The sequence below is a fragment of the Engystomops pustulosus genome, chromosome 6 (assembly GCF_040894005.1).
Source record: "Engystomops pustulosus chromosome 6, aEngPut4.maternal, whole genome shotgun sequence".
NCBI lineage: Eukaryota > Metazoa > Chordata > Amphibia > Anura > Leptodactylidae > Engystomops > Engystomops pustulosus.
Window position 1 is genome coordinate 113,770,710 of NC_092416.1, and position 58,251 is coordinate 113,828,960.

General features: G+C 40.8%; 1 protein-coding gene across 1 annotated transcript; it reads left to right on the plus strand.

The window, feature by feature from the left end:
- The first annotated feature begins 14,630 nt into the window (after positions 1 to 14,630).
- On the plus strand, positions 14,631 to 41,157 carry PARD6B (par-6 family cell polarity regulator beta). The gene is made up of 3 exons (XM_072110626.1): positions 14,631 to 14,878; positions 19,113 to 19,335; positions 36,246 to 41,157. Exons 1-3 carry the CDS (start codon positions 14,810 to 14,812, stop codon positions 37,079 to 37,081), a joined length of 1,128 nt encoding a protein of 375 aa, XP_071966727.1. The 5' UTR covers positions 14,631 to 14,809; the 3' UTR covers positions 37,082 to 41,157.
- The last annotated feature ends 17,094 nt before the right edge of the window (positions 41,158 to 58,251 follow it).

Genomic DNA, 58,251 nt, shown 5'->3' on the forward strand with positions numbered 1-58,251 from the left:
TCCTCTCTCTCCCTCCTGATAGACTGCACAGAGGAGTAAGAGGATGGTGCCCACCCCTAAATCCAACCCTGTGAGAGGTTTCAATGGCACCGCTGCCCTGCCTGTTACATTCAGGGGCGTAACTACAGCCAGGGGCACAACAGGGACACATGGCCCGAATATGGGCCCCTGTCCCTGACGGGCCCCGTAGCAGTTGCTATGCCTGTTGAGGTGACCGGTTCCCTTAAAGGGGTTGTCCGAGTTCTGAAAAAAAAATTAAGGTAGGCCGGGAGGGTGCTGCTTAAAAAAATAAAGTCCTACTTACCTTCGGTATCCAGCACTGCTGTCGCTACGGTCCGGGCGCCTTGTAAACAAACATGGCCGCCGGAGCAGCGCTGGATTCAGCTTCCGGTCGGCCGTGGCCGGCCCGCCTATCCGTCCCTATTCACAGCATTGTGAATGCGGGCCGGAAGGTTGTCGGGTCCGGCCAGAAGCTGAGTTTGTTTACATGGCGCCTGGACCGGAGCAACAGCAGCACAGTTTTTTTTCAGAACTCGGACAACCCCTTTAAGCCACAACTCAGATCTTTGAGGCTGGAGAGCAGTCATACCTGCAGCCATAAGCATGTGCTAAAAGACAAGTTGACCGTGGAGCAGGACACTCATTGTATCCTTGGGCTCATACATTGTAGGGCTGGAGTTTTCATTTGCATGGTATTTTTGATTCAGAAAAACAGGATTTTCTGCATTTCTGCATAACTTGCCTCTTGTGAGCTACTACAGTAAATTCCTGACTCTGCTGAGTTATCACAGAACAAGAGGGCAAAGGTTGAGTCTCTGCAGCTGGTATATTTCTCAAACCTCTGACAGTTAGGTAGTTCCTACTTGCAGCCTTACAGTTCTTTCCAGTCATTTGTAAAGAGGGTAGAGACATTTTTCCCTGAAAGTGCCACATGCAAAAACAGCTAAGGCTGTTGAGATGCAATATTATTTCTGGACACCTATGGATCAAGCTTTCTAATAGAAGCGACCTTTCATACCATTTCATTTGAATACCAAATACACCTTCTTTCATGGGAGCTCCAATTGCCATTCAGTCACAGCATAGCAGTGTAGAGGTGCCGGTAATAAAAAGAAGAGGCCCCCTCCTTCTAACTGTTGAGGTGCCACTTTCACATATAAGCAACCCCAATAACAATTCCTTTATTTATACAACGCACACAGATTACACAGAGCTTGCCAAACCTATCCCTGTCTCCATGCAGCTCACAATCTAATCAACCTACCAGTATGTTTTTGGAGTGTGGGAGGAAACCCATGCAAACAAGGAAAGAACATGCAAACTTTTTGCAGATGTTGACCTGGATGGGACTTGAACCCAGGACCCCAGTGCTACAAGGCCGTAGTGCTAACCACTGAGCCACCCTGCTGCCCTATAAACACTGTCAACACTAACTGCATGAGGAGGAGCATTGGAGTCTCTTACTGCCCCTGCATATTTTGTATCACCTGAATGTACCTGTATGCCCAGGGCCACAACTGCCATGAGCAAGATGAAAATCTTGCTTCAGGCGGCAAATAGCAACTCCCCAAGAGGGGTGGCAACACAGGGTACAGGCTAAACATTGCAGCCAAATCTACACTGGCTGCATATCGAACTCCCTTCTCTATTTCTGTGTAGTGCTGCAGCACCAAAAATATGATCCTCCTCCTACCTCCTCCCACATTATGACAGTACCGACTGCAGGAGTGCAGTGTATGCCCTCCACTCTGAAAGCTTGCTGCCCTGACTGCTCCTGACATGAAAGCTGGAGCCAGCTCTGCAGTCTGTAGCAGCCACTGACATTTCTGACATTTGCTGTGTCCATCCAGCCAAGGGAAGCTTCTGAAAGTCGGCCCTCTGCACTCCCTCCTTCTCACCCAGACATAACTGAAGCCAGAGGAGTAGAGACGGAGCTGCAGTAAAGTTCAGAGCAAGGAATATGAGCAGAACCTTGTGCAGTAGTGAGAGCTCAAGCAGAGACACACTGTAGGTTTCTGCCCAGTCGGCTCACTAGTGGGGGGAGGAGGTCAGTGAATTGTGTGGCTACTTTTTGTGTGTTTCACGCTGACAGCAGCTTATATGTAATGACTGTAATTCCACTGCTCAGCCCCACACCCACAGACCTGATTGCCCCCCATCCATGATTCTACTGCTACCTGATAATAAGTAGCACAGGAAACTCTTGCTAAGTACCAAACTCATGGTAACCAAAAACTCATGCGTTTTCAGTATGTTTCAAAACGCACATACAACAGACCAAGAACGCACTTTGTGACCGCAAAGGGTATGTTGACTTTGTTGATTTTGGCACGGAAATCTGTCCCACAAACCTCTAGTATTGGTGCTGGTTGCCAATGGCATGCATTTCCTCTGCAACAAACATGTGATCAGTACAGGCCCCTCCCGGTTTTGGTGGCAATACGCTTCAAAACGCATTGCGAGCAGAATGTGTGTCTGCACCCTGATATTCTTCTTATATTCCTGCCATGTGGTTATGTTCTAGAGAATGGGGTTAAAGTGGAAATTGTGGCTAAAATATTCTCCTCTTGTAACCCCTTTGCATATTCCACAAGGCAGGAATATGAGCAGAATATTATGGGGCTTCCATCTACAATGGTGATAAAAGATGAAACATATTTTAGCCATGTGGCCAAGAATCTTTTACATGACTAGAATATTTTTCTAATTAACCCCTTCCACATTGTAGGTGAAGATTTGTACACTCCTCAATTATTTATTTCACCAAACGTAACACCACAACCTTATCCAAAAAGCATGTAATATGTAACACATGCACATGAAAGGAATCTATCATCATCTTTCCTGATTATCAACTATTAACGCTGCTGAGTACACACTTTGTTTATTAGGAGCTGTGCTCCTTTAGTTTCCTTGGAAACAGGGGCATAAAGATTGGGGTTGCAGGGTGTGCGACCAGGCCTGGTGCTGGGGAGGACCCATATCTGCCTAAAATAGGTACGGGCCCTCTGCAGCACTTAAAGAGATATTCCCACAAAGACAAGTTTCTTATATGTACTCAGGATAACAAAATGACACTTTATCTAATTCACTAACAAAAATACAGCATTTCACAGATATAATTCCAACCTGTCTCAGTCCATGTGTACACAATTTCAGTTGCCCCTAGACACAACCCTGTAACGTCTGACGTAGGGTTGGGCCGCCATCTTGGATTTGTGTGTGACAGGTCTGCTGAGATTTCTGTGTGTTTCTGCTCTGAGCCTGTAGCCACGCCTCTGGAAGTCCTAGCAAAGAGCTCACAATGATACGCAGACACACCCTCACTTCCTGCCAGCAAACACATGGTGAGCAAAGAGAAGCTACAAATTACAAGGAGATAAGGGATTTAGGGAAAGGAGTGGCAGGCACATATCTATGAGATGTAGCAGAGCGGGTAGTGTAAAAGTCTAGATGGGGCATAATGGGGCACATTCACCAGAGTTCACCATCTTTTTTGTGGTACACCTTTAGCATGGGGGGGTGCGACACAATTTGAAAGTTAAATACGGTGCTAGGTCAGAATCATTTAGGGCACGCCCCCTAATTTGTGTCGCATTGAAGCCAGCACAGCTTCGCCAAAAAAGGGTGGCGTGCGACACAATCTCAGCGCAGTCTCTTTTTACAAATACCCGCGCAAGTTGTTTTAGCCTACAAGACCTGCACAGTCCGACACAGGTGTACCATGCGACCCTTAGAAAATATGCCCCAATATGTCTGCTTAGGGAGTCCCCTAGAGCAGCTAGGAGCTTAAACAGCAATAAAACTGAGTAACATTGTAAAGTAAGGGGTTAAAATGATCTTTATTGTGTTAACATCACTAGGGGATTGAAATGTTAGAATGTTCTTTCGTGGCAAAACCCCTTTAAGGAAGCAGTGATGGCATAGGTGCCGGCACAGCACCGGCCATCTCAAAAAGAAACCATGTGCAGTGAGCTCTGCTGGGCCTCTCTCTATGACTCAGACATGCGTGATATCGTCAGAACGCACGGCATCACGCACGTATGAGTCATAGAGAGAAGCCCATGTATACTGGGCAGGAGAGGAGCAGCGGGACAAGAAGAGGCAGCAGCTGGGTAAGTACTGATTTTATTATTTTTTGAATGAGCACCGATAAGAGGGTCCTATTACGAATTGTATATGAAAGGGGGGATGTTATGAAGTTATTTTGAGTGGGGGGCTGTTATGAATTTATTATGAGTGGGGGGGGGGGTGTTATGAATTTATTAAGAGTGGAGGGCCTACTATGAATTTTATAAGACACAGGGGTGGGGTTATGAATTTTATAGGATATGAGGGGCTGCTGTTATGAATTTTACATGACCGGTAGGGGGCTTTTATGAATTGTCTGGATCAGTGGTAGTGGATCCTCTGTACCACCACGATGATGACGTAAGCCGACACCTGGCACCGGAGTCTACGTGGCACCCGGTCTTCACCAGAGCCCATCGCAGAGCAGGTTAGACTTGTTGCGGCGTGGTATCACTAGGTCGTTCCACAGGCGCGACTTTGTCTGCGGTGGCAGCCAAGACGAAGTACAGAATCATAAGGCAAGGTTGTGGTCGGAGACAGGCAGCACAGGATCAGAGTCAGGGACGTAGCAGAAGGTCAGGACAGGCAGCACAGAAGCGAGGTTAGGAACGGAATCGAGGTCACAACGGAAAATAAGGATAATCGCACAGGGCATCAGGAACAGCTTTCTCTAAGGCTATGAGGCACAAAAGTCCAGCAGGGGACAAAGGAAGGGGCTGGAATTTATCAGGGCTGACCAGTGGCAATTATTAGCCAGATCAATTACCCGGCCGGAGCGAGGGCATTGCGGTGACCGCCACTGGAGCCGGGAAAGGTGAGTTTGCATTCAGGCTGGCTGGGGCACACAGGTACGCATGCGACCCAGGATATGGGTCACACGGGCACCCGTGACATGAATCTTGGCTGCTGTTATGAATTTTATAACAGTGGGCTGATAGGGGCTGTTATAAATTTTATATGATGTGGTGGCTGGCTGCAATTATGAGGTTGATATGACTGGAGAGGGCGCTGTTGTTAATTTTATATGACATGGGGAGCTTTAATTGATTTTATTTTTTTATGAGGGGGGGGTTGCTGTTATTAATTGTTTATGACTGGGGGTCCCTGTATATTATATAATTCCTTAAGCACGCAGCCTATTTGTAAGTTAAGGCTCAGTCTTTTTTTTTTTATTTTGAGATTGTTTTCTCGTGAGACATTTTAGTTTATGTTCGTAGTGTCATTTTGGTGATCAGTTTCTTTTTTGGGGGTTAAAAATTCAATAATTTAGGAAAAATTGGAAAAAATTACAATTTTCAAAGTTTCAAATGTTGTCCTTTTTAACAAAAAGTCATACCACAATTTTTTTTTGTAGAAACCTTTTGCCATTGGTCTTCTTTTTATTTCCATAATTTGTTTGACATTTCCAATTTTTTTTTATGGATGTGAGAATATTTCAATATTTAGTAGCAACTTCCCATATTTTCAAGAGTTTGAAAAAATGCTAAATTTTTGGTGACCAATTCAGTTTGGAAGTGACTTACAAAGGCTTATGTACTATATACCCCCACAGGTAGCATTTAGTTCTCATTTAGCTCTAAAATGGGCACATTCAGAAGGAATTTGAGGTAAATATACATCCCAAAATTTTCGCCCTGCTTCTACCAAGTAAGGCAATACCAGACCTGTGGATGTAAACTGCTGTTTCGTTGCACAGCGATGTCCAGAACAGAGTTTTTGGCAGGCCAATTTGGCTACAAATGTTTGTGGTGCCACAGTGTACTTGAAGAGCCCCTTGAAGTAACAGTACAATACAAAACCCCCAAACATGTAACCATTAAGGTAACTAGTCCCCTCAAAGAATGTATCTAGGGCTGGAGTGAACATTTTGACACCCAACATGCTGGTGAAAATCTAATGAAATCTAATGGTGCATAGAAAAAAAATGCGTTTTTATCTCAAAAATGTCATTTTTGTGCCTAATATATTGTGCCCAACTCATGACACATTAGACAAACACCCCAAAAATCATTCTGCGGGTAGTCCCGAGTACGCCAATACCACACATGTGCCAATAATTGACAGGCTGGGCACACGGCAGGGCTGAGAAGGGAAGGAGCAAAATTTTACTTTTGGAGCTTCGTTTTCACACGTTTGGATTTGGAGTGCCATGTTATGTTCGCATGTCCTGTGAGGTACCAGTGCAATAGAAACCCCTGAGAAATTATACCATTTTGTAAACTAGACCCCTCAAAGAATTTATATGAGGGTGTGGTGAGCATTTTAACCCCCACCATGCAGGTGAAAATCTAATTCAAATTAAATGTTGTATAGCAAAAATTGCGTTTTTATCTCAAAAATGTCATTTTTAGTGCCTAATATATTGTGCCCAACTCATGCCACTTTAGAAAAACACCCCAAAAATCATTCAGCGGGTTGTCCCGAGTATGGGAATACCACACATGTACCAATAATTGACAAGCTGGGTACACAGCAGGGCTGAGAAGGGAAGAAGCAAAATTTTGCTTTTGGAGCACCCTCGTCACTAGACTGGTGTTGGGGTGCCCTTGAGGTACCAATGCAATAGAAACTCCCGAGTAGTGACACAAATGTAATACCAAATGTAATACCAAGTGAAGGGGGCAGTGTAAAAATTGCATTGTTTTCTCAAATGTGTCATAGTGGGAAGAAATGTATTCAGCCCAACTCATCCCACTGTGGATAAACACCCCAAAAATCATTCTGTGGGTTATTACGGATATGGCAATACTCCATGTGTAGCAATAGTCTACAGGTTGGGGACAATGCAGGCCTGAGAAGTGACAAGCAAAATCTAGCTTTTGGAGCACCCTTTTCACTAGACTGGTGTTGCGGTGCCCCTGAGATACCAGTACAATAGAAACCCCCAAGTAGTGACCCCATTTTAGGAAAGGGAAATTTATTTAGGGTTGTATGAGCATTTTAACCCATAAGATCCTGGCTCAAATGTAACACAAATTGAATGGTGTCGAGTAAAATTTGCGCTGCAATTTCTCAAAATCTGTCATTGTAGTGTCAAATGTATTTTGCTCAATTCATGCCACTGGAGATAAACACCCCAAAAATAGTCATGCAGGGTCTCCCGGGTACGTGGCAACAATCTACAAGACACTGCAAGGCTTTGGCTGCATTTGGAGCACAGACATTTAAAAAAAAAATTTGGCACCATAAAACATTTATAGATGCCCTTAGGGATCAGTACAGTAGAAACCCCTGAGAACTGACCCTTTTTAAAAAACTACACCCCTCCATGAATAAATCTAGGGGTGTAATGACCATTTTAACCACACAGGTGGACCCCAAGGATGATTTATAATGGATAGTGCATAATACAAAATATCCATTATGTCATCTTTTGCCCAGCTACTGCCACAGGAGACAAAGACCCCAAAAAAACATGATGCGGGTTCTCCCGGATACGGCAATACCCCATATGTGGCAATAATATACACAATCTTTCATGCATAACCCTGGTTTCTCGGGGCACGTGTCACACTTGTATATGGTTTGGTTTTTTAATGTTCCTTTTGGAGCACACCCTGCACCTCTTCTGTGTTCTTCCCTTGTTGGCAGTTTGGGGAACTTCTCCTGGAAAGTGCTGCCCTGGTACAATGCGTGATGTGGCCTCGCTTCCAGGCATACTAGCACTTCCCCCTTCCTGGTCTCTAAAAATCAACTGCTTGACTTATACACTGCCATCTGCATGATGTACAGAGCCAGCTTCTTGTACCACACCATCGACTTCCGGATGGCTGAAGTACCTAATCTGACAAATCCGGTCCCCTCCTTCTCCTCCTCACATACTGGTCACTGTCCTCCTCCTCCTCCTCCTTATTTTTATTGTAATGTAGCGCAAGTGCTCTGGGGGCATCACCAGAGCCCATTGGTCTCTGGGTTCCCAGAGAATAACTCACCCATTGCCTCAATATTTCCAGCACAGAGTGAGGAGGGGAGTACCAAGGGAGGCGGGATGTTGTTAGGGGGTTCATTTCCATTTTCACCTCAGGCAGCAAAAAGGCTAGAATCGGCCCTGTGTGTGGCTACTGTCTAGCCATATAGGTCAGGACATACAGGCAGACAGTAAAGTGTTTTGGACCATCCATCAATTTTGCTGTAAAGTGCAACGTGGTAAATGTCAGGAAAATCCTGGCAACTATGTAGTGAATGAATATGAGTTTGAGAGTGATTGGCCAATTCCAAACACATCCAGCACCCCAAATAAAAGATGGTGCTCACACTTATGCAACCTTATTATTTTAGTTTTGCTCTCTTAAATGACAAAAGGGGGAATTTTAACTGTTCAAAAAAGAAGCCCAAAACTTCCAGAAGCCCAAAACTTTTTTTTATTTTTCAGCACGTAGGGCTTATTTTCTGCAGCGAAAACTTTACTTCCTATGTCTATACAAAAACTGTGGCAGAGGCCCATCTTTACCCAATTCAATTAGTGAAGGCTTGTCCCCACATTGTTCCTGAATATTTGGTTTAATTGGGATAAACAGATGGTTTTCAGGATGAGTAGTCACAGTAGGGAAAGGCTTTGATCGGCTCTGCTTACAATCAGTGTGATAGACTTACAATAGGTAGTTAAGGCAGAATACAATTGTGCTGGGGTCTGTTAGTTTAAACCTTTGTCTTGTTAGGAAGTTTAGAGAAAGGCATAAGTGGACATTTAGGTCAGACTGTAGAGAGTGGAACTAATAAGGAAAATTCTGGAAGTAATCATTTATGCTCATTGTTTGTGTTTTCGATGTGGGTTTCACTGCATTACAAATATTATGTTTTTCTTTTTACAGCACCAGACGTTTGCCATGAGTATTCACAGGATTTCTCTTCAACCTTCTTTCAAATCTCATTCAATTTCATGCAATTATTAGGGCCCCTAGATTCAATTAAGAAGGCTATTCTATTCACGTCTGCTTAACTACTAGAATGGACTGAAAACGAGTGCGTTTTTAAACTGATGCGTTTTTGGAAGCTTTTAGAAATTAAGATAAACAGGTTCTAACCAGCCAAACACAAGGTAAACATGGGTTTTCATTCCGTTTAAAAACGGTCCAAGAACACCCAGCACCCTTAGGCCGGCGGCACACATGGCGTTTTTAAGTAGTCCGTTAAAAAAACGCATGCGTTTTTGACCCATTTTAATTAAGATAATTGGTCAAATCGGTTAAAAACGGATGCGGTTTCAAAAAATGCGTTTTTTAACGGACTACTTAAAAACGTCCCGAATACGGGTTCAAAACGCCTCATGTGCCGCCGGCCTTAGGGTACATTCAGACAGCCGTCTATGGGGCCGCATGTACATCCGCATATGGGGCCGCAATGGCAATCCGGCAGTGGTACGGTGCAAAACACCTAAAACTTCTTTGGCTTTATGGTCACCATGGACGGCGGGTGAACACCAACAAATATCTTGTATAATTATGATATTCTAATTATAAGGTTGTTCCCTCTGTTTAAGATTCTAGATGCACATATCCAAGTGAATGATGAAACACTATGCTTTTCCAAACGACAGTCACAAGGCAATCCACCATGACATTCCATATCACCATGTGAGTACAGGATGTATATTCAATGCTTAGTACTATACAAAGCAATATTCACAAGATGTTTCTGTACATCCCAACTGGCCATTCCTGTTTTTGTTATGTATGTTCCTCTAAAGGCGCCTGGTTATGTAAGTGACTTCTGGTGAGTCCCAGATTCCAGGCATATGAGCAGCTCATCGACCTGTTAAGGTATGTATTTACATTATTCTGTCCATCCAAAAATGTCAGAAATCACAAGTTTCCAACACATACTCAGCCTTTCCTGTATGGTGGAAACCTGACTACACCCTGCTGTGGAACGACAGAAATTCCGACTATTTCACGGAAGAACTTCACAGTTTATCTGTTATCAATAAAGAAGATAAGATGTGAACCTTTACAGCTAAGAGTCTATATACAGAACAGAGTGTCTATGATCCCCCGATGACAACACCGTCACAATTATCACAGCCATAAATACCATTTTACATGTCATACCCCAGCCCTGCTCTGTTACCACTACAAGCATGAATGATCATCTAGCCTCTTGATTTTCTTCAATGCTGAATATTGCAGGGATTGTAGCAGTGGCTCCATAATGTGATGAGAGTTGTACCTGAGCAGTGGCTGCCTTATACACAATCAAGTGTTTTTAGCATGGAATTAGGCTGCTTTCACATGTGGCTTTTGAATCGCAATTAGAAATCACAGATGTGTTTAGACCTTATGTGGAAGATGCTCCCTGCTTGTTTCTAAAGGTGAAAGGTGTTGGGCAGGGATGGTAGAAGGGAAACATTCAAATTTAGAAAAGCACATCATGTGTAGTTTACTACAAAGATTATCCCACCCCTTTTGTACCAGTTTTGTAATATTAATAATTTGTTTTTTGTAAGGCACTAAACTAATGGTATGAACTAAGGGAGTGGTGTTTAGATTTATAAATGCAGATCAGATGTAATTACTTGATAACATCTGAACACTGAAGACAGATTTGGAATGTTTTAAAGGTACTCTACCAGTTGCACAAGCACCCCACAGGTAAAACCAGCATTGTGAAGGGCCCTGAATAAGCTTTCCCAGTGATGTCATTTTAGAGAAAATAAAAGGGATTGTCTGGCTGAGGGGGGCTTAAAAACAATATACTATTTATACTTGCCTCCTCTTAGCACTCCGGTTCTCATGCTGTCCCAATCACTGACCCGCATGTGAATCAGTGCTGGATTCAAACTATTAAGTAAAAATGAATATAAATATAGTGAATACACTGCTGAGATTTGAGTGCAGTGATGGCAAACCTTTTAGAGACCCAAGCTATAACCAAAACCCACTTATTTATCACAAAATGCAATCAGCAATTAATCAGTCTCTCTGTACGGCAAGAATCGTGGAATAAGCAGAAGGACCTCCAAATATTATTTGGCCCTATCTGAAACTTCTCACTCTTCCCGCAGTCCCAAGCAGTCAACGGTGTGTCACTTTAAAATAGCCCAAAGAGCAGCATTTTTTAAGTTTCCAGGGGCTGTCTAGTCAACTCTTTACTGGGGCAATTGGCTGGGTGCGCACAAAGATGGCTCCCAAGAGGGCTCTGGCACCCATATGATAGGTAAGCCCACAAGGGCAGTGGTGGCCATCTCCAGAGAAGTACAGTTGAAACCAGTAGTTTCCATACACTTTATAAAAAGAGACATAAGAATGTTTTTCTCACTATCTGAGATAAAATCAGAATACATTTCTGCAAATCAGAATACATTTCATTAATATTTGGTACCATTGCCCAATTTACTGGGCCCCACAGCATGGGATAGTTATCCCTCCAGGAGAAGCAAACATCAGAAGCTCAGGTCCGCCGGATTTCACCATCTTCCCAATGCATGTAAATGCTTTTCTTGCGACACAATTTTGAAGTTAAATTCCATGGTTTGTCCGGATCCGGCGGATCGTCCCCTGGCCCACCCACCAATTTCTGTCACATGAAAGCCGGTGCAGTTGCCCCAAAATCCGATCACGTGCGCCAAAAACCGCTTTTAAATCCCTGTCCCAGCGGTGCAGATTGGAAAGTGAGGTCCGCGGGGCTCTTAGTAAATGAGCCCCAAATGTGTGTGTTAGCAGCAGGCTGCATGCCTGCCAGGTATTTACACTTATTATGTCCTTCACCTTTATCTGCTATCCACAGCCTGCGGGCCCATCTCTACTGCTGTAGCAGCTGCTATGGCAGTAGTTACACCACTGAATTTGGGCCCATTCCTCCAGACAGAACTGTTGTAACTGATTCATGTTTGTAGCAGCCTTGCTAGCACCTGTCTTTTCAGCCCATGAATTATCAATAGGATGGAGATCAGGGCTTTGTGGTGGTCACTTCAAACCATTGACCATGCCACTTTATAACCAGTTTGGGAGTAGCCCAGGTCTTCATTGCCCATGTTTTAACTTCCTACCTGATGTTTTGAAATGCTGCTTGAATATTAATACATAGGGGCACATTTACTTACCCGGTCCTATCGCGATCCCCGAGTTGTGTTGTCTGATGAGAATGAAGTCCGGCACGATTCACTAAGATTGTGCGTCTGATATCCTGCATGTGTCGCTTCCCCGCTGAGGTCCGCAGGCGTTCACCTTCTTCTTCCCGGGGTATGTGAGTGCATGTCTTGCAACACAATTTGAATTTTAAATCCCGTGCTTAGTCCGAATCAGTCAGGTTGTCCGATGGCAACGCCCTCCGATTTGTGTCGCATGAAAGTCGGCACAATTGCGCCAAAATCCAACCACGTGCGCCAAAAACCTCTGTTAAATGTGGTGCAATCAGAAATAGTCGGAAAACCTGACGGAAATACTGTGTGCGGACCCTTAGTAAATAATCCCTACAGTGTTCTGTCCTCATGATGCCATCTATTTTCTGCAGCAAATCAACCCTCCAAAATGATGCAGCCACCCCTTGTTTCTCAGTTTGGATGGTGTACTCAGTCTTGCAAGCATCCCCCTTTTTTAAAATATAACAAAGTTCATTATAGTCAAAGAGTTCAATAGGAAATATGTTCATGTCTTCATTAGCAAACATTAATCTGGCTTTTTAAATGTTTCTTTTGGAGTAATAGCTTCTTCCTGTCAGAGCAGCCTTTCAGCCCATATCAATACAATACTCAATTCACTGTGGATAATGACACACTCTTTCCAGCTTTTCTCAAGATCTTTTGCTTTTGTTCTTTGGTTAATATGCACACTTCAGACCAACGTATGTTCATCTCTGGGACACAGAACCTGTCTCCTTCACGAGTGGTATGATAACTGGACATCGTATTTGTACTTGAGTATAATTAATTGCATAGATGAACAAGGCACCTACTGGAATTTGCACACAAGGATGAACAAGACTTGTGAGAGTACAATAATTATTTTCTTGATATCTTGGCTAATTTCTGTAGACTTTCCCTTTTTATTACTAAGAAGCAGTATGTTTGAAGGTGTGCCTTTAAATACTTCCACAGGTATGTCTATAACTCAGACATTGCCAATAAGACCAGAAGCTTTCAAGGACATGGCATCAATATATGGGCTGGTCCCAAATAGGAATAGTAATCTGTATGTAAACCTCTGACTGCATAAAGTAATAAAAATGCCTTATAAACTTCTCTCTTATTATTTTTGCATTTGGCAACTATAAATAATTTTGGTAATCCTAAGTGACCTAAAATCGGAAAAGTTTATTCTGATTTCATGTCAAACTGCTTGCACGTGTATTTATGAAGTGTTTCCACCAGCATTGTGTTGCGGCTGCATTATGCATGCCACGGCAAAATACAGTATGCATAAATTCCTGTGCATTCCCGTGGGTGAAGACAGCGCTTCGGATGCACAATATTAACCCCTTAGTGACCAAACTCATTTTGTGCCTTTATGACCAAGCCCTATTTTTCAAAACTGCCATATGTCACTTTATCTGGTAATATCTTTAGCATGCTTTAACTTACCCAATTGGTTTTGAGATAGTTTTTTCATGGCATGTTGTACTTCAAGTTAGTGGGAAATTTTGGTTGATATAGTTTGAATTTATTTATGAAAAAAAGGTGAATTTGCCAAAAAATGTTAAAAATGTTGTTATTTTCAAGCTGTTAATTTACTACCCAAATTAGTTACAAATTAACATTTTCCATATCTTAGCTTTGTGTTGGCGTCATTTTATAAGTGTCCTTTTGTTTTATTGCGAAGATCACAAATTGAACAGCTTTTTTAAAATTTTCAACAAAATTTTTGAATTAATTATTATAGGGACCACTTTATTTCAATAGGGAGTTCTGTAGTCAGATTAAAAGAAACCCCCACAAATCACATAAAGCAGCACATAGCAAGCATGTTAACCATTTAAGTATTTTATAGACATTCAAATGAAATGAAGATTTTATTTGAAATTTTCTTATTTCATTATTAATACATTCGTTTAGCCCTAAAATTTGGCCACTTAAGCGGAATAAAAGTATAAAATGTATCTACAAATATATTGTGCAGTTTCCTCTGAGTAAGAAGACCCCCCAAATGTGAATGTCTGGGCACATGGCAGGGCAGAGAAAGGAAAGGAGCGCTATGGAGCTTTTGTAGGGCAGATTTTGATTTCACCTATTTATTATGTTTTAATAGATTTTTAAAACTTAAAACCTGTTGAACAAAAAAAATCTTAATTTCACCATATTCTGACGCAAATAACTATTCACACTTCAGAGTAGGGAACTGGTCGACATCAGGCGATTTAGGAAAACTCAGATGCCACCTGAGTCTAGGTAAGTGACTCTATATAGGTAAGGCCAAGGACTGGGAGTGTAGATTTCACTATACGGATGTTTGCATGTTCATCACAGGTATAAGGGGAAGCACATATGTCATCTATACGGAGGGGGATCTGCTATAGCACACATGCAGCATTCATCCTACAAACGCTCGGCTGCCACATTTGTTTTTTGTTTCCATGGTAGCCGGCCTGTGTGACGCCATCACGTAGCGCTGCGTATCTTTCCAGGTGTCCTGCTTGCCTTGTGGTAGGTGTGGTCTGTGGATGGGGGCAGTGGTCGTACTGGTGACGCATAGGACGGGAAGGCGGGGCGATGACGTAGACGGTCCCGATCTCCGTGTCACACGGGAATACCTTCCAGGCGCAAGGTGGACGAGCAGACGAGAGGAGAGAAGGAGCGCAGAGCGGCAACATGAACCGGAGCAACCGGACTGCGGGCACCAGCAGCAGGTCCCTCGGCACCGTGGAGGTCAAGAGCAAGGTACGTGCCGGGGGAGGAGGGTACATGCTGCGTACACCTGCTAGAGGAGGGGGAGGGGGCCTAATGGAGCGCGGCCCGGGAATGAGGGTACACCTGCTGGAACAGGATGGGGGCGAAGACCAGTGCTACACCTGCGGCAGACACACGGTGTGGGCACCTGCGTGATGTACAGGGCTATGGGCATGGGCACCGCCTATAGATGAGAAGGTACAGTGTTCTACCAGTGACCGGGGTGGTGAAGGGAATGCCAGGGGTTAATCCAGGAGGGTGGTGGTAACAATGCTGGGGAACCTGAAGGGGCCAAGCAGGAAACACAGGTAAGTTGTCAGGTGACATAGGCTGTATACTACAGGAGAGAAGATTCCACTGGGCAGGAACCCAGAAACCTATCAGAATTGGATCCCAGGAAAGTTCCTTGTGGAATGCTGGGATGTTGTGGGAGCATTATTACTCCAGTTTTCTCTGCGGTATCGGTTGTACAGAATGATCTCATCTTTATGATGTAGTATCACTTATCACAGTTTGTTATAATTTATACTTATTACATAACACCAACCTGGAGGTGTAGTTTGTGAGAGCTAAATATAGACCTTGGATTAGAGGCGATGGGAACATTCGGAAAGACATTTGCCCGCTACTTACGTAACAAGGGCGAGAACTGTCATATACATAATGTCTGGATCTGTGTGGTTATTGACGTCACACTACTGTACACAGCTGCAGGGTGCGTATCATCTGATCTGTTAATAGTTTTCATACAGGAGAATCCTGTACTATCCACTCTCTTCTGCCTTTAAACTTAAAATTAGAAAGTTAATGCAAGAGTCTGAATTTGACCGCCTATTGGACCAGATGCAAGGATTTAATCCATCATTTCTAGCGTTCTAAAAAACTAGTATGTCATTTCACATCGAAGTTATTTCATTGTGATGAGTACATAGAGGTGACGTGTAATGGAAAAATTCACTTATTTTGTGTATTTCACCACATCTGGTTTTGTTTTATAATAAAATTTGTGTTTTGTTGCTTGCCAATAAGCTCGGTTCACACTTGCCTTTTGACATCCATCTCCAAAAATCTTCTGCTTGCACCTCTTCCATTAGGCTTCTGTTATTTTTGGGGGAATAAAATTGTTATGCAGTTTCCATCCATTTTGTCTACTGTAATAGCGGAAGACTAACAATAGTGTTTCAAACCGACACCAACAGAAGCTATTAAGTCTATTGACATGCATGGACATTTTTAACAGATGCATTACCTTTCTGTTATTATCCTTTTTGTGATGGAAATCAGATGTAAACCTGGCCTAATAGGTATGATAAAGGGTGTATCAGTATTCAATCCAATCAGTATCCGGAATGTAAAGAGAGGTGAAATACTATGTTTTTTGTTTTAAAGGAGGGGAAAAATGCTGCTCAGTAGAAATAATATCACAGAGTGTTTATACAGATGAAACATTTGATAAACCACTGATAAAATAATACTTATGTTTTCTAAGCATAGAGGGCAAGTTCCCACAGAAAATTTTGCCACAAATGTTCTTTGGGAATTTGCATTGACATTAATAGTAGGCTACCAAGCTGTCCACCCATGTGCAGCATTGTCCACTTTGGATAAAGGGAATTGTAGTCAATCTGTCTCTGAAGGCAAGACAGTGAATTTTGACTCTATATTTTAGGGTGCAAATATTGTGGTATGCATTAAAGACTCAAATTAGCATGTTTTACTACATAAACTGATGTAATCTGGGTTCACACTTTGCACCTGAACTGCATTTTGATAGAGCTGCATAGTTACGGTTGTAAAAACTGGAAACTTGAATGGTGGTTGTTCAGCGTTTGAAGAAACAAACTGATACTTCATGACATTAGAAACAATAGTTTTGTTACCATTTTTGCAATGGTCATCTAGTCCTATGAGGCCAGGTAACACGCAGTGCCTGCAGTTAGACCACCATTGCCTCAGTAGGAGGAGCTTGGAGACTGGCGCTGGGTGGTAGACTCGCATTTGACCATTTTTGCAGACTTCTTTATCTTTTGCATTTACACTTATTGCTAGCAATTTTAATTTGTAACCTTTGATATTTTACATTTATTGTTCAGCTATGTTTTCCTAGAATTCTATGTCAACCTTAATTAAATTATACAGCATTTTATCCAGCAAGGTTGTTTACCAGTTTTATGTAGAGCAGTTGAGAGTTTGCCACAATGTATTAAAGAAGGCATTTTATGGAACAAGGATTCATAACATCATCACTTCCCACAAAAAAATGACACCTTACACAGCTTCTAACACCAACCATACACAATTATGGAAAAGCTGTGCGTGTCATTATGTGATATTTTGTTTTGTTAAGCTTTAAAAACAAATGAGTGCACTGACCTAAGCAATAAAGTGTTACCTTGGCTGCATAGTAAAAAAAAAAAAAACATAATAAAAACAGAGACCACTGTAGTGTCAATTCTACCAATTCTAGATTTTGCAAATATGAAATGTCGCCACTAGGAAGCACAGTTTGTCCTGCAGATACCTGGTGGTTGCAGTGTAATAATGGGCACCACGGTACAAATGCAGGTCCCTGCGGTGTAATTATCTTCCTCACCAACTCACTCAGGGACACCACTTTATTGGCACTCACTACTGTTGGTCAAGGTACTCATGGTAGATGAGCATGTAGAGAATGATAAGAGCCTGTCTAGCAGAAAGTGCTGGTCTTCTGACCCCTGAGGGCACCAGAAGAGTTTACTTTACAATAATTAAATGAGTGTCTGTAAAGGTAAACAGATTCTACTCCTCTGCCATCTGTGTACTGAGCGTGCACTGTGTAACCTGAACAGAAAATAAGGGTACACAGTTCAAAATACACCTCTGAGCCATTGTATAAGAATTCAGAGGGACCTAGGTGTATGATAAACTCTAGTGCTTGCCCTGTTCTTTACAGCACATTATCTTGGAAACCTTGCAAACCTCTAAACATTATTTTTCTGTGTCTTCTGTACCTTGTGAGCTGCAGACACTTGTTTATTAACCCGCTTGACACCTTCACAACAACAGCCTATTGCTGCAAAGCTCTCAGCACTCACACTATAGGAAAATTTGCATGTTTGCCATGGGTGATGTTCTGTTTTTTTGACAAATGGCTGACAAAATTAGTAATTTAAAAAAAAAAAAAATTCCCTCTCTCCAATCTTTCCTTTCTAATTTGTGGCAGATTAAGAACTACCTGGCCCAGTTGGGATACATTTACATCTGACTTTGCCATTAAAAGACATTAAAGTATTCACCACACAGTGTTTGTTGCATGCTATGAAATGGGCTGTATATTTTTATGAGGGCTGAAGGGGTTAATGAGCCTTGTTGAGCTGCATACCCTTCAGTAGTAAGTGTGTGGTTGTTGAGGCGCAGCAAGATATTTGCCTTAAGCCTCAGTGTATGTGCGTTTGGTGTTTATCCGCCTGACTCAGTGGCTCGGTATTGTCCTTCCTCCAGCAGCAGAATGTGTGTGCTGACCTCTTAGTCACACATAGGTGTGTCTGATCCAAGTGGAAATAGGTATCGGGACGTACAGCTGACGACAGACCTGCCGTTGTGTTAAACAAAGGGTTTGGGATATGTCCACAAAAACGGAAAAACTGATTCAACAAAGTATGTGCTTGTTACAGGCAACCTGATCAGATTCTTCTCAGAAATACACTAAGCAAATATGCACATAGAAAACTGTAGCATGTTTTGCACCACTTATATTACATCTTTTTAGACAGTTTCGTGACTGTAGGCTTTGGACGTGGCTCGCGCAAAGTGGGCGTGGTGTTTCTTGTAGTGTCATATGCCGGAAATGTAGAATATTATATGTGATTTCCACCCTTTGAAGAAGTTAATAAGCTTTTAATGGTATTCATATGTCACAGTACCACAGTTTTAATAAAGTTCCCCCACATTTTCACCTTGTTCTGTGTACTCCCACAAATTCATGTTCTGCTACAGCTCTCCCTACTACTGTATTCATCTGGTGCCTCTTGTTTTAATCCTAGAAAGTCAGAACTGACCTTTTATCCTGACAGAACAGTGTGCAAAATATAAATGCCATTCAGAATCTCTAGAAAGTAAGCTTGGAAAGGTGCAGAAGAGCTTAGATTATTATCTGTCTCTAATCTGAATTTTAGGAAGAAAAACTTGTAGTGCCCTATATATATGTCTGTTAAAGATGTATTTTTTTTCTCTCTTGTTTTTACAGTTTGGTGCCGAATTCCGGCGTTTCGCCTTGGAAAGGTCCAAGCCAGGAAAGTTTGATGAGTTTTATGGATTACTACAACATGTGCATAAAATTCCCAATGTGGATGTGTTGGTGGGATATGCAGATATCCATGGAGACCTGCTACCCATTAACAATGATGACAATTACCACAAAGCGATAACCACAGCCAACCCCTTACTCCGGATATTTCTACAGAGAAAAGGTAATAATGGCTATACCTACCAGCTTCAGACTATGTGGACTTTTCCTACTCCTATTCTGAGCATACACTGGTTGTAAAATACACATTCAATAGGGACTGGTATCATAGGATTTAGACAACTTTATACTCGCTGTACAAACTCATAAATCTATGTTCATCAGGCCAAGAATCTGTGTGGGAGCCTACCAAATCACCATCAGTGCTTACGCTTCTTTTCCTAGTAACATGTGCTAGCTTGACATGGATGTACACTCACCGGCCACTTTATTAGGTACACCTGTCCAACTGCTTGTTAACACTTAATTTCTAATCAGCTAATCACATGGCGGCAACTCAGTGCATTTAGGCATGTAGACATGGTCAAGACAATCTCCTGCAGTTCAAACCGAGCATCAGTATGGGGAAGAAAGCTGATTTGATGCCTTTGAACGTGGCATGGTTGTTGGTGCCAGAAGGGCTGGTCTGAGTATTTCAGAAACTGCTGATCTACTGGGATTTTCACGCACAACCATCTCCAGGGTTTACAGAGAATGGTCCGAAAAAGAAAAAACATCCAGTGAGCAGCAGTTCTGTGGGTGGAAATGCCTTGTTGATGCCAGAGGTCAGAGGAGAATGGGCAGACTGGTTTGAGCTGATAGAAAGGCAACAGTGACTCAAATCGCCACCCGTTACAACCAAGGTAGGCAGAAGAGCATCTATGAACGCACAGTACGTCGAACTTTGAGGCAGATGGGCTACAGCAGCAGAAGACCACACCGGGTGCCACTCCTTTCAGCTAAGAACAGGAAACTGAGGCTACAATTTGCACAAGCTCATCGAAATTGGACAGTAGAAGATTGGAAAAACATTGCTTGGTCTGATGAGTCTCGATTTCTGCGGCGACATTCGGATGGTAGGGTCAGAATTTGGCGTCAACAACATGAAAGCATGGATCCATCCTGCCTTGTATCAACGGTTCAGGCTGGTGGTGGTGGTGTCATGGTGTGGGGAATATTTTCTTGGCACTCTTTGGGCCCCTTGGTACCAATTGAGCATCGTTGCAACGCCACAGCCTACCTGAGTATTGTTGCTGACCATGTCCATCCCTTTATGACCACAATGTACCCAACATCTGATGGCTACTTTCAGCAGGACAATGCGCCATGTCATAAAGCTGGAATCATCTCAGACTGGTTTCTTGAACATGACAATGAGTTCACTGTACTCAAATGGCCTCCACAGTCACCAGATCTCAATCCAATAGAGCATCTTTGGGATGTGGTGGAACGGGAGATTCGCATCATGGATGTGCAGCCGACAAATCTGCGGCAACTGTGTGATGCCATCATGTCAATATGGACCAAAATCTCTGAGGAATGCTTCCAGCACCTTGTTGAATCTGGCACGAAGAATTGAGGCAGTTCTGAAGGCAAAAGGGGGTCCAACCCGTTACTAGCATGGTGTACCTAATAAAGTGGCTGGTGAATGTATATGAGGAAGCTGTGAGAAGTGGCTGCCATGTTCATCTGTGTCTGCAGAGCATAATCTATATCTACGCCTTTCATGTCTCCCATAAGTCTGTTATTTTTCTTCTCTCACATGAATCTTTACAGCATGTTTGGTAGCTTTCTACTTTGGAACTGTAGTAAACATGGGCTGGAAATCCTGTGTGATAAATCCCTGGTTTGTGGCACGATGGAGCCTGCTGTATTTTTCTTCTGTTTTTTTTTCCTTTCTCCACAGAAAATATTGAGTAACTTTTTGTTCTTTTAATTTTGTTCCCTTGGTAGGAAAACACCTCCCACATGTGAATCTTGCAGAGCTCAGCTTTTCCTGGTTATCCTGTGATGTGCAGACATTAGTTACTTTGTGTTTTTAATGTTCTCCTTGTTGGGGCTTTTCTGGTACATTAACCCCTTATCACCAACGCTTGTTTTCAGCTCAATGACCAGACTCGATTTTCTCAAATCTAACATGTCTCACGATAATTGGTTATAACTTCAGAATGCTTTAACATATGCGGGTGATTTTGAGATTGTTTTCTCGATGCACATGGTACTTAATGATAGTGGTAAAATTACCAGGCAGTAAAACTACCCCAAAAGCTAGATAACTAACTAGATTTCCAGAATGTCTACTTTATGGTAGAATGATATTTTATCCGTTCTCCCCTTTTTCTAGGATGTCATGAGACTTAGAACTTTAGGTGCGTTTTTTTTTTTTTTTTTTTTGCCAAAACTCACATTTTGAGTGACCACTCCGCTTTCAAGTGATTTCGAAAAGCCTAAATAATACTAAAACCCCATAAATTACCCCACTATATAAACTACACCCCTCAACGTATGTAAAACAACTTCTATTAAGTCTATTAACCCATTAAGTTTTTCAAATGGGTTAAAACAAAATGGAAGTGCGATTTAGAAACTTAACTTTTTGACTTTTTTTGGAAAATACAATCAATAGGCCAAAATGACACTTTCATAATGACTAAAATGATGAAATGCACACCATATGTGGTGGTAAACTGGTGTATGGGTGCGCGGCCGTGCATAGCACCAAAGCAGCGCCATTCACAGCAGGTTTGTATTGTCACATTGTACAGGCTATAAAATTGTAATTTCTGTGGTAATGTGAACAAATGAGGTAATGTGAACAATCGTATCATATAAGGGCACGTAGCTTTTTTTTATCACTTTTTAGAACATTTTTTGTGAGTGTAATTGTATATTACGGGAAGTATTTCATGTTTTTTTTTTTTTTTTTTTTTTATTAGATTGTTCATTGAGTGGCTTCAATATTGTTTTAGATTTATTGTACAGATTGATATGGACGTGGTGATGCCAAATATGTGTTTTTTGTGTTTTATATACTTCATTTGGTTTTTTATAAGTAATTGGACTGATTAGGGGACTTTTTATTTACTTTTTTTAAAACATTTTCTACTTCGTGGATTGAACAAGCTTTCATCTGATCGCATGTTCAAACCTTTACACTGCAATACACATGTATTGCAGTGTACAGTGTAAGTAACTGAGCATGGCATTCTTCATACCCCGGCGGCAGGAGGGATCGGATTCCCCGGTATGCATACTGGGGGGGGTCTGATCTACGGGGGACACACTTGCATGCCGCAGTCAAGCTTGAATGCGGCGTGTAAGGGGTTAAGCACCCAGGATCTGAGATTTTCCGATCCCACTTGTTAGTGTCGGGTCTAGGCTGTGATGTCACAGGCAGATACCGGCACTATTGGTGCCAGATGTCCCGAAATCATCTTCTGATGGGCCGCCGTAGAAGGGTGTTGCATCAGAAGAAGTACCGACTTAGATTCCCGATAGGGCACTTATTAAGGGGTTAATTTGTTATTGTATTTACGTATAGCTCATGTCAGCAAACATTTTTGTCGTGTAGAAAGGGGTGATTATATATCACTTTATAAACCTGATTTTGCGGTCTTCTGTTAAAAATCTGCGTGATTGCTCTTTTGTTAGGGTAGGGCTAAAATTTAGTTTTGTTTCAAAATAAAAGACAAATCTCAATTCAACCCCTTATCACCGACACCAGTTTTCAGCTCAATGACCAGACTCGTTTTTTCAAATCTGACATGTCTCACGATAATTGGTTATAACTTCGGAACGCTTTAACATATCCCGGTGATTTTGAGAATGTTTTCTCTGAACACATTGTACTTCAAGTTAGTTATAAAATTTAAGTGGTAAGTTTTGCGATTCGTTCTGAAAAAAAGTGAACATTTGGCAAAAGTTTGTAAAAATTCTTCATTTTCCAAGTTTTAAATGTTCTGTTTTCCAGACAGGAAGTAAAACTACCCAAAAAACTTGATAATTAACATTTACGGAATGTCTGCTTTATGTTAGGATAATATTTTATGCGTCCTCTCACTTTTCTAGGATGTTATGAGGTGCAGTACTTTAGGTGCGATTTTTCTCATTTTCATGAAAATTGCCAAAACTCACATTTTGAGGGACAACTTGGCTTTCAAGTGACTTTGAAAGGCCTAAATAATAGTAAAACCCCATAAATTACCCCACTATAGAAACTTCACCTCTCAAGGTATGTAAAACAACTTCTATTAAGTCCATTAACCCTTTAAGTGTTTCCCATGGGTTAAAACAATATGGACCTGCGATTTAGAAACTATGGAATTTTCTTGGAAAATACATTCATTTAGGCCAAATTGACAGTTCAGAATAAATTAAATGATGAAACACACTGCAACGTTTGATGCTCAATTCCTCCCGAGTGTACTGATACCCCATATGTGGTGGTAAATTGCTGTACGGGACCACGGCCCAGTATAGTATTCATTTTGGGGGTCTATAGCTTATTCATGAGATTTTATAAACTATTTCAAGGGGGACACAAACAAAATCATCAATTTTTATTTTGGATTTTTAGCACTCCCCCCCCCCCCCCTCTCGCCGTAACATAAAAATAATATTTTATCTTTATTCTTTGGTTCACTACGATTGCGGTGATACCTCATTTATATAGTTTTTCTTATCTTTGCTCAATTTTCCCGAGCAAAACCAATATTGGAGAAAATCACATTTTTTTTACAATTGACAACTTTTCAGGGCCATAACTTTTTGCGAAAACAATTTTGTTCTTCTCAGTCGTATCATATTAGGGAACGTAACTTTTTTTGATCCCTTTTTAGAAAATTTTTTGTGATGTGTTTGATGAAAAATTGGATATTACGGGAAGTTTTTGGAGGTTTTTTTTTTTTTACGTCGTTCACCGAGCGGGTTCAATATTGATTTAGATTTATTGTACTGATTGATACGGACGCGGTGATACCAAATATGTACGTGTTTTATGTACTTTATTTGCATTTCATGTGTAACTGGGGAGATTATGGGACTTTTTTTTTTATTTATTTAATTTTATATAATAAAATGATTTCATAATTTTTTTTTTTATTTATTTATTTTTTTTTACTATTTTACATTTTCTACTTCTTGGCTTGAACAAGGGATCATTGAAAAATCATTGAACTTGATAATATACTTCATTTCTCAAAGCTTCCATCTCCTTGTTCTGGCAGCTACAACTCTGGTCCTGACAAACAGGAATGGACCTTTCACTCCCTGCTTTGTGTCAGTAGGAAGGAGGCGGTTGGCTCAGTTTGATAGCTTTACTGCCAAACCAGACCCTTTTTTGCATAAGTTGTGATCAAGATCCTTGTGGAAGGAAAGTTGCTCGGACCAGAAAATGACCACAACGTATAATACCTTGCTAAACTGTTGAGTAACTAAAGGGTAAATTACATTTTTACAAAATATTGTAAATTCATAGTGCAGATGGTAATGATAAATTTTGTTATATACTTTATAAAAAAAATTTATTCCTGTGTAAATCATATTTTTTTTTTTATACTGTTCCACTGGCAGCAGGGAGTTTAAGGAACCTGATAGTTTCTATTGACTTACAGTCACTTTATAATCTCCTCAGAGAGATGAATCTTTGCATGAAATGTTCTCCAGGAAAGGAAAGGTTAATCTTTAGCTTGTTTACCTTCTCTCTGCTTTGTGTTCAGGGCTTTAGATACACTGCCCACTACAGGAGAAGAAAAAATGCTTCAAAAGTTTAGTTGTGCTTAACTCCTTCAGGTCTCAGCCATTGTAGGGTCCTTGGACCAAATGTAAATTTGGCAAACAATTATTCATTTTCAAAGTTAAAAATGTTCTGTCTTTCAGGCAGATAGTCATTGCACCCAAGTAACTTTATAACCAACATTTCCCAAATGTCTGCTTTATATCGGCACAGGGTTTTTATGCAACCTCTCTTTTTTTTAGGTTGTTAGGAGGTTCAGAATTGTGGGTGAAATTTTTCTCATTTTTATGAAAATGGCAAAAACCCTTATTCACCTGATCAGCTTTAACTGACTTTGAGAGGCCTAAATAGCAGTAAAACCCCGTAAATTATGCCATTTTGGAAACTACACTCCTCAATGTGTGAAAAATCAACTTTAAGAAGTGTTAACCCTTTAGATGTTGCACAGGGGTCTAAACAAAATGTAGGTGTAATTTACAAGCTGTAATTTCTTTTTAGACAATTTATCAATTTTGGGCAAAAATTAAACCGTCACAAAGTATTAAATGACGAAACACTTCACAAAGTTTGATACCTAATTTGTCCCGAATATGAGGATGTCCCATATGTTTTGGTAAACTGCAGTATGGGCACACGGCCGGGCATAAAACCGAGTGCCATTCAGAGCACATCTGCATTGTCACATTTTACAGGCTATTAAATGTTTATATTTTTGAAGTTTGGACATATGGGGGGTATTTTATATATTTTTTTTTTTTTGTGTGTGTGGATGAGATCCACTTTTCAGGTACATCATGTACAGGGGGGAGGGGGGGGGGGTTTAATAGCTAATAATCAGATTTTATTAACTCTTTCCCGGTAGTGATTAAAATCACGAATTCTTGTTTACAGTTTTTAGCATATTTTTTTTTTTCCCAGACGTTCACTGTACCATACAAAATAATGTGTTATCTTTATTCTATGGGTCATCATGATTATGGCAATACCCCATTTATATAGCTTTTTTTATGGTTAGCTGTTTTAAAACTCATATTGTGAGAAATTTGCTTATTTTTGCATCGCCACTTTTTCTTGGTATCGTGCCGGGGTAACTGTTAATTTTTGATCGCTTTTTAGAAGGTCAGATCTGAAAATGTAATCATTTTGGGGTTTTTTTGCATTTTTATTATTTTTTTATTTATTTTTTTTTTACAGCGTTCACTGTACAGTGACAATTTTATTTTATTGTACGGGTTGTTACGGACATGGTGATTTCCAATATGTCGTGGGTTTTTTTGGGGTGATTTTCACTTTTTTTTATGTTTTAAATTTGTTTATTGCATGAGAGGAGACTTTTTTTATTTTATTTTTTTTCAATTGCACTTTTTTTTTTTTAACTGTTTTGTCCCTCATGGGGCATTATCAAGTAATCACTTGTTTGATCAATTGTTCATTGTAATATACAGCAATACTAATGTATTGCAGCATATTACATAGTCGGCCTATGCAGAATAGCTGCACTGTTTGTGCAGAGTACACGATCCTAACAGGCTGCTGCTGAAGGCAGCCCTGGGGCTTTTGTCGGACGTCAACATCCCGATCATCATGGCGATGCACTGTAGATGCCGCAGTCACTATGACCGCAGCGTCTATATGGTTAAACAGGTGGCATAGCGATCCCTGCGGTTAATCCTGCGGTGATCGCACAGATTTAGCTTCTGCATCTACTTGCATCCCATGACATAGAATCACATTAGGGTGCTGTAAAGGGTTAATGGGGTTTGCTCATGAAAGAAAGTTCTCAAATTTTAATCCCCTAGTGATGTTTACACAATAAAGATAATTTTAACCCCCTTACTTTATAATTTTACAGTTTTTTTTTTTTTTTTTTTTTTGCTGTTTTAGCTCCTGTAACTCTGTGATGCTCAGTGTAAGATTCGAGAGTGTTGGCAGGGACTTTCTAAGCAGACAAATAAAAATGTGCTCAGATTATCAGGTTACAGGTTTATCTACACTTTCCTTTAACTTTCCTTTAACTTTTGAACATTCTACTAGTATTTGACACACAGAAGAAGAGAGGAGCTGAACCGACAATAAAACTGAGTAAAATTGTAAGGGGGTTTAAATTGATCTTTATTGTGTACACATTACTAGGGGATTTGCAAACTTTCTTTGACCACATGTCTTTGTGTTGGCATCTTTTAGAAGTGTTCTATTACAAAGCTAGAAAGATTACAAATCGAACAGCACTTTTTTGAACTTTCATCCCCCCCCCCCCCCCCATCAAAAATTTATTTTTTTTTTTTACTTTTTCCATGTACAGAGAAATGCATTTGTGCAATATTCTTGTGGGCTTTGCCTTGATGGTGCTCACTGCACGTTCCACATGATACCTCTACTTTTATTCTTTGGGTCAGTCTGATCATATGGATACCAAATTGGATGCGCTCTTGAATTTTATTTGCTTTGGCAACAGCTGTATTTCCCAAGCTTCCTTTTTATTTTATTTTTTTTATTTTTTATTTTTTTTTTTTTGTTGATGTTCCTTAAAGGACACCTGTCATCAGGTCTGTGTCACTTGTCCTGTCACTACTACCTGTTGGAGCAGCTCACAAGGATCCCATCCCAGCCTTTATCTAGTTATTTCATACATTATTCATTGTAAAATCACATATTTTTTTATCATGTAAATGAGGCTGGTCACATGGTGAGAGGCCGTGATGTTACCCCTGTTACCCCTCCTCTCTCCTCCCCCTGCTCATGTCTGTGTGTAATGTATAGTAAAGTATTGCTAGTGTGAGTGCTGTACCCGCTGACATGCTGCATCCTCCTAATACACAGGTGAGGGACACAGACATCAGCTACACATGAATCTGACATGTTCTGCTGTAACATGGCTGCCTGGAGCTGCTGTATCTCTCCTATATACACACACACATGCACACACAGGCTGCAGGGGGCGTGGCCACCAGCACCAGGAAGCACATCATTATACAGCCTCACACCATTATACAGGCGGTCAGTCAAGCACTGGGGGTGTGGCTGTGCCTCCCACTCATGAATAGAGTGGACAGCTTGAATATGCTAATGCTTCATTGGACATTTCACAGGTCATTTGCATACAGCTTTAGGACCTCATTGCTTAGGTTTATAGGCATGTAGAGGGACAATGAAGGGATAGAGGCAATGCTCTCTAATGGCAGTTTATGAAAATATATTTAGTTTAGGGGGTTATTTTGCGTGACGGGTTCTCTTTAACATTTGTGTGCTGTTTGTGTTTTGAAAAATTCTCTTTTGTAACACTGGGTAAAAACTTAAAGGGGGTTGTCTGGAGGTTGAAAAACATGGGGGAAAAGTACATAGTGGTTGTGTGAAGCACTATCCCTTTTAATACAGGCATCACAGTGTTGTCTGCAGTAGGTGAACAGCTGAGTGTGGATTTCAGAGTTGTAGGAACAGCCACTAAATAAAGGATGAGTGGCAGGTTACAGGTAGTTCTGTTCTCCCATTCATTGCAGTAATGCTATCCACTGCCATCTTGTGCCTGTCCACCAGTGCCACATTTGCCAGTGTCTCAAAGATCCAGCTTGCTTATGCATGCCAGGCAGTCTTCGCCCAGCTTTCCCAAGGCCCTGAATTTTTTTATCATGGTTTTTTAGAAAAAAAACACTTGGATGAAGATAAACAAGATATATTTTTCAGTGTAGCCACAGCATTCTCAAGGTATATTTGGTTCACAATGCATAAAAAACGTATGTTCGATTTATTTTAAAGGGATATTCCAAAATGGACATATATCCCTTAGACAGCTATGGCAAGCGGACTTGGTATGTTGAGCACAACAAGCACTCGCCGTTCCGAGCCGTTGCTACAAAAATACAGAGCATGCACTATCTTTGGTCGTATCTAAGGCCGTTCACCCCCCCCCCCCCCTGCTCCCATGCTACGGCACGGTGGGCACGTGTGCTTGGGGCCTTACACGTGCAGCATAGTGAATGGGAATTATAGTATTGCTGCCAAGGCTCTTTCTACAAGCAATTCCTGGGGTTTCCATTTTGTCTTCCTTATTATTTTAAATAATAACATGGTGGAATCTGCTCTTGTTGTTCATCTGATGTTCTATAAAACGAACACTATGATCTTAAGACTTTTTTTTTTTTTATTATGTTCAAATTTATTTTTTTTAGATTTGTTAGTCCTGGGTCAATGTGTGTGGATAAACAATATGTTATGTAGATGTTTGTATTGTATTGTGGAGGTGTCTTTTCTCCTTCCCCTTGTGATCACCTTTTGTCTTTGTCTTTTTTCCTTGCTTTCATCATAGACCAAGGCCTTTCCCCTAAATTTGGGATCTGCATTCCTTAAACTGTCTTATACTTTAAATCCATAAAAACAAATCCATTCCATTATTTATTATTTCTGTGTTTGACATTGTAGTTGTGTTACAGATATGGTCTCCTTCCTTATTTAACTCTTATTTTGTCAGGTATTGGTGCATATATTTAAAAAGGTGGATGCCTGCCATGGTGGCTATGTATAATATGACCCTTTGTTCCTTTAGAAGATAATTGAGTGTACTAGAATGCCTATTCTTGGACGTACAGTGAAATTGATTTAATGGGGTGTACCTGGCATGTGCCCAGCAGGTATTAATGTTACCTTTCATGGTAAAGGGCACATAAGGACAAGCTCATCACTCGGCAGAGATTGCCGCATATTCTTTTCTTGGCATTGATATTGATTTTATTTTTTTTTTTTTGTGTAGATGCTGCAGTTATTTTTGTTCCTCAGAAAAGGACATTTGTCTCTGCACTAATACGAAGCAAGCACACTGGTTCTCTGTTTTCCATCAATTTCTTGGAAAGTTAGTTGTCATGTATGTGGGTTAAATTTGGTCTTAGCTGAGATTGTGTTATTTGATGACCATTGCCGGGGGGGGGGGGGGGGGGGGGTTGGATGGTCAGTATTCTGGGGGCTGTCAGGTTGCAGCTAGTGAACAGAATGTAAAACTTTGAGGAATGTCTGGTTCCTGGCACAACCCAGCACAATGGATAACGTCACTTCTGAAGAGAAACATTCCCTGCACTGTCCAATGAACCATTGCTAAACCCTGATGCACATTACCTGCCTATTTCCAGTATGCGCACTTGGGTGATTCATTTGTGCAGAATGATGGTCATTGTTATGTTACATAGTTTTTAAATTAATAATAGAGAATATACGTAACAAACTTAAAACCCAATAGATACCGTACTTCATGACTCCTAGTTTATAATCATTGAATGCAGCAACAAACAATTTTAACAGAAGCTATAAATCTTTACAGAACTGCTGTGGGTTTATTGCAGTGCATTCAGCTACAAACACAGACAGGAATGGGACCTGCTCTGAGTTTTGTAGCACAGGCAATTAGCTTGAACATGTGGCCATGGAAATAACAGCCATGTTTCTAAGCCCATTAAAATTAATCTGTTCATACGCCACCTGTTGAATTCATGGATAGAACACGGGACTAAAACTATATTATCTATAATTAACTATAATATCTTTTTACAGGGTTCAGAAATTGCCTTCATTGAGCCCTAGTTGACCAGTCATTTTTCCGAGGACTGCCACAACGGCACCGATGTGAGGGATTCCATGACTTCTAGGTACAGGAAGCAACATGGACCACAATTATCAAGAGGGTCCCTTCCCTTGATGTCCGATTGTTTCCTGTCCCTTAGGATAGATGGAATGCTGCTTCGTCGGTGCTGTTGTGCAGGAGCTGGATATCACACAGAATATCCTCTCAGCCTCACCTCTGGCTCCCAGCCGGTCATGTTACCAGCCAGATGGACTAATCAGTGTTGGGGGCAGGGCTAAGCAAGGTTGGCACCAGATTTGAAATTTAAGACCGATTCAGATGCTGTGTAAATGATAAATGTGTTCAGATTTTTTAGTTTCTTTATGGAGTCAGAACCTTGCGGATCTGTGGAACCCTTGAATGCGTCTCCCCATTTTGTTCACCCCATTTACAGGGTTTCTTAAAGGCATGGTGCGGGCTTACTCAAAGATCTGATGGATATAAAAATGGAAACATTACTAAGAAGCTCATGGTAGATATCTACAGCTATGCTTAGACCTGCAATAACGGCCACTTGTGCAGTGAGATCATTGAGCTTCTCTTTGGACAAGTTAGAACACTTCTCTGATACGTCAAGAGAAGAAATGCTGCCATGCCGTCCTCTCTTTAAAAGGCAGATGACTTTGCAGACTTGGAGCAGCAATCCTGTTGAACTCAACCAAAGTACTTGGGTCAGGCAGAGGTCGCACTAACATTTTTCCAGAAGGGTAATAATACTCCTCTCACAATTTTTGAGGAGTATTTTTTAACCCAGGAGGAGTATGAAATTTTCACTAATAAATGTATAACTCCTAGCGTATATATAGTGTTATAAGACCTCTATTAATACAAGGAAAAAGTTACAGCTCCTGTTTTCTTTGCTTAAAAGGGTTTTCCCACAAATTCAAGTTAGGCCCTATACACGGGATAGGGTCTAATTTGAATTCTTGGGAAAACCCCTTTGGGGTGCATTCACGCCTTTTTTATGCGTTTTTGACGCATCCAAAGGCTTCACATGTTTAAGTAACATTGCGTTTTAGCAAATGCAATGGAAAAAGAATGTTACATCAACATGTAATCAAGGTTGAAGCCTTTGGAATGCGTCAAAAACCGCAACGCATCATGTGAACGCACCATCAAATAGCAATTACATTGCTGTCAACATTGTGTTAACAAAACACATGCATCAATACAATTTTATTGCATGCGTTATGTAAACGAAATGTTGACAGCAATGTAATTAGGCAAATCTTGTCTCAGCTGTTGTGATGCGTTTGAAAATGTAGGTAATAACCTTACCCTTAGGCTGGTGCCACACATAGTGCTTTATCTGCGCTTGCAAACGCAGACAAAGTCGCGCCCACCGGGGCGTGCCTCGGCCCGATCGCATAAGCGTTTCTATGGATCTATGGATCTGCAGTGAAATCCATAGCAGAAAATGTATATGTAGCAGATGTTTATGCAGTAATATCCTGCAGTGTGTACACAGGAAGCTTTGAGAGCTCTTCCTGGTCAGTAATCTGCAGCATATTTTTAGCATAAAATTTGTACAGACCGGGCCGGACCTATCTTCTATACTGCCTGAGGCGAATTATAGAAAGATGTGCCCTCCCTTTTGGGCAAATGGTTTAATACTATGCTTTGTGGTAATAATAAATTGGGGTACCCACAGATCAAGAAAACGGGAGTCCATTGTACCGGAAATTGACAGAAGCTGGTCTTGCATGCTCCCTGCTGCTCTTCTCCTCTCTTGCCATAGACAAGTTGTCTTCTAATGTTGTACCATAGACAATGAATAGTGCACCAGTATGCATTCCAACCTGCCACTTCATTCCACCATTGGGACCTCCATGTTTAGCAAGTCATTTTCTATCCTGTGGATACGGGAGAACTTATGACTGGACAATCAATTTTTTTACTGTTTTTTTTTTTTTTTTTTTTTTTTTTCTCTTCACTTTCCATAAGCCAAAACTTTATTTATTTCTCAATTTTCAGAGCTGTATGAGGTTTATTATCTGCAGGACTTTATTCTTTCTACTGGCACCAATCCCTTAACGCCACTGCCTTTTTTTTTTTTTTTTTTTATTTGTGTTTGCATTTTTCACTCCCCATCCTCAAAATTGCAGTACTTTTTTAAAAATACAGAGCTGAATAAGGGCTTGTTTTTTACGAAACAAATTGTCCTTCCTGTTGATGTTATTTAATATTCCATGCCCTGTTCTAGGAAGCTGGAAAAATATTCCAAATGTGGCAAAATGTGGGCACTATTTTGATTACTTTCACTGTGCACTCCAAGTGACACCTCTAATTTATTCTTTGGGACGCATTTATATAGGTTTTATTATGTTTTAATAAAATTTAGAAATTAAAACCTTTTTGTACAAAAATTATAGATTTTTGCCCTGTTGTTGTTGTGTAAGATGTAATTTTTTTGTGCCAAAAAAGTGTTGATTCTGACATTTGGGTGCTATTTTCCGTTGCCGGTTTCTTCAATGCCTAACATGATTGATTTTTACTTTTTAAATTTTTATATAAAATCTAACGATTTGGAAGTGATTTTGAATTTTGTAAAAAGAAAAAAAAAAAGTTGTAAAGAAAAGTCCAAAAACACTACTTTTACATATAAAATGCAAATAGTTGAAAATAACACAAATTTGCCCCAAACCCCCTGCAGTCTGAAACCATATATTGAACACCGCAAGAAAAAAAAACCTGAATAATATACTCAATTATGTTTAATTTTTCATTAGATCCATTTACAAGAAATGTTCTAAAAGTGTTAGTAAAAGGTACTCTCCAAAATAGTTTATATAGTTTTTTCAGTAACACTGAAAATAAGGAAAAAAAACTATGTATATGAAAATCCAAACACACAAATGGAAGATTTTCTTTTCCTCCACCAAGAAAGAATTAACTGCTGTAAGTGTTAACAAACCTCCTAACAAGTAGTTTTTACATGTCCTGAGAGGTGAAGTTTCTATAATGGGTAATGTTGTAAAGTTATTTGTAGTTTATATTGCCCACATTTTTCAATGAACATGAACTAGAATGTGTCATGAGAAATCGGTCTCAAAATCCCCTAAATATCTTATAACCTTATGTGGGTATAAATTTGGAATGCTATAAGACACAAGTTCGATCTGAAAGTAGGGGCTGTGTCATGAGATGCGTCCAAAACCTATTAATAGGCATTTTGTGTCAGTATTTAATATTGCCCATGGCTCAGATGGCTTGAAACCAGGGACAAGTTCCTTTAAATTGTGTGCACATATCCTGCATGGGTGGGGAGGTCAGGTGATTGTACTGGGAATGCAGCTATGCCCGTCAGTGAGGTTTCTGTGTCACTCATGCAGAAACCATGTGTGAGGAGGAGTGTGGGTACTGGATGGCAGTTACGGAATAGTTTCTACACTTCCTTGCAGTGATGTCATTATAGGGTAAAGGTGAGCGGTGATTAAACCTGCACTCACTGGCTAATTATATAATCGGTGGCATGTAAATGTATTGTGTGTGTGTGTGAGCCTGACCTGGATGTGATGGCACACAAACCCAGGCCTCAGGTGTCAAAGGCGCGGCCCCTGCATTCCTGCCAGGTGTGTATATAAAAAACCCACCTGGTCAGATTCTGCTTAACTGCAATTTCTAGAGTCACTGGTCTCCAAAGATAGGCCTACAACTTTTAGAGGATTCTGGAAGCATATACCTGTGTAGCTCATTAGTCAAGTGCTTATTCTGACAATATACCGTATATACTCGAGTATAAGCCGACCCGAGTATAAGCCGAGGCCCCTAATTCTACCACCAAAAATTGGGAAAATCTATTGACTCGAATATAAGCCGAGGGTGGGAAATGCATTGGTCACAGCCCCCCCCCCAGTATATAGTCAGCCAACCCCCTGTAGTATATAGCCTACCAGCCCCTGTAGTATACAGTAAGCCCCTGTAGTATATAGCCTGCCAGCCCCTACGCCAGTATATAGCCATCCAGCCCCTGTAGTATATAACCTGCCAGCCCCTGCCCCAGAATATAGCCATCCAGCCCCTGCCCCAGTATATAGCCATCTCGCCCCAGTATATAGCCATCCAGAACGTGCCACAGTATATACCCATCTAGCCCATGCCCTACCTTTTTGTATAGCCTGCCAGCCCCCGTGCACCAGTATATAACCATCACCTACCCCGTAATGCAGACGGCCCCCCCGATCTGTTATGCCTAAAAGACCGCGTTATGTAGCCCCTACCCTGCCCCGTTATACAGACATTAGATTAAAAAAAAACAAACAAACCTCACCTCTCCGGCGCCCCGGCAGGTCTTCTGTGTGATGCATACCGGCACACACAATACTATTCCAGCGGCCGCCGCTGACATCAGTGTGTGTGCCGGCTACCGGCACACACAATACTATTCCAGCGGCCGCCGCTGACAACAGAGCCTGCGACGTCACAGGGACCTGCCGGGGCGCCGGAGAGGTGAGGGTTTTTTCTTTGTTTTTTCTTTTACTCGAGTATAAGCCGAGTTTGGGCTTTTCAGCACATTTTTTGTGCTGAAAAACTCGGCTTATACTTTGCTTGTTTCATTATCCCTACTTCTAATGTGCAAGCAGCTCCACAAGGTGCTTGACCAGGTTCAGGTTAAATATCAAGTAGGTTGTCCTTTCTAATATACTTAGTCTTATGATTCCTCATTCTGTCTAGTTCTCTGCTGGTTTTTGTTATTTAATGGAAGCTCTGATTTATACAAAGCAAGTATAAGTAAATCAAATTCACTGAATTTATTTTGGTCTATCAAGTTGTATCTGATCAGGCTAGATAGAGCCAGCAGGAGCTGAATGGTAATTTACTATGTCACCGAATTGTTTTTTGTACATTGATGCTGGCTAATAGTTCTCTACAATATGTAATATGATGTTGTGGTTTATAAGCGGGTACAAGAGAATTAAGAGAGTCTTAGCATAGCTAGAACTGAGAATTAGAGAAAAATAGCTGCAGAAGGGAAATGTAAAAAGGTAGAAGTCTAAATGTAATGTCTAAAGATGGGAATCTACTCCTTTGGAGTCAAGGACCAGTGCTGATATGAGCTTGCAGAGATCTGGTTCAATGGTAAACTGTTCGCCCTAACCAAGGTACCAGTGTATAAGTGTTTAACTCTTAATAGCAAAATAAAATGATATATCTTTAAAATTGTCTAGTCTAGCTGCAATTGTATCTAAAAACATTTCAAAACCCTCAAATATTGATGCCAGGCATTTTGTGGTACAAATGAACATGGTTGCCACAAAGAGTAGCACTATGTGATGATGGGTTTCTAGCTTCTGCGTCTAAATGCAACACCAATGTATAACTCCAATGTTTGTTTTGTTGGCCGGGACTATATATATTTTACCTTCATGTGTGGAACTGTAGCGATATTATTCATAATATGCATACCTCAGCTTTAAGTGGAACCTAAATTGTCAGAGGCAACAGGCCCAGCTTTGTCCAGCCAAATTCTTCATAAGGGCAGCATCTCTTGGCAGCTAGGAGCATAAGGGTCTTTATAATCTGGTTCCCACCTAACGATGAACATCATTGTCAGCACTTTGAGTCTTGTATAGAGTATCCAGAATTTACGATTATAAGGCATTGGTGGACACGGAAGTGCCATACTATTGGAATTTTCCAGTAAAACTATTAGGCAAGGTTAGCTGTTTAGTTCTATTACTATCTTGAATAATATTTTTACTTCCTTTTGCTTTGATGCATATTCAGATTATTATTTTTTTTCTTTCTTACACAGAAGAAGCGGATTACAGTGCCTTTGGCACTGATACTCTAACCAAAAAGAAGAATGTACTTACAACGGTTCTTCGCCCAGACATCAACAAGAAGAAACATCATCTTGTCATCGGGATGCCCAGCGATTTCAGGCCGGTTTCCTCCATTATCGATGTTGACATACTCCCTGAGACCCACCGTAGAGTACGACTCTACAAGCATGGAATGGAAAAGCCACTGGGCTTCTACATCAGGGATGGTTCCAGTGTCCGTGTGACACCACATGGCTTAGAGAAAGTGCCAGGTATCTTCATATCCAGACTTGTTCCTGGAGGGCTAGCCCAAAGCACAGGATTATTAGCTGTTAATGATGAGGTTCTCGAAGTAAATGGCATTGAAGTTTCCGGGAAGAGCCTTGACCAAGTCACTGATATGATGATTGCTAACAGCCACAACCTCATCATAACGGTCAGGCCGGCTAATCAACGGAACAACGTGGTACGGAACAGCAGAAACTCTGGCAGCTCTGGGCAGTCAACGGACAGCAGCACAAGCATGTATAACAACCTTCCTTCTCAACAGATCATCCAGAACTACCATCCTGAGGAGGCACAGAGTGATGATGAGGACATTATAATAGAGGAAGGCAGTACCTCAGTCATACCCCGGGCTGCACCGTCCACGGAGAGTTTGGAATCCTTAACTCAACACAACGATTATCACGATTCCCCGCAGAATGGATTTATATCATCCACATACCGCACACACTTATCTGCCAGCTCTGGCAGCCTGGACCACATTGGCCATAACCACAACACCAAAATCTTGGAAGAAGATGGTACCATTATTACACTGTGAACACCAGTTCGGATGTCACGAACGGTGCTGCCTAGTTGCACATTATTATTTTTTTTTTTTTTTCAACCTTGATTTATGTGACATTCTCCTTTCAAAATCATTTTTTTATATTAAGAAAATATATTGTATAGTTTATCTCATCCACAGTTCTCATATCTCCAGAGAGCTTGTAATTCTATTTTTGTGAAATGAAGGAAAGAAAGCAAAACTTAATTATAATTGTTTTTATGTTAGTTTTACATTCCGTAGGTGAACAAAAGGCCCCTCCCCTTGTAGCACCATAGTGGAGGAGAAGAGGTGCGTGGATCTATGTACACAATATTTTAGCTTTTTGCAATTTCATATCTTTTCGTTTCCAGTTCAAGCAAAAATGAAATATTCCGTTGTATTAGACTGGTGAGGGATTGGTCACCATGATAAGCTTCATCTACTATATGCAATGTTCACACTTGTTGGTTTTATACACTGGAATTCTTTTTAGAAATGAATCGGTAATGAGTAGTTATACACAAACCATGGAAACTGAGGATATCAACCAGAAAACTTTACGGAGACCAGCTGATTATCATTGATCCTTATCCCTGGAAGGTGCTTATTGTCTCCTCCCCGGGTTCTCTGGCTTGTTTATGGCTGGTTTTGCATTAATGTATTTGGTTGCCTACTATTGGATTTGTTTGCACATGTGAGCAGTTTGCTCTTTGGCGGTATATGAGGCAGGTTTAGGGGTAAGATGGGGATTGGTGAACAAGGTGCCATTTTATAAGTAGGACAGTTACCAGGCTGTCACTTTTTTATTATGGTAGAAACTCTATTATCCATGTCTGTCAATTCTATCACTCAATGAAGTATAACATTACTAATCATGCTACTGATCAAGACACTGAAAGCATCATCTCCATCTCCCACACGCTAGTTACCCACTGAATTTTCGTAAATGTGTTAAATCTGTTGTGACCCCATATGTTGCTGTAATTCAATACCCAACTTGCCGTAATATGGGAGATGTATAGACTGATGATGGCTATAAAAGCTGGAACTAGATAATACACATCATATCAGAATTGAGCGACTGAACACTGGCTAGACTCTTCTCTTTAAACCCTTAAATACTTGGCAACTGTGCATTGTGTAACTCCATCCTACAATTGTATATATTATATAAGTTTGATGCTGCTATAATAGATGGATTATGATTTTACATAAAGCTTAGGAACTGGTTCATAATAAGCACCATCTCCTTCCTTTACCAACCCAGCTCACAAAGGACTAAAGCCCACAAGTGAGTCCGATGCGACTTAGTTTCATTGTGTTCTTTCCTGAATGTCCGGTCCGAGCGCGGAGTTCAGTTCCGGTCTCTGGGCGTTTTATGGTCAGACATCCAGCAAGAACATGGTGCAAGTTAGTCACATCAGAATCACTCCTAGGTTTTAGGCTTAAGAAGGGCTCAGCGCTATACATTCCTGTTAGATGAGCCTTTGGTCGAGAGGGCTGTCCTCCTGGATCACCTTTGTCTGCAGTACTCAGAGCTGTGCTGGACGTAGCTCTCAGCTGACCGTTACAGTTAAGGGGTCACCAGCAATGAGATGATCCCCAATGTTTGTCAGCTAAATGACTTGTACTGGACCACTGTGCTATAAACCTGGGATTGGCATGTGTCTGGCCTTTTTCTCATAAACACTGGACTATATTAACTCTAACTTGCTGTCAATCCAATGATCTTTGTACTGTCCAGTTTCCAGCATTTAACACTTATAATTTCCTGACATGGCATTTCTGAAGCTAAGCTTTATCTTGTATTATTCTCCAGATCTGTAACCAATATTCTTTTGAGTTTGCTTCAGTCAGCAGAGACTTGGGCTAAGATACAGTTTTATCTGGATTCATATAAGACATGGCTTTTACTGCATCAGATAAAGCTGCACTCTACTGAAGTATGATCGAGAAAACTCAGGATCAAGAGAAGTTATGTATGTTCTATAGTGTAATAATGTAGATTCATTCTCTGTGAAATCCATTGCCACTTTTCTATATTTTGTGTCAGACATTATATTTCAAAGAGCTCATGGTGGCTTGGAACATTGCTTTTACTTACATGAATATATTTATTACTTTGTATATAATCTCCATTTATGATAAAGAGTATGAAGGAATAGCCTTTTTTCTCCCTTAAATGCAATGAAAAAGGAATAGAGCACAAATTTAAGGGTTGGCCAGACAGGTGTAGGTACTGACAATGCATATCCCACAGCACAACTAGTGAGCTGACATTCTGGCCAAAACACCCATCTGTTTTATCAGCTGAATTATCTATTGAGATAAAACACAAGGATATACATGGTATCGCCATCTTATCTCCATGTATTGTAATACTGGAGCTGGTAATATAATATTTACAGAGGGTACAAAAGATCTATTTTTCTATATTATAAATTTAGTGTACTCAATCCTGAAGAGCACAAGTGCATATGGTGTATGTCACCATAAGGTACAGAGCAGGACCCTTGGGCAAATTTCATGGTATCTTGCCTAGTTCATAACAGTAGACCTATCTACAGGGAACCCATTCTGTTGCAGCTCCCTATGAGGTTATGGTGGTCTACCTGCTCAGAAGATCTTCCAGACTGGTCATGGGTGACTGCTTCTAAACGATAATATTAATTGTTTAAGTGCCCCATCTATCATCGATGATTTCTCTGTAATGAACCCTCATAAGTGCAAAAATATGTAAAAGTAAAGCCTTTTTAAGGGTAGTTCCACAGTGGATGACATAGATATTCTATGGACGATGGGGCCATCAGTTGATAAAATTTGTTTTTATTTTATTATGTTTTTTAATTATTTTATTGAAGTAAAATTATAGATGCAAGTGAAGTGGTTGGCACAGCGGATGCACAAAACAGAAAGCAGGAGACCGGATGGGGGAATTGTCAGTCACTCCCTGACCTTGCAGAGTCTCCGGGTTGCATTAATATGCAGTGTGTTGGCAGATGGGACCCTCATATTGTCCTGTAACTATTAATAATTTGCTTCCTTGTGTTGACTTCAGGTTCTCTAGTCACATACAGAGCTACGTTTATAAAGCCTTACAATTGCTTCAGCATCTGTGCAGAACATGCTCCCCTGTGCTGCATTGTGGGTGACATACTGAAAAAAAAGGGAGCCTCCACTCCAATGCAAACGTGTTTTTTAAATAAACTATATAAAACTTTACCTGGCTCCCTGCCAGTTTTCACATGAGTCCCAGGGGCGTTAGGAGAAACAAGCCCCTCCTCCTGTGGTAAACTTTTGTACTCATCATTTTTCAAATCAAGCCTCCCTCCTCCACCTCCTTGCCGACTGCAACAAGCAAATCTGTTGCTTGAGTGGTCTTCTGCTACTATATACAATGCACATTTGCTACTATTTGGAGATGGGCGGCTGCGAGATGAGGTGGAAGAGGAGGCGGACGTGATTTGAGCAATGACGAGAACAAGTGTTTACTTCAGGAGAGGGGGGACTTACCTTGTTTGCCCACACGCCCCAAGGATTCTCTGAAAGCTGTCGGGGAGCCAGGTAGTTTATTGTAGTTTATTTAAAAAACCAAAGAGATTTTTTTAAAAACCTGTTTGCATTATGTATTACTATGTCTGTAGGAACCTGCCCCCTGCTATTAAAAAATGGGACCTAGTGACAGGTTTTCTTTAACACTAAGGCAGCAGGTTGGCGGCTGCAGCTCTGGGTGGGACTAGAGGATGTGACATGATGCCATATAGGAAGCATGGCACAGATCTAACTAACTGCACTGGTAGGAAGAATCCATCAAATTTATGGCTGGAGATATGTTGTAACTCCAGATGATGAATCTGAATAATAGACAATATGACATTCTATGTGGCTATAGAAAAGTGATTTTTTTTACTCAAATTCTGAATGTTTTAAACGTCAGATGTCAGTATTTTAATACAATTCTGTAACATATGCATTTGTATCACTAAATGAAGTTTTAATTTTTCAACCAGATAAAATCAGATCATTGCTTCTGCAGTACTTCATGTCTTATATTTTTACAAATGGAAAAATAAACGGATAGATTCTGACACCTCTTGCTTTATTAAACTTGGGATGCTGGATCAAGATTAAAATTTTGTGGTGTTGTGGCCTAGTTTTGTGGTAAACTAGAGTACTAGAAAAGGGCCAAGTTGATAACTGAATCTCCCACAATTCACTACAGTTAGAATTGCTACGACCAGACACTAATATGTCAGGGGTCAGCCACACATGGGTTACTATCAAACAGAATGAAAAGTCAGGGTCTACCCATCTTAACCAGTACATACCTGCCTGTTTTTCCGCTACCATAGAATGCTTATACTGGCGGTCCCCTACTTAAGGACACCCGACTTACAGACAACCCATAGTTACAGACAGACCCCTCTGCCCACTGTGACCTCTGGTGAAGCTCTCTGGATGCTTTAAAATAGTCCCAGACTGCAATAATCAGCTTAAAATTGTCTGCAATGAAGCTTTATTGATAATTCTTGGTCCTATTACAGCAAAAAAATTTGAAACTCCAATTGTCACTGGGGCAAAAAAAAAAAATTGTCGGGAACTACAATGATAAAATATACAGTTTCGACTTACATACAAATTCAACTTAAGAACAAACCTACAGTCCCTATCTTGTATGTAACCCGGGGACTGCCTGTATCTGCTTTGTAGCCTTTCCTAAAAGTTCATTAATGACAATGCTCCGGAATAGGGTATGGATGTCCTATTGTCATAACTAATAGGCATGTGCTGGGCATTATAATGGTGCAAGGTTTTGGTCAATTCTTTCCCCTAAGGACAGTTTCAGGCTTTCCAGCATCTACTATCCAACTTGGCACATGTGTGACCTTGAATGTAGCAGCTTATAAATCACATGCTGAAAGTTTTCTCCTGTCTGGAGCTGAGCATTAACCATGCTGGAGTCTGGCACAGTCCACAGGAGTCTAAACCCGTTTCTCCTAGAACCTTCCTTCAGAGACTTTGTAATAGTAAGGGGGTGACTACAGCGGATCATGCATGAGGCCAAGAAGGGGATTACCGTACTTAGGATTATTCTGCCTGTTCCTTACACTGGGTCTCTACACTTGTTAACTCTTTATGATGGTGACTAGTAGAGGAAGGGTTAAAGGATTAAGAAGACTGGATCTAATTGTAATTCTTTGAGAATGGATGGATGTTTTTTTCAGCCTCTGGATACAAGCAAGCCTGTTTCTATTCACTGACTACATGGAGAGACTATAATGAATAATCAAATTACAAAGTATTGAAATAATTTTTTTTATCTTTTTATCACATGTACCACAATACAAATGTTGTACCTTATCCTGATACGGTGCTTCATTTTCTATACAGCTTCCCTAGTTATTGAATTATTAAGCTTCATTTACAGAAAACCTGGAGACCCATATAACACATCAGGGCAGATTTATCGAGTGTCCACATTTTTTACATGGGCAGTCATAAACTGTGCCAGATTTATCAAAGGGTCTTATACTGAATGATAAATCTGTAAATGTAAAGACTGTGGGAGTGGAGTTAGGTGCAGAGCAAAAGGTGTGGTTGGGGCAAAGAGAAAAATCATATTTTAACCTTCTTTCTTTGCTATGAAAGGTGGGAAGTAGAGAGACCCTCAGGCTTATTAGCATAATTTTAAAAGGAAGGGGGCCATGAATAAGAGCTATGAGAAGATTACCAAACTAATCACAGTGGTGTGTGTGTGTATATATACACTCACCGGCCACTTTATTAGGTACACCTGTCCAACTGCTCGTTAACACTTAATTTCTAATCAGCCAATCACATGGCAGCAACTCAGTGCATTTAGGCATGTAGACATGGTCAAGACAATCTCCTGCAGTTCAAACCGAGCATCAGTATGGGGAAGAAAGGTGATTTGAGTGCCTTTGAATGTGGCATGGTGCCAGAAGGGCTGGTCTGAGTATTTCAGAAACTGCTGATCTACTGGGATTTTCACGCACAACCATCTCTAGGGTTTACAGAGAATGGTCCGAAAAAGAAAAAACATCCAGTGAGCGGCAGTTCTGTGGGCAGAAATGCCTTGTTGATGCCAGAGGTCAGAGGAGAATGGGCAGACTGGTTGGAGCTGATAGAAAGGCAACAATGACTCAAATCGCCACCTGTTACAACCAAGGAAAATCAAAAAAAAAAGAAAAGATACAGCTCACCGTGACTCTTTGGTTGCGCACGTGCTGGAGATCCACACCTGTCTTGGTGCTACACGTGTTTTCCTTGGACTTACAACCAAGGTAGGCAGAAGAGCATCTCTGAATGCACAGTACGTCGAACTTTGAGGCAGATGGGCTACAGCAGCAGAAGACCACACTGGGTGCCACTCCTTTCAGCTAAGAACAGGAAACTGAGGCTACAATTTGCACAAGCTCATCGAAATTGGACAGTAGAAGATTGGAAAAACCTTGCCTGGTCTGATGAGTCTCGATTTCTGCTGCGACATTCGGATGGTAGGGTCAGAATTTGGCGTCAATCTCGATGCATCCTGCCTTGTATCAACGGTTCAGGGTGGTGGTGGTGTCATGGTGTGGGGAATATTTTCTTGGCACTCTTTGGGCCCCTTGGTACCAATTGAGCATCGTTGCAACGCCACAGCCTACCTGAGTATTGTTGCTGACCATGCCCATCCCTTTATGACCACAATGTACCCAACATCTGATGGCTACTTTCAGCAGGATAATGCGCCATGTCATAAAGCTGGAATCATCTCAGACTGGTTTCTTGAACATGACAATGAGTTCACTGTACTCAAATGGCCTCCACAGTCACCAGATCTCAATCCAATAGAGCATCTTTGGGATGTGGTGGAACGGGAGATTCGCATCATGGATGTGCAGCCGACAAATCTGCGGCAACTGTGTGATGCCATCATGTCAATATGGACCAAAATCTCTGAGGAATGCTTCCAGCACCTTGTTGAATCTATGCCACGAAGAATTGAGGTAGTTCTGAAGGCAAAAGGGGGTCCAACCCGTTACTAGCATGGTGTACTTAATAAAATGGCCGGTGAGTCTATATATTATGCGCTCCTGCTTCCCTTAAATTTAAAGAAAAACCAACAATCAAAATGAAGCATGACACAGTTACAGTGCCTGGATCTATGAGTAACTGTGATATATATATATAGCTCTATGAGGCTTGTAGTCACTGTGGTGCATGAAACCAGGATACCACACAGTTATCTGAAACTGTCTTATTACACTAGCTCTCACAATCATTTTTCCTTACAGGGGTATTACCATCTGGGCATTCACCTTTAATTCATTTGCCACATGTAAACATTTATTCAATTGGATTCTATTAGAAAAATGTTCCTGTGTCAAGATAATTTCTCATAAATGTAGCCATGTTGTCCCTTAGAAACGAGATGGCTTCCTTAGATATGACCACCCCGCACTCTGGCAGTGCTGGCCACACATGGACTATTGAGGCCTGTTTGACCACCTGGCTTCAGCAATCATTACCACAGGATAGCTGTCGGACATGCAGTAACTCCTGGACGTTTCATTTACAAAAACTTTTTGTTTCTTTGTGCTATATATATATATATATATATATATATATATATAATGCCCCCAGACTCCTTAGCACTGCTTTCCCAAGCGACCAATGTAAAGGACATCACTGAGCTGCCAACAACTGTTAACCTTAAATTCCTCAAGAAAAATAGCCTAATCGATACAAAGTGGTTTTATATTATCAGTTGAGTGTTGTAAGATGTCAATCATTTCCTTGATTTTACTAACATTCAAAATGAATCTAGAATAACGGCGAGATGCAAAATTCATTGTCGCCTCTCAATAGTTGCCATCGTCATTAGACCGATTTGTCATGCTTTGTGCAGCGCTGCGTAATCTGTGTGCGCTATATAAATAAAGAATAATTTAATTATTTATGACCTGGCTAATAAGTGGATGATCTACAGCTGATCTCACCATGATGTTGATAGGAGGTCAGTAGAGGAAACGTTGGACCTCTGGCTGGTTAGCTTGAAGTGGGTTAAGCTGCTTTGCCTGGAATGTAGGGCACAGATTAGAGCATGCACAGATTAGGACCCCCATGGTGCAGTCAGGTAATGATTTCCTTCATCTCGCAGAGCTATAATAGTTAGGAAGCATGTCTGTGCACCCATCATCCTCATAGACAAGTCTTCATACACTTTGTGATAGCCCTTGAAATGTAATAGCTGAAAGGGACACATATAGGCTGCTTTTTGAATGCTGAAATATGGCTGCATGTCGGTCTATGTAATATTATACACTATGCATAAAATGAATGTGATCCATCTCTTAATCATGACTTGCACATGTTTCATCCAGTGCCATTGCCATGTGTATAAAATCCTGCACACTGATCACCACCTCTGCAATATGTCAACTATATTGCTAAAACTGGCAGACCACATATACAAGATATACAAGACAGTCACCTATGTTCTGATATCTCAATAATTGCAGAGGTCCAAACCATTCCTCCTATTAACATCAGTACAAATGCTAGAAGTCCATGCAAGCTCTACAACAGTAAGCTGCTACTTTAGGATTTAGTGTTATAAAGCACAATGCTATACAGTTAGACATGTTCTGTGGAGTGACAAAATGTGCTCTTCTAACTGGTAGCCTAATACAGGCACTCCCCGGGTTGCATACAACATAGGGTTTGTAGGTTTGTTCTTAAGTTGAATTTGTATGTAAGTCGGAACTGTATATTTTATCATTGTAATCCCAGCCAGAACTTTTTTGGTCTCTGTGACAATTGGATTTTAAAAAATGTTGTTGTCATAAGAATCAGGATTAACACTAAAGCTGCATTACAGATACCTTTGATAACTGTTACAGTTGATCATTGTGGCCTAGGACTAAAGTACAATAAATTACCAATATCCAGAGGTCCGTTTGTAACTATGGGTTGTATGTAAGTCGAGTGTTCTTAAGTAGGAGACCGCCTGTAGATGTGTCAGAGTTTGGCAAATTACAATGTTACCTGTTTGACTGAATTGCGCAATAGATGAAAGAAAATATTACCGGGTTGTTTTTCAGGGGTTATGATAAGCCCACCCCCCCAGGGGCCCTTTATCGCAGCAGCTTTCCAACTTTGAGTCCTCTTCAAGTGTGTCATGTATAGGACTTGCATTGAAATGCGAATCATATTTAATGACTTTCCGTTTATGCACAATTTAACTCCAGTCCCCACACTGGGCTATGTACTTTTGATTAATTTTTTCAACTTTTTTTTTCCATTCAAAGAGCTTTATTAAAAATCAGACTAGGATACATTCTCGTGACAGTGGTGTGGGAACAATGTTGCGCCTTTTAGGGCAAGATGAACCAATAGCCAAGTAAAAATAATGCAATCACAATTGTATAAATACGATACCTCAAGTGGCATTAATTTGCATAGATATACTTATAACTCAAGACAGTTAAGTGAAAGGAGAAAGAGGGAGAAAAGGGAACTAGTAATAGGAAGTTGGGGGGTGGGGGGTCGGGGTCAGATGGAGGTACATCAGGTATCCAGAGGAGGCTCCAGCTTCTCCACAGACACTTTAATCCTGGAGCGCTAAGGTACTCAGGGGAGCATAAGAATGATTGCCAATGCAGCCAGGTGTTGGAGAATAAGGCATGGTCTGTGGGGGATTGTACTATGAGTTCCTCCATCCTATGAGTGGAGGCAACTTCTGCCAACCATTTGGAGATTGATTGGAGGAGTCTGACTGCCACTTCTTGGGGATTACGTTTTGGCAGCTTGAAGGAGGTGGCATGTGAGGAATTTTTCATATATATGTGCCGGCATATTGAACACAAATAAGAGGGTCGCCTCAGGGGTAAGTTTTTGCAACTTTTTATGTGACTGCCACAAAGAACCCACTTAGCATAGAACACTGCCAACAGATTTATCAAGGGCAAAAAGTCACTTTAATAAATGTGAGGGGCAGTAAAGCTCCTAAGTCATAGAAATATGCAAAGGAGCAGGCGTAATGATACGTTTCCACCAATAACTTTATTCATGAACATAACATTTACACACTGTTCTACTGCAGTATGTATTACAGCATGCTCCACTTGTGCAAGTCATTGCTATAGAAAACATCGACAGGTTTTTATGTTTGTACAAAATCAATGTGAAACTTTTTGTGTGAAAAGGCCCTAGGGTTAACTAAAACATACCAAGGCATTCTGGCCAACCAATATTTTTGTGTTTTAGTATGACTGTGTCCTAGTACATAAAGCAAGGTCTACAATTTATTGTGGCAGAGCTTGAATGGGCTTGCAGAGCACAGAGTTTTGGCCATTGGTAAATGAACGGAGGTTGCAACCCAATGTTGTTGTCTGACCTCACAAATGCACTCCTGGATAAATTGGAAATAAATCCCAATAAAATCTAATAAAAAGCGTCCCCAAATGAGTAGAATCTGTTTTAGCTGCAAAATAGAGACCAACTCCTTATTAATGCTTATGGATTTAGAAATTTGTGCTAAATCGAACTCGACACCGTTACAATGATAGCGTTATCTAACACTGCCGTGGAGTACAATAGAAACGTATTCATGAGGGGGCGGTACAAGGAGCTGCCTCTTACTCGGACCGCCCCGCTCGCTCCATAGCTCGGCAGTGACTGCCACGCGTCATGCAGCAGTCACCGCCCCTAATCCCACCCCCTCATGAATACGCCAGGTTTTGTGACTCATTTATCCTAATGGTCTGCAGAAATGAATATTCTTCAGAAACAACCTGATTGAAAAGAGAGAATCATTGTCAGAACTTCTTCAGCAAGTTGTATGTGAGTAAAATAAATAACAAAACTTTATACAGTGTTATCATATTCCGCAGCACCTTACTGATCATGGAATACATATACAAACCAAATAAGACATTACAGAGCAATAAAATGGTCCGCAATCTATGAGGAGGAAAGAGAGACACAGGAGCTGAGATTCTTTCATTTCTCTGGTGTTCTGTGTTCATTCTTGTGCATGATAATAATCTTTATTTATATAGCGCCATCAAATTCTGTAGCGCATATACAAATATAATATTACATTACACAGAACAAATAGTCATATGGAACAATAGGAGTAAGGGCCCTGCACACAAGAGTTTACATTCTATGACTCTTATTTTAACATAGCGTGGACCGCAGAGATATAAAGGTGTAACTGGCTTTTATTCTTTCATAGGGTGGATAAAGTGAACATTTGCATGCTTGTGTTGCCACCTTGTGGTCATTTAATGAGTTTCTACAATTTTTATAATTATTTGGATAAAATTATAACGGAACCAACTGGAAGCTTTAACCCCTTAACGACTTGGCATTTTTTAGTTTTTTCACTTCTATTTTTCGCTCACCAACTTCAAAAATCTACAACTTTTTTATTTTTCCACATAAAGAGCTGTGTTATGGCTTATTTTCTGTGTAACAAATTGCACTTCATGGTGATGGTATTGGATATTCCATTGCGTGTACTGGGAAGCGGGAAAAAAATTCCAAATGCAGTGAAAATGGTGAAAAACCACATTTGCGACGTTTTCTTGTGAGCTTGGATTTTACAGCTTTCACTCTGCGTCCCAAATGACGTCTACTTTATTCTTTGGGTCGGTACTATCACGTGGATACCAAATTTGTATAGGTTTTATAATGTTTTCATACATTTAAAAAAATTTAAAACCTCCTGTACAAAATATTTTTTTTCTATTTTGCCATCTTCTGGCGCCAATAACTTTTTCATACTTTGGTGTACGGAGCTGTGGGTAGTGTAGTTTTTTGCGAATTTTGATGGCGTTTTCATTGCTATAATTTTTGGGACTGTGCGACCTTTTGATCACTCTTTATGAATTTTTTTATATTTTTCAAAATGGCAAAAAAAATGCCATTTTCAAATTTGGACGCTATTTTCCGTTACGGGGTTAAATTCAGTAAAAACCCGTTATTATATTTTGATCGGGCATTTTTGGATGCGGTGATACCTAATGTGTTTATGATTTTTACTGTTTATTTATATTTATATCAGTTCTAGGGAAAGGGGGGTGATTTTGAATTTTTAGGTTTTTTTATTATAATTTTTTTTATTTTTACTTTTTTTATTTTTACTTTTACTATTTTTCAGACTCCCTAGGGTACTCTAACCCAAGGTAGTCTGATTCATCCTATCATATATTGCCATACTACTGTATGGCAGTATATGTGGATTTTACTCCTGATTCATTACAATGTGCAATTAGCACATTGTAATGCATGTGTTAAAACGAAGTAGCCTCGGGTATTCGGAACACTCGAGGTGAAAACACCCGTGATCGGTGCTAGCAATATGCAGCAAAGACTTACCGGCTATGGAGAGGGCTCGGCCCGCACCGGGACCCGGCGCGCATCGGGAAGGGGTTAAAGGGGACCTAACAGCAGAAGTTGACCTAATAAACCACTGCCAGTGTGTTAATTAGCAAATTTCACCATTTTCTTTGCCCTGTGAGAATCAACTTTTAGTTTAGTTTAGTTAATTAGTTGTCTATAGTCATTTAGACTTTTTTTTAGTCATTCTAACAATGTCTCAGGTTTTTCCAGTCTGTAGCTGGAAAACACTAGTCATTTACTGCACCAGATTTATCAATGTGATGATGAATTCTGGTGCAGTATAAGACTGTCCGTTCCTGCTTTAGACCTTCTTTAAGTTGGTCTAAAGTATGCTCGAGATTTGGAAGCATGGACGATTTCCTTCAAGCCACACCCCTTTCTCATGATGTCACTCCCATCTCACTGAAAGACATGCCCCCTCAGTCAAACAAGACAGGAAAGTGCCAAATAAAAGGCCTTGAAAAAAAAGCCTTGATAAATTTGGTGCAAAGCATTTTAAACTTTTAAAGTTGTATAGTACAAAAAATAAAATCACATAATAAACAATTTTCATTTTGTTTTTCCCCTTCAGAACCATTATACTCCTATGAAACAACATTCTATTACAAGCAAGATCATCCCTGCCCAACCGCCGCCCCACCCACCCCTGGCGGTTGGCGACTGGCCCCAGCACCCGAGACCCACAAAAACCATCCAATAATCACTAGACAGAATAGAGAAAGGTTTAACCCGGAAGCTGTTACATACTCAAAGCTGTTGTTCATGGGCGGTTAAGCCAACTATCCCTAGAATTCTCTATGTATACCCCTGTTTCAAAATCATCCCGTCTTTCCGCCAAGAATAAAATGTCCATTCTTTCTTCCCACCTCTTAATCATTGGCGCCTCCGTATCCTTCCAATGGCTCAGAATTACCAATCTTGCCATAAATAAACCTTTTAATACACTTGAGATGCACCTTGGAGAGCCAGTGATACCTTTCTTCGTGCCCAAGATGCAAACCTGCAGATTTGAGGAGATACTACAGTTGAATATTACTTGTAATTTATCAAGGACCTCTGTCCAATAGCGATGCAGTTTTGGACATCTCCATAACATATGCACAAGATTGGCATCTAAAGCTTATATATTTAAAGAATTGTTCCATAGAAGAAACTATTTGCTATATAGGGGAACATTTTGCATCGGGCAAACTGCATCCCCACAGAACAGCAGCATCAAACTGTTTTCATATTACATATATCGCTATGAGTCCAATCCTTTGTCCTGGATTCATGGACTGACATGGAAATGTGTTTCTAGCCTAAGGCTGCGGTCACACATGGCGTTTAATGCATGCGTTGCGACAGATGAAGAGAGATTTGCCTAATTAAATTGATGTTAACATTTGCATTTACAATTACATTAAAATTGTGTGAACACATTTGTTAACGTGTTAATGGTTGCTTTTTGTAAATGCAAATGTTAACACATTTAATTAGGTAAATGTCTCTGCAGCTGTTGCAGTGCATTTTGAAACTCATGCGTTAAATGTCATGTGTGACCGCACCTGGAAGTTGGGGACCGTGACTTAAAGCAGTAATTTTCCAGTGGCTGGGGGGCCCATGTTCAACCTTAGCATTGTAAAAGTGGAATTCTGCCTTCCCCCCCCATTTACCCTTTTGTGGGATTGGGGTTTAGACACAGATTTAGGCATCCCACATATTAGACATGTAGTTCTCAAGCTGCAAACAAGGGTTCAGTGGACCATTGTCTCAGGCTTGTTTGTTATTAGGCAAATCTCCTCTCGTGAGCTGTTGTAGTGGGTTTCAAAATGTATCCCGTCTCCATAAAGATGTACGGCATACAGGCAGTCCCCGGGTTACGTACAAGATAGGGTCCATAGGTTTGTTCTTAAGTTGAATTTGTATGTAAGTCGAAACTGTATATTTTATAATTGTAGATCCAGACAAAATTTTATTTTGCCCCAGTGACAATTGGAGTTTCAAAATTTTTTGCTGTAATTGGACCAAGGATTATCAATAAATGTTCATTACAGATACTTTACAGCTGATCATTGCAGTCTAGGATTATACTAAAGCATCCAGAGAGCTTCACCAGAGGTCACAGTGGGCAGAGGGGTCCGTCTTTAACTATGGGTTGTCTGTAAGTCTGGTGTCCTTAAGTAGGCGACCGCCTGTACATGGGGGGGAAACGCACCTATTGCTGTCTAGGGGGGATGTACGTATATACGTCCCCCATAGGTCCATGTGAATGAGGCCTTGTTTACATGTTTCTTATGCCTTTTGACTTAACTTGAAAATGCAATAGGTGTGGGGGGGGGGGGCACTTTGCCAGAACACACATGTGATTATCAGGAAATACAGCTATATACAGCTGCGCATTACAGAACATGGTAGGAACAACACCTCCTTTCAGTCTGCAACTACAGTTCAAAAATAGAGAAAAGTCAAATCACCCCCACCCCTTCCTTAGAAATTATATAAAAATATACAAATATAATCCTAAACATATAAGCTATCGCTGCGTCCCAAAATATCCGATCTATCAAAATATAATAACGGTTGAACCGTGAACCACGTGACAGAAAATAGCACTGAAAGTCTGAAATCACCATTTTGCAATAATTTAAAAAAATGTAATAAAAACTTGAACAGTCCCCAAAATGGTAATATTGATACCGCCATCACTTACTGCAAAAAGTAACAGCTACGTACAATGAATTATGAAAAAGTTATTAGCGTCAGCATGAAACAAAGAAAAATCTTTTGTACCAAAGGTTTTACATTTTTTAGATCTTTCAAAACCCAATAAAACCTATATATAGTTGATATCTTTGTGAACGTGGCAACACAAAAAATTAAGGGGAGGTGTCATTTGGAGCACACAGTGAGAGGGGCGCAAATGTGGTTTTCTGTCAATTTTCGAATTCATTTGGAATTTATTTTGCTTCTCCATACACGGTATGGAAAATTAAATATCTTCACTACAAAGTGTGATTTGTTATGCAGAAAAAAATAGAAAAAAGTTATGGATTTTCAAAGATGAGGAGTTAAAAATGGAAACATTAAAAAGGCTGGGTTTTATTACAGGTTTCACTATATTCTTTGTTTACCATGTTAACCCTAACACACCTTTTTTATACTTTGATGTTTGGAGCTGGACATTTTCATTGCTATCAGTTAGTAAAATGTACAACCTTTTTATCACTTTTTATTCAAATATTTGTATGTGTTGAAATCTGCAATGTGGGTGCTCTGACAGGAGGTTTGTTGGTAAAAGTAAATCTACATCAATACAAAATACAGTAGTTTGAAAACCCACAACATTCAGCAGCTCATTCAACTGCTGGGAGATGTAGTCCTTCAGCTCACTGCAATTTTGTATTAATGAAGATTTACTTATCAGGTTGTACAGACTACAGAGATGTAAAGATGTATGTGAAAGTAATGCACTTTTACCTTATTTTCTCTTCAGGAACCTGTCACATAAGACAGCAGCAGCTTCTCCAGTCTTCTCTGAGGTCCCGCCGCTGCGTACATCAGGTGGGGCCACTATGTTAAGAGCAGACTAACACTTCAGCAGCTACTGCTATTCCATCGGTGGCCCCTGATGGCTGTCAGGGACAGGTAGTGGGCCCACTGTGACATTCAGTTTGCCCATATCCTGTATTTAGGGTGCACAGTGCCTGGAATTCATGCTGTCTCCTCACCTCATGTGGCGCAGCGCAGTTACACAAGGTGTGAGGAGTAAATGTGAGTGTTTTACTCCTCACTGCCCGAGCGCTGCTGCAGGGAGAGCAGAGACCTGGTTCTGGCTCAGTGAATCTGTCTCTCGCTCCCCGCAAGAAGCTCACCTCCTCCTCCTCCTGCAGGCTTCAAGGAATTGGGCCTCTCAACACTTACACCAGTATGTTGAGGTGCACCACTTTCTGGTGAAGGTGGGGAAACAACCCCAAAGGCTGGCCAAACTGGAAACATGGGGGTGTCAACAGCATGTGGCTGCTGGTCTCCGTATATTTGGAGTGAGGATAGGGGCCTGAGTCAACCCTTGGTTGACTCTGACACTGGAGGAGATGTTCTTGAGACACCCGGTGCTTGTCAAATTGGTCCCTGTCCCCATGGGGCTCCCAATCTACACAACCTAACAGTATGTTTTGGAGTGTGGGAGGAAACCAGAGGACCAGGAGGAAACCCACGCAAACACAGAGAGAACATACAAACGCTTTGCAGATGTTGACCTGGGTGGGATTTGAACCCAGGACCCCAGCGATGCAAGGCAGAAGTGCTACTCACTCAGCCACCGTGCCACCCTATAACTGTGGCGTCCTCCTGTTGTCTGCGCCCCAAATAATTCTTCACCATCTTGTCCACCACCACCCCTTCTTGAGCAATGTCCCCGGGAGCAGGTGGTATATGGCCAGCTTCATCAGGCTCCTCCAGTTGCTCAGGCGGTTGCAGAGGTTCCAAATCAGCAAAAGATAGTCCAAGAGTCTCTTCATCACCAGCTGGCCTTTCTGTCTCCACAACAGCCGGAGCAGCTACCTTTGCAGGGGGTGAATTTCCAACATCCTCAGTCTCTGTCTCTAAATTGTCGTCAGTCCTAAATATTGGAGAAATAAAACATTAAAAAGAAATTAGATAGGGGATAAATTCCAAAAAAAAAAAAAAAAAAAACGGATAGGGATCTGAAAATATGTTACACAGGCAAACATAAACATACCAAATAGCATGACTAAAATTAAAGAGGCATCCATAAGACCCAATAGAAGAGCATAAAATGAAAGAGTCAAAATAATGTATACAACCCCAAACAAAGGCACATCAACATTTTTTTATATTTTTTTTAATTTTTTAATAATCTTTATTTAGCAAAAAATAGAGAATTTACAAACAGGGGATTCAAGGCCAATTCCCTTGGACCATAACAAGATAAAAATACTTACAAAACACCACAATATGACACAGTCCACTATGTACCACAGCAATAAATATTTACAAAATACAATATTAACCCCTTAACGCTCTGCGCGGGCGCCGCCATCTTTGTTACGATCGCTGCGCCCCCGAACGTCGATCGGTTGCCATGGTAGCCTCGGGTCTTCGTTTGACCCGAGGATACATGGCTTCTGCATATTCATTACAATGAGCCTGTGGCTCATTGTAATGTATAGTGTACAAAAATGCCATATATTGCAATACTGTAGTATTGCAGTATATGGTAGGAGTGATCCACCATGTACCCTAGATGGTCTAAGAAATAGTGAAAAAAAATTAATAAAATATTAAAAGTTCAAATCACCCCCCTTTCCCTAGAACGGATATAAAACATAATAAACAGTAAAAATTACAAATGTATTAGGTATCGCCGCGTCCCAAAATGCCCGATCTATCAAAATATAAAAACGGTTACGGCCGGTGGTGACCTCCGAGCCGGGAAATGGTGCCCAAATGTCCGAAATGCGACTTTTACACCTTTTTACATAACATAAAAAATGAAATAAATAATGATGAAAATGTCGCACAGACCTCAAAATGGTAGCAATGAAAACGTCGCCTTATTTTGCAAAAAATGACCCCTCACACATCTCCGTGCGCTAAAGTATGAAAAAGTTATTAGCGTCAGAAGGTGGAAAAAAATTTTTTTCTTTTTTGTACACATTCGTTTAATTTTTGAAAATGTATTAAAACACAATAAAACCTATATAAATTTGGTATCACCGCGATCGCACCGAACCAAAGAATAAAGTAGCCGTGTTATTTGGAGCGAAAAGTGAAAGTCGTAAAAACTGAGCCCACAAGAACGTGACGTGCGGTTTTTTTTTTCAATTTTTCCACATTTGGAATTTTTTTCAGCTTCGCAGTACACGGCATGTTAAAATAAATAACATTACGGGAAAGTAAAATTTGTTACACACAAAATAAGCCCTCACACAGGTCTGTACATGTAAAAATTAAAAAGTTATGGATTTTTGAAGTTGGAGAGCGAGAAATGAGCCGAAAAACCCTGCGTCCTTAAGGGGTTAAGAACCCTGTTTTGTACAATTCAACCCCTATCCCCAAGGACAGAGAAGGGGAGAGAGAAGCAGAGAGAGAGAGAAAAAAAAAACACTCCAAATAAATATATCCAATACTCAACAATCATTCAGGCCAGACTCCCCAAATCTTTCTCCATTTACTCAGATAGCCACCCCTCGCGGCCATCAATTTCTCATAATTTCTACATTTCTCAACCTCCACTAAGAACTCCCCAGAGCTGGAGGCGCTGAAGATCTCCATTTACGTGCAATGATCAATCTTGCCAGAAAGAGAATTTTGTTAACCACCAGCTTTTTCCCTTTATCAGCACTACTAAGTTCAAATAAACTAAGTGAGACAACCTGAATGGAGAAGGGATCTTAACCTTAAAGGAATCTTCCAGGAATGAGAGTACCCTGAACCAATAATCATACAACTTCTGGCAAGTAAATGCCACATGCATAAAATCCGCGTTCTCCAGATGACACCTCCAACACCCAGAATTATCCTTCAATTTCATCTTGAATAAACCATAAGGGGAGTAATACAATTGGTGAACAAAATTAAATTTAACCATTCTGTGATTCCAGGAGAGGGAAGACAGCCCGACGCTCTTATAGCACTTCGTCAATTCTTCACTGGACAGTTGGACAAGGTGTTTAACCCACTTTTTCTTAGAGGGGTGTGTAATTCCCTTTACGTACCCATGCATCAAGTGTATATATGTGACGTGACCTTATTACGTGACGACGCAGTAATTAAGAATTCTATACCGACATCCGTGTACAACATAAACCTACTTTTCTCCGCACCTGAGTTGTAGGCGTGCTGGAGTTGGAAAAATCTAAGAAAACATATATCAAATCCCCTAAATCTATAGGTGAAATCCGTAATATCGCATAAACGTGAATTATTAAGAATCTGTGTAAACAAACTTACCCCCCTATTGATCCAATAACCACAATCTAAATTCCTTAAAATGAAAATTCCCCCATATTGGGGAGAACCACAAAATACCCCGAATACCTCTTGTTTTTTTAAATGCTTCCCAACACCTACTCATCAAAACACCCAAGTGAGTACATCCTGTTCCCCTAGACGGGATAAAGCCATTCTGGTCCGGATGGACGATAAGGGAGATCACTTTTTTTAGCCTCAGTGAGAGAATCTTTGCTAGAATTTTTATATCGGAGTTTAATAAAGAGATGGGTCTGTATGACCCCATCTCTGTATCCTCTTTATCTTTTTTCAGGATCAAGGCTATGGATGCCTCCGACATTGACCCACAAACGGCCACAGCGGAGAAGGCGACTGAGAAGACAGTTTCCAGTATAGGGGACAGGACCTTTATATATTTTTTGTAGAAGGCAAAGGGCAAGCCATCCAACCCTGGGGAGGAGTCATTCGATGTATTTCTGATAGCTTCAGCTATTTCCATAACCCCAATCGGATTATTCAGGGATGCCCTTTGCCCTTCTGACAAACATGGAAAGGGGATAGAGTCCAAGTAGTCATCCAGTTGTCCATCCGAGTAGTCTACTTCTGATTTATATAGAAGCTGATAGAATGACCTAAAACACTCCAGGATTGATCCTTCTTCCTGGACCATAGCCCCGTCAAGATTCCTAATGGAATGTACCCCCTTATTACATTATTAACTTTTGAGGAGGTTAGCCAGTAGTTTTCCTGGTTTACCCCTATCACTATAGTATCTTTGACCTGCAAAAAAGATCTTATGTTGCGCTTTTTCTGCTAAATGAGATTCAGTAAATCTATCCCTCTTCTGTAGCCGTGGCAGTCCAAGCCGCCTGCCTAAAATCCATTTCTTTCTTTAATTTATTCTCCTTTTGCCTAAATTCTTTTTTCTTCCACTCAATATCGGAAAAAAAAAATACCACGAAGAAATGCCTTCAGCGAGTCCCATGCCACTCTCACGTCCACCGCATCCCTATTATGCTCCCAGAAATCCTGAATCAATCTCGAAATCCGCTCCTCATTATCCAGAATCGTAAGCCAGTGAGGGTGGAGTCTAAAGAAACTCCTTCTGTCCAGGCCCGAGCCCCTCTCCATCATCAATTGAAGGGAGATGGGCCCGTGATCGGACACTGAGATTGATTCATACTTTATTTTTACAATAAATCGCAAAAAGGCAGTAAAATTTCAAACCAAAGGAGCCCCTATTATTCTGCACCCGTGAATCTCTCAGGTTGCGTCTATCCAGTGAGGTGTCTAGGACTGCATTAAAGTCCCCGATAACCATAGTCGGACTGTCTTCCCTGTCAACAATAAAATCACTTAAGGCATTCAGGACCTCAAATGAAAAGGGAGGAGGAACGTAAATAAATGCCAAAATACACGGGATTTTAAACAGTAAACAGAACAGAAAAACAAACCTTCCCTTCTGGTCAGATTTTTATATCGACCTTGTGGTGTATAAGGACCGATACTCCCCTGGAGAACGCGGAGCCACAGGAATGGAACGTCAAAGATGCCCATCTCTTACCAAGCCATCCGACAGTATCTGGGGTTAGGTGCGTCTCTATCAAGCACACAATACCCGGAAGGTGTCGGGCCACAAGATCACTTACTATGCAACGTTTCCGGCGATCATTCAGACCCCTTACATTCCAGCAACAAATTTGCAGAGCCACTGGTTATAATAATAATAAAGAAGGAAAAAAAAAAAAAAGAATTCTCTAATGTTATAAGCATTATTCCCATGAACAGAGCCAAGGAAAATCGGCCCATAATTC

What these genes read in the sequence shown, in the direction of transcription:
- PARD6B (XM_072110626.1), top strand. Translation starts at nt 14,810, where the DNA reads ATGAACCGGAGCAACCGGACTGCGGGCACCAGCAGCAGGTCCCTCGGC. An exon ending in CCGTGGAGGTCAAGAGCAAG is followed by an intron (nt 14,879 to 19,112) that starts GTACGTGCCGGG and finishes TTGTTTTTACAG; the next exon opens with TTTGGTGCCGAATTCCGGCG. An exon ending in GATATTTCTACAGAGAAAAG is followed by an intron (nt 19,336 to 36,245) that starts GTAATAATGGCT and finishes TTTCTTACACAG; the next exon opens with AAGAAGCGGATTACAGTGCC.